The sequence below is a fragment of the Glycine soja genome, chromosome 18 (assembly GCF_004193775.1).
Source record: "Glycine soja cultivar W05 chromosome 18, ASM419377v2, whole genome shotgun sequence".
In the NCBI taxonomy this organism is placed as follows: Eukaryota; Viridiplantae; Streptophyta; class Magnoliopsida; order Fabales; family Fabaceae; genus Glycine; species Glycine soja.
This window is the reverse complement of record NC_041019.1, coordinates 49,178,206-49,250,294: the sequence shown is the minus strand read 5'-3', so window position 1 is coordinate 49,250,294 and position 72,089 is coordinate 49,178,206. Positions and strand designations below refer to the sequence as shown.

The 72,089-nt window shown below is 33.1% G+C and overlaps 4 protein-coding genes across 10 annotated transcripts in view; 3 read left to right on the top strand and 1 right to left on the bottom strand.

Annotated features, from left to right (window-relative positions):
• LOC114394510 (alanine--glyoxylate aminotransferase 2 homolog 3, mitochondrial-like) overlaps positions 1-4,653 on the top strand; it is a 7,284-nt gene extending 2,631 nt beyond the window's left edge. Inside the window, exons 3-9 of the mRNA XM_028356102.1 lie at positions 7-177; positions 1,907-2,050; positions 2,625-2,804; positions 3,242-3,467; positions 3,877-3,990; positions 4,077-4,163; positions 4,273-4,653. Coding sequence (XP_028211903.1) covers positions 7-177; positions 1,907-2,050; positions 2,625-2,804; positions 3,242-3,467; positions 3,877-3,990; positions 4,077-4,163; positions 4,273-4,316 — 966 coding nt within the window. The 3' untranslated portion in view covers positions 4,317-4,653. The remainder of the gene's footprint in view (positions 1-6; positions 178-1,906; positions 2,051-2,624; positions 2,805-3,241; positions 3,468-3,876; positions 3,991-4,076; positions 4,164-4,272) is intronic.
• Positions 4,654-10,005: 5,352 nt separating this feature from the next.
• LOC114396035 (PH, RCC1 and FYVE domains-containing protein 1-like) lies at positions 10,006-17,456 on the top strand. The gene is made up of 9 exons (XM_028357930.1): positions 10,006-10,474; positions 11,374-11,460; positions 11,587-11,676; positions 11,777-11,863; positions 11,956-12,054; positions 12,306-14,390; positions 14,491-14,628; positions 16,056-16,504; positions 17,136-17,456. Exons 1-9 carry the CDS (start codon positions 10,427-10,429, stop codon positions 17,302-17,304), a joined length of 3,252 nt encoding a protein of 1,083 aa, XP_028213731.1. The 5' UTR covers positions 10,006-10,426; the 3' UTR covers positions 17,305-17,456.
• A 12,155-nt stretch (positions 17,457-29,611) lies between these two features.
• LOC114395360 (regulatory-associated protein of TOR 1-like) lies at positions 29,612-44,012 on the top strand. Of its 7 annotated transcripts, none has more exons than XM_028357120.1 (24): positions 29,842-29,953; positions 30,976-31,024; positions 31,200-31,302; positions 32,841-32,923; positions 33,006-33,164; positions 34,070-34,186; positions 34,307-34,464; positions 35,092-35,246; positions 35,379-35,523; positions 35,612-35,690; positions 35,863-35,964; positions 36,626-36,709; positions 36,815-36,925; positions 37,813-38,166; positions 38,267-38,453; positions 38,999-39,589; positions 39,747-40,076; positions 40,167-40,281; positions 40,700-40,824; positions 40,910-41,055; positions 41,202-41,303; positions 42,582-42,667; positions 42,911-42,995; positions 43,116-43,454. In XM_028357120.1, exons 3-24 carry the CDS (start codon positions 31,200-31,202, stop codon positions 43,452-43,454), a joined length of 3,756 nt encoding a protein of 1,251 aa, XP_028212921.1. In that variant the 5' UTR covers positions 29,842-29,953; positions 30,976-31,024. The 7 variants fall into 7 exon arrangements, 6 of the variants coding, with proteins under 6 accessions (XP_028212918.1, XP_028212921.1, XP_028212919.1 ...); XM_028357118.1 differs by having other exon boundaries at positions 30,976-31,056; XR_003663008.1 differs by lacking the exon at positions 30,976-31,024 and having other exon boundaries at positions 29,612-29,953; positions 42,903-42,995; positions 43,116-43,258.
• Positions 44,013-46,293: 2,281 nt separating this feature from the next.
• On the bottom strand, positions 46,294-51,750 carry LOC114395618 (TOM1-like protein 6). The gene is made up of 9 exons (XM_028357447.1): positions 51,314-51,750; positions 50,699-50,777; positions 50,460-50,558; positions 49,548-49,661; positions 48,913-49,076; positions 48,712-48,793; positions 48,540-48,625; positions 48,138-48,425; positions 46,294-47,690 (listed from the first exon to the last, which is right to left on the bottom strand). Exons 1-9 carry the CDS (start codon positions 51,433-51,435, stop codon positions 46,502-46,504), a joined length of 2,223 nt encoding a protein of 740 aa, XP_028213248.1. The 5' UTR covers positions 51,436-51,750; the 3' UTR covers positions 46,294-46,501.
• Between the last annotated feature and the right edge of the window lie 20,339 nt (positions 51,751-72,089).

Sequence of the window (72,089 nt, the reverse complement as noted above, 5' to 3'; positions counted from 1 at the left end):
GTGTAGGTGGCATTTTTTACAAATTCTGGAACGGAAGCAAACGAATTGGCAATACTGATAGCAAAATTGTACACTGGCTCCCATGACATAATATCTCTAAGGAATTCTTACCATGGGAATGGTGGTGGAACGATGGGGACCACAGCTCAAAGCATTTGGAAATATAATGTTGTGCAGGTATATATATTTTCTCCCTTTTTTTTTCCTTCAGTTTTACACAGTATCCTTTCATGGAAAAAGATTTGGATTCAATTCCATGGTCAAAACATGGACCGAAACTTACAGATACTTAAAGTCCAAACAAAGAGTAAAAGACCCAATTCCAATGATTAAAAAAATGATCTTCAAAATATAATTAAGTGAGCTGAGTGAATACTTAACCAATAGTATAAAGAAAGTTGACAATTATTTCCTTAAAATGAGAGTGAATAAATGCTTAGCTTATAATAAGTTGTAAGTTCGGTTTCGGTTAAACGGATTGAACCAACCGGTCAAGTCCAAGTTTAATTACTTTTTTTTAAAGTTCATAACACTACTTAATAATGAAACCTTAAAGAAATAATAATAAAAACGTTGTAATCGGACTAAGACCCGTGCTAAATAGCTTGCACAATTCAATTAATACAGAACAAAACAGGGTATTTTTTTTGTCCAAAACAGAACCAGGTCTTAGGTTCACTTGGAACGAAATTGACCAAGCTAATAGACTGGATGGGACAAATACATTTAAGGATATATTTTGGAGTTCAATTTAAAAGAAAAATAAAGGAAAAGATAAACTATTTTTTTGACAAATATTTTCAATTTAACAATATTTTAAAAATGTTATCTCTCTCTTTTTTTCTCTCTAGAACTCCACTCACAACCATACTTCCACTATCTATATGTAGTTCATGTTTAAATTAAAGTTAAAAATATTATCTGCACTTTCCAATATAAATCTAACAGATAAAAATAAAACAAAAGTAAAAATAAAAATGATTTTTGGGGGAAAATTATTTTCAGCACAAAAATATTTTTTCATCTGCTACACGTTAAGTGATAGCAACAATGGCGGTATTTAATTTGGCATGGGCACGTGGACACACATGTGTCGACAATGAAAGCGAACCGTTCAGTAATGATAGTATATAGAAGGGACTTTACTTTTGAAACTGAAACTAGTAGTTTCTGACTAGTACTACTAAAGTGCCGTGACGATGATTTCTCGTGATAATGAAAGCATGGACCCCGTTACGCAAATAATACTACAATTACGTGCGGTTTTGTTCGTTCTCTAATCAGATGTAGTAAAAGATAAATATATGTCCTGGCCAATGAAATAGTGTATTTCTTGTTAAGGAAAAATAGTATTTTCTTTGTTGAAAATTGCCATGTGAATTCACATGCAAGTGTAACACTCTCCAAGCCGGACTGTTCTCCTTTATGTTCTCTATTGTGCCTCTTTTTAGGTTTCCTTTATTATGTTCTCTGCCACTTCAAACTTAGGATAACATTTGATACACGTATAATGAATTGATATGATACTCTGTTCTGTTATTATTTTGTTACGTCTCTTTAAATAGTATTTATGCATTAACAGTGTCAAAGAATTTTATACTTTGGTCTAATCAAAATTGGATTTGTGTAACAAATTAATTCACTTCTATAATAACTATTTCAAAAGTCGCGTTTACTATAATGCATGGAAACTGAACTCTTTTTAATTTTATGTTTAGTCTTCCTCTATCTCCAAAAGATATTGAATATATATATATATATATATATATATATATAAATGTTATGCTCCATCCAGTCCATGTAACGAAATCTTACCTAAACTGTTCGGCGGTGGATGTTACTAAAAGATTAAAATGGAAAATAGTGTTTGCCTAACTTGTTTTGTTTTTGCTTTTACTACCAACAGAGTGGTGTTCATCATGCGGTGAATCCAGACCCTTATCGAGGCCTTTTCGGTTCTGATGGAGAGAAGTATGTAAGAGATGTTCAAGAAATCATTAATTTTGGAACTTCCGGAAATGTTGCAGCTTTCATATCTGAAGCGATACAGGTATCTAGTGAAAGGCTTAAAGCATAGAGGGATCCAACTTGGAAAGAAACAATTTGATTTAATAATATTTTAAAATTGCATAAAATGTTTTTCTTCAGGGTATGTATTCTAAAGTAGTTTTTCTTTCGTTTTTTGGTTCATTCTAAAGCATTCCATTTATTAACTTTTATTTCGAAATTGTGAAAAATTAAATAAATTAATATAAGATTTAAAATAACTAACATAAATCATCTGCATCAGTTGTTCTGGAGTCTTGGTTTACATCAATGTTTTCATGTAGATATAAAATGCATTACATTCCTGCATTTCATGTAGAAGTACTAATAGTTTTAGATCTTTTTGAGATATGTTAGCCGTACATTTTATGACATTCTCTCTCATTGGCTTACATTTACTTGAAAACATTATTTTAGATTCACTTCTTATGAGTCTGTTTCCTAATTTTATAGTTATCAATAAATTTTAATTGATTACAGAGTGTGTTAAATATTTTAGAGTGTGTTGTGTTACTAGCACTTCTCATATTTTGGTAAACAAGCACACTTCTTCTTGATGCTGCTCTTGTTTATGATAGGGAGTAGGGGGCATCGTTGAACTGGCTCCTGGTTACTTGCCTGCTGCCTACGATATTGTTAGAAAAGCTGGAGGTCTTTGCATTGCCGACGAGGTTCAGACGGGAATTGCTCGCACCGGTAGCCATTTCTGGGGATTTGAGGCCCATGGTGTTGTACCTGACATAGTAACAATAGCAAAGGTAACTTAACTCTTGTCTCTTTTTGCAAGTGTACGTAGAAAGATATTGATTTATCAAACATGAAGAACGTCTGTCCTCTGTTCATATTAGATATTTTGCAATCTTGTTTACTTGTTACAAAATCTCACTTGAATCCAGCATAGTTAAGCACAGTTGGTGAATAATTGTGTCTCTTAAATATGTAATAAGGGGTTCAATCTCTGTTTATGCGTATGAAAGAACATTTGTTTCTTAAATGGATCTCAATACTTTGAAACCTTAGTTTCTGAGTAACAAAAAACCAATTTTCACAAGTAACAACGTACTTATAGGCGTACAACTAATAAAAATCTGAACATAAAAACACTTGACTGTCTGTTTTATTGTTATTTTAACAATGCTCTTCATTGTTGGCTTGTGTTTTTTTTTTTCTTTTTAATTAATTTTGCTTTTGGCAGAGCATTGGAAACGGCATTCCTCTTGGTGCTGTTGTGACAACTCCTGAGATTGCGAAGGCATTGACTCGCCGGAGTTACTTCAACACCTTTGGTGGGAATCCTGTTTGCACTGCTGCAGGATTGGCTGTTTTAAGAGTGATAGAGAAAGAGAAGCTTCAAGAAAATGCTTTTGTAGTGGGTTCCTATTTGAAAGAGAGACTCAATGCACTCAAGGACAAATATGAATGTATTCCTTCGTCACTTCACTTCTTATTCCTTGTTCATTCTAGATTAGTGCACAAGCATGCATGAATTAATTCTAGAATAGATTGAGTTACATGATGGAGAGCGGAGGACCTTAGAGAAGCATTAGTTTCACAAAAGAATCTGGGATTTTTTTTTTCATTTTCCTTCTACCAACTCTTATATGTGAGAAACGCTAGCAATACATTTTTTATTATTGATTGAAATTTATTAGAAATCATGGAAATTTGTTGCCCCACTTTTCATTTAACTAGTTCCACTTATAGTTTTATAGTTTTTAATAAATTTTGACCAATAACAGAGATTGTGTCAATAGAAGTGTGTTAGAAAATATATTGCTAGCATTCTTCTGCTACATGCTTCTAAACAAACTTGTTGATTTTCTTCTGCAGTAATTGGTGATGTTAGAGGAAGAGGCATGATGCTTGGAGTTGAACTTGTCAGTGATGGCAAACTTAAAACACCAGCACAAAGTGAAACACTGCATGTGATGGACCAAATGAAAGGTGAAATCTCATTCCCTCTTCTGGTTCTAGCCATATTTTATAAGTTATTAATCAATAATCCGTAATCTCTTCTGCTGTTACCACAGAATTAGGAGTGCTGATTGGAAAGGGTGGCTATTATGGAAATGTATTCAGAATTACACCCCCCCTATGTTTCACCAAAGAAGATGCAGGTTGCTCTTTAGCCTCAAACCCTTTCTTTTGTTGACATTCGATTAATAGTACTAGTCTCTATTACTTATGGCCTCTGTGTGTTTCCTTCCCTTTTTTTTGTGGTTGCAGACTTCCTTGTGGATGCGATGGACTACACATTTTCCAGAATGTGAAGCTTAAAATAAGAACTAAGTGTAAATAAATCTCTATTTTACATTATCATGTTAAGTAAACTGTATTAGGTTGATGCTTGGTTTCATGCTGGCGCCACAAAAGTCACATTTTTTATGTAGAAATCTGGAGGCTACAAAGAGTTGTGGTGAGATTGAATGTGAAAAAAATAATTGTATCCCTTTCACCACACCGCAGGAACCAAACACACCAGTATACCATCTATTTAGATTGTAGCAAGTCAAGTTTATAAATTTTACATGGAAGCTTAGTCCCATAATAGCTCACTGTCATTGCAGAATGTGAATGAGCCAACAATTCGTTGTCTCGTTTATCTTATCTCGTCCTATTTTTGTTGGATGCTCCTTTTCTTTTAGGTCTATATGCCTTGATTTTTTTTCCTCTTTTTTCATTTGTTCATATCATATCTGTTTTTGGGGTATACAATAACTGCAATGAGAATCAAACTTAAGTGGTTGTGCATACTACTCAAATCCCCAGCCGATAATCGAACTTAATCCTAATAAATACTATTCAAATCCCACCACTAGACTGATCCTAGTGCATTTGTCGGTTGTACACTGTAGACTGTCGACTATGAAATATCATTTTGAGCCGTTGGAAGTTTAATTTTAGCAATTAGTTAAACACTTTTCTTCTAAAAACCGTTTTTACTAAGTTGCTTCTTCCATTTCAAGACTGCTTCATGTGCCTCAAAATTCTTGACTAAGGTTTTAGAAAATGGTTTGTTATAATAATTTTGAGATCAACGTCAAGGTTTTTTAGTGTCACTGACTGCAATGCAACTGCAATTCTGACTACATCGGATTATATTTGTCTGTAACTGTAATTTAAAACCTTAGTCTTGACCCTATTAAAATAATGCCTGAGATTTCAAAATTAAACGGTGATGAGACTTTTTTTCTTTATGTCCGAAATTTCCGTTCTACAAGGATAAGAATATGTCATCATACTCAAAGATCCAACTAATTATGTTGGATTTTATTAGTCAATCAGAGTCGGTTTTATTTATTAAATCAAGATCTATCGTGAAATAGTTATTGGTTTTGGTTTTAGTTTGATTCCTAATCACCTCAGTTCTCACGAACTACAATCTAAGGAATCAGTTGGTCGGCAAAAGAACTATGTGTGCCTCCTTGGGCTCATGTATGAGGTCAGACCGTGTACTAACTATTAGTGAAGAGAAGTTGCGGGAAAAGTTTTACGGTGACCCTGCGGTGGCGGCAAATATACTAAAATTTGGAGTTGGCTGACATTAGAATAAACGTAACCTGGATGGATTTCACGATTTCACATGTCGGAGTGTAGGTGTCCTCTATTAGGAGAACATGAGGGGTGACTTGTAAAATAAAGTATTCTAACCTTAAGTAAACAAGCCAGTGAGTTGAGAAAGAAATGAAAAGGGAGAGATAGAACATGTATTTATTGCTTTGGATGGATCCTAGATTTAGGGGTTACTACGTTGGCGTAACAACTCTGGTAAATAATTCGTATTCTTGTAGATAATTTATTGTTTATAAATAATAGCTAATATATAATTTATAGTCCGTAGATAATAGCTAATTCATAACTTTAGATAATAACTAGTAGATAATCCATAACTTAGAAATAATTCATTACTTATAAATAATTCAATGAATAATAGATAATTCATTACTTACACATAATTCAGTGCTGGTAGGTAAGTAGATATTGCAACTGATAAAAAAAAATAATAGCATTACCGTTGAGATTCAAATATATAAATATTTGTTAACAACGTGTCTGTCCAATAATCCGGCTACTGAGAGAGCTGCACTTTGGTGTGAGGGCTAAATAAGAGAACTAACATGCATATTCTAATGTCATGTCAAGTTTGTACTCGATGTGTGAATTATTATAAATATTTGATATTTATCTTTAATTCATGCATATAAAAAAATCAATGTCATAGAATTCAAATTTTGAATTTAACCAGAGTTAAGTACTTTTTTAAAGATGTGAAAATAGCAGTTGGAGCGCTTGATTTACATTACATCATTCCAACCAATTGTTCTTCATTTTTTTTTCTTCCCTCTTTATGTTTACAGTTCTTACTTTCAGCCTATAGATTTCTTTTTATCTTCCTTTTACTTTCAACTATTTATCTTTTGACCTTAACTAATAAGCTGGAAGAAAACGAAGTAATAGTCATTTCATTAAAAAAAATATGGAGTAATTAGTAACTTGGTTAGGGACATTCTGAATCTGGACTTAATAATGAGTAAAATTAGTAGAAGCTGAGATAATTAGAACTTTGGATGTTAGCCACTTAGTACTATAGATTAATACATCATATATTAAAAAAAATAACTCAGTTAGTTAAATAAGATGTGTAAATTATTATAAATATTTTGATATTTATCTTTAATTTATACGGATGTAAAAAATCAATATCTCATGGAATACAAATTTGGAATTTAACGAGAGTTAAATACTTTTTTAAAGATTTGAAAATAGCAGTTGGAGCGCTTGATTTACATTACATCATTCCACCCGATTAATCTTCATTTTTTTTTCTTCACTCTGTTTTCATTTTCTTACCTTCAGCCGTTATTTTTTGCACGTTATAGGTTTCTTTTTATCTTCCTTTTACTTTCAACTATTTATCTTTTCACCTTAATTCATATTTTAGCATTACATCATTTCTTTTTTACATGTTCATTACATTTCATTTTTTTAAAGGACTGATCATTACATTTCACTTAACTATTGTTAGTTCATTAATAAATGTATCAATTCCTCTAAGTACCTAGTACTTTAAAATGAAAGTTCGAGTTTCAAGTTCACATGGATTTTAACTGTACTTGAAGTTTATGTATATCTAATTTTCAAACAATTAATGAATTGATTTAAATATTTGTAACATATGATATTAAAAGTAAATTTGACACAAAATTAGACTAATAAGCTAGCAAGTGCAAGGTTGAGAAAAAAAATACTTAGAGTAGTAAAGAGACGGTCGATGCAGAATTACAGACATGTTGAGGGCTTAACATACCAAAACTACTCTTGATGTAACATTAATGATTTTTCTCTATTCAATATTATTTTAATTATCACCTATATATATGTTCGTATACTCTATCCATGATTCCTCACACGAAAAAATTTTAATCTACCCAATTTCTCTCCTAATCCCTTAAGAGATGAACAAGATAAATTTTATTATAAACAAAAATGCATAAAATAGGATAAATAAGACCATTCTATCCTTAGAGATGAATTATTTAGATGTTATTTTCCGGTTCTTAAGAGATAAACATTTTTCAATGTCTAAACCTTATAACATAACATAAGCATGGATGATCAAGCCACAAACATGGAAATAAGCACAAAAAAGAAATAATGAAACTAAAATAACATTAAATAGATAGTAAGAATCATTACATCAAGAGTATTTGGTTGTTAAGCTCACAACAATAGGTGATTTAGCCTCTCATTGAGAGGCTTATAAATACAAAAAAAAGGATGAAGGTGGATGAAGAGAATGGAGGAAAATGGAGAGGAAATGAAAAGAAAGCTCTCAATGGGTGATTCTCCCTCCAATGGACATGCCCTAGCTTCTTGTTATGTGGGAAGACTGAATGAATCTGTTCCCTCTCCTTTTTTTCCCACTTAAAACGCAACACAATCATATTTTTTTATATTTTGTGCGCTAAGCGAGGCTACGTGCATCACGGTAAGCGAAGAGTAAGTAATCACGCACTAATTAGGGTGCATCGCATGCTAAGCGCGCCTGCACATGACATCTAGCTTCCCCATACGGCTTCTTCGTGCTAAGAGAGGATTAGTGTTCATCGCACGCTAAGCACGCCTTCATGTGACATCTAGCTTCCCCATGTGGCTTCTTCGCACTAAGTGAGGGTTGCACGCGGAGCAAGTGTGGCGCGTTGAGCAAGACTCTCCAGATCTTCAACTTTCTATCATGTCTTCTTTTGTGTTTCTACAAAAGAAAATATACTACCAAAACACTATAAATTTACTAGTTTGAGCACCAACTAGATAAAAAAAATTCAAAAAATACTAAAATCCTAATGTTTAACACAAAAAGAAGCGATAAAAGAAAAAAAAATCAGATAATTTTTATATAACTTAATTACAAAATGTACTTATGCATAATAATTATCGACTATTATTAATGATCACACCCATTTTAGGTTGAACAAATAACTATATATTGTACAAAGAAGTAGGAGCTTTCCTTTCTTTTAGTACCTGAAGATCGATAACTGAAACAAAATTTTAGCATTACCCTAAAAGTAATACTTCCTATTTTTTCTATTCTTACACTAAATATTTTAATTGTTTAACAAATATTACATTAACATCTCTGTTTTTTTAATTACCACACACGGCTAACATATTACATCAACCTTCATTAATTATTTGAAAAATATTATATTGGTATAGCTCCTCATTCATACCTTTTCTACACTTTCACATTTTGTTTTTTCTATATTTAAAAAAAAATATAACATCACAATGCATGGATAATTTTATTATATTACGGATAAATTACACTTCTGAGATAATATATCTCAAGAGATATATTGACTAAATTACATCATTTTTTCTATATTAAAAAATTACATTTAAATTTCTTGATAAGTAAAAATATGTTGTGTGTGCGTTAATCTATTTTAATATATGTAAAAAATGCATGGATAATATTGTTATATTAAGGATAAATTGCACTTATCTCTTTTGAGATATATTGACTAAATTAGATTATTTTTTCTATATTAAAAATTACATTTAAATTTCTGGATAAGTAAAAATATGTTGTGTGTGCGTTAATCTATTTTAATATCTATTAAACAATCTTTATTGCGGTGATAAGTAACAATACATATGACTTTCAAGGGAATTTTTCTCTCTCTACAACTTTCTATATATATCACCAATAACTAATTGTAAACATTATTCTACTGATTTTGAGACTTTAGAATATTATATAAAAATTTTAACATCCTTATTATTAGCTTTGAGACTTTATCTTCTTTTTAGTACAATGGAAATGCCCTTGAGACTTTATCTAAAAAATCTTTAGTTTATCTAATAAAGTCAGTATATTAAAGGTTTCAAAACTAATTATCCATAACACAGTGAGTTGCAAAGAGAAAAAAAAATACTACTAAGACTTATTCACCTTAAATTAAGTATATTAAAATATAGCACATTTTAAACTCCCTATAAAAAATAAAATACGTACATTTTTACAATATTAAGAAAGTAAAATATCTTTTGAGAGAAAACTAAAATTTGCATGCATGCATATGCATTCATAGATGACAATATAAATTTATTGTACATACAAAATTAATATAACCAATGAACTGTAAATAATGGGGGGAAATCAAAAGAACCCAGAAGTTATAATACTTTTCTAATTAATATCTATAATTACAAATAAAGAAATGTTATATCTTCCTAGATAATTATAAAAATTAAATGATGCAGATTAAAAAATCATAAAAATAATTTTAATCACAACAAAGACAAATTACTAAGTTGAGAGTGGCATATTATATATGTGGGTATTTATGAAGCCAAGTGGCAAAAGGCGTTTAGTTTGTTAGTGGGCATGGACACAAGTATCCCACTTTCTTGAGTTTAAGGTTTCCTGAAAATTTGACCATTTACTTGCCACTCATTTCGCCTCGTCTCTCTCTATTCTTTCTTTTTCATTGATCTGCAATTCTTGTCAAGGTTTCTATGGTTAAGTCTAATTTCCCAGAAATTGAGATAGTTGATGCTAATTCCACAACCCCATTGGACCTTTTTATTCCCATTTTTTGGTAATGGTATGAAATTTTGTTACATTGGCCACCTTCTTTGGATCCAATAGATGCACATGCAAGGCTCATGGAAATTCTTATTTGAGCTTTCAAGCTTTGGAATATATTATCCATTTTTTTTTCTCTTTTCATTTTCAAATTTTCACCAACATTATTAGAAATTTTGATGAGAGGACTAAGTAAAAAGCATACCTATCTATGGAGATTTTGATGCAGATGTTATCGCTTGAGCTTTGTCTTTGGCGATTTCCTTACAAATTTTCTCAGATGGAATGGCAGATCCTGCTAGTTATGGGAGTCTTGAGCGTGATATTGAACAAGTTAGTTTCGCTAAGTTTCCTTTTTTATTTTCCTTAAGTTGTTTTCTAATTTTATTTTTGCTTAAGATGTGTTCTTTCCCCTCTTGTGAATGGTGATCATTTAAATTAAGAAATGTTTCTTTTATTCATTCATTTTTGTGTTTGTGTAAAAATAAGGAAAAGTATATATCCATAACTAAGACAAACTAAAATTTTTGGGTCATTATTTTATATAGTACGTTAATCTCAATTAAGATGTTATCACATAATTGGCATTTACGGTAGCTGCAATAGCCAATAGCAGATGCTTCACGACTATTATGACATGATATTGCCCAATTGCAACTAATGTGACCTGCAATCATGGTCTTTTGCAGTTGTGGCAACCACTGAAACCAAAAGGAATTTAAAAATAATTATTGGTAGTTTTCTGTACTAAAAATATGTTTTCCTTGCCTAAAGGTAGTTTGGCTAAGGATAAAATTATCATGTCTTAAACCATTACATGTATTGAACAAAGTGACAATCATAACAAGTAAAAAAAATATTAGTTGAATAATTAAGAATGGAGAAAAAAAAGTGACAAGGTAAACAGTACATGATATGAAATTTGAGTAATATCATTTATTTTTGGTGCATTTTTTAGTAATATTATTTGGCACGATATCAATAACTAGTCAATATTTTAAGAAGAATAAGTTGATCTTAGAAAAATGGCAATTATATTGCACATTTCTTGATTTTTTTATTTAATAATAATTAAAATGGCCTAATTAGTAAAAGTGGCAAGAAAAAATATCATTATTGAAAATATGTTTAGATAAGCCACAGATTTGTTGTTGTTATATTTCATTCAGAATTATGTTGCTTAAATGCATCACTAACTAGGATTTAATGTTATGTTTCAACTTTTCCTAAAGGCACTCATTGCCATAAAAAAAGGGACTCAGTTAATAAAATACAGTCGAAAAACCAAGCCAAAAGTTTGCCCATTCAGACTTTCTCTGGTGAGATTTTACTGTTAACTTAAATGAAGTTCCAGTACTAAACATGCTTACTCTAATTTCTAGAGTAGACATGTGTATGATGATTTTGATATCTCTAAATAATTTCATATTTAGTGGAATTAACAGGATGAAACAACACTAATTTGGATTTCTCACAAGAAGGAAAGGAATTTGAAATTATCTTCAGTTTCACGTATTATCCCTGGACAAAGAACTGTAAGTTAAATACATATTTTATTCTAGGTGATATTTATGTTCATATATATTAACAATCTTTTTAAAGGTAACTTATATTTTATAGACAATTTCTTTGTAGGTTGTCTTTCGAAGATATTTACAGCCAGAAAAAGATTATCTATCATTTTCACTTGTTTATAATAACGGGGAGCGAACACTTGATTTGGTTAGAAAATACACTAATTAGTATTTCATTCCAATTTCTCAATTTGATACAAATTTTGAATAAAGTTATAATTCTATTGTTCTTATATATAGATATGCAAGGACCAAGATGAGGCAGAGGTATGGTTTACAGGCCTTAAGACATTAATTTCTACTGGAAAGCTTAGGCGCATTGGAAGTGAATTATTTAATGTGAGTTTTAGCATGAATCCATTGAATGATCATTTTATCCTTAATTACTCACTATGTATGCGAATCCATATAGTTTATGCTTGTTTTTCCAAAATTTCCAAGGATTAACATTTACCTTATTGCAACTAGAGATTAATTTTTTTTTCTAATTCACAAAATATATGAATCACAAATATAGGTTGTTTCATGCAGTATTAGCAGTAATGTATTCCATGAGCACGTTAATAACTTGGTTATTTTTCAAATTTCAGGATGGTGCTGATTTTATTCCAAACGGTGGTCCTTTTGGTGCAGCACTAGAATTTGCTATAAGCATTTCTCATAACAAGAAGGTCTCTTTTGATTTTGCTTCTCGTGAGCCTTCATTGAATTTGGCAACCACAGATGTGGGGTTAGAGCGACGTGCTAATAACATGCAACCAAGAACAAGCATTGGAGATGGTTTTCGTGTCAGCGTGTCGAGTACACCGAGTGTTTTGAGTACAGGGTCAGGACCAGATGACATAGAATCACTTGGTGATGTTTATATATGGGGAGAGGTTTGGGCAAGTGGGGTTTCACCTGATGGATTTTCCACACAAGCCCCTTCCACAACAGATGTGTTGATTCCTAAGCCATTGGAGTCAAGTGTTGTTCTTGATGTTCAACAGATTGCATCTGGTGTGAGGCACATTGCTTTGGTAACAAGGCAAGGGGAGGTTTTTACTTGGGGAGAAGAATGTGGGGGAAGACTTGGCCATGGAATTGATAGAGATTTCGGTCGCCCTCAACTTGTTGAGTTTTTGGCAGTTACTAGTATGGATTTTGTTGCATGTGGAGAGAATCATACATGTGCTGTTTCTACATATGATGATATTTTCTCATGGGGTGATGGTACATACAATGTTGGACTTCTTGGTCATGGAACTGATGTTAGCCATTGGATACCAAAAAGAATTAGTACCGGTCCTTTAGAAGGGCTTCAAGTTATATCCATTGCATGTGGCACATGGCATTCAGCACTAGCAACTTCTAATGGAAAACTTTTTACCTTTGGTGATGGAACATTTGGAGTTTTAGGCCATGGAAACAGAGAAAGTATTCCATATCCAAAGGAGGTGAAATTTTTAAATGGATCGAAAACCATTAAGGTTGCATGTGGAGTGTGGCACACGGCAGCTATTGTAGAGGTTACTTTTCAATCCAATTCAAACGTTTCATCCAGGAAGCTTTTCACTTGGGGAGATGGCGACAAATATCGTTTAGGACATGGGAACAAGGGAACATACCTTCAACCAACTTGTGTCTCTGCACTTATTAAATATAATTTCCACCAGATAGCATGTGGACACACCATGACTGTTGCCCTCACTACATCTGGTCACGTCTTTACTATGGGAAGCAATGAAAATGGTCAACTAGGAAACCGTTTGGCTGATGAAAAAGTACCTATCCTAGTGCAAGACAAGTTGGTGGGTGAATTTGTTGAGGAAATAGCATGTGGTTCTCATCATGTTGCTGCCTTGACATCAAGAAGTGAACTATATACATGGGGGAAAGGTGCCAATGGGAGATTGGGACATGGAGACATAGAGGATAGAAAATCCCCAACATTAGTAGAATCCTTAAGAGATAGGCATGTAAAGAATATCTCTTGTGGCTCAAACTTTACATCTTGCATATGCATTCATAAATGGGTCTCTGGAGTTGACCAATCTGTTTGCACTGGTTGTAGACAACCATTTGGTTTCACTAGAAAGAGGCATAATTGCTACAATTGTGGATTAGTGCATTGCCATGGTTGTAGTTCAAAAAAGGTTTTGAAAGCATCATTGGCTCCAACACCGGGAAAACCTCATCGCGTGTGTGACTCTTGTTATAATAAGCTTAAAGCTGTTGAGGCATGTGCTAGTTCTAATCTTCATAGGAAAATGACCACAACACCTCGCTATTCCATAGATGGTAGGGAAAGATTTGGTCAAGGAGAAGTAAAGTCTTCAAGACTTATTTTGCCTCCTATCACAGAACCAATGAAATTTCATCAGATAATGGCTAATAAGATGGGAAACAAACATGATTATTCTTCCATGTCTCCAACTTCCCAAGTTCCATCACTTTTGCAATTGAATGATATTGCATTTGGTAACTCAATAAGTTCAACTCAAAATGTTTTGAAGTCTGCTATAGCTCCTAGTCCAACACCAACTCCACCTGTCAACCAAAGACCAGCATCTCCTTATTCAAGAAGGGCAAGCCCTCCACGTTCTAGAGCTTCAGGATTTTCTAGAAGTCTTGTTGATAGTTTGAGGAAGACAAATGAACTTTTGAATCAAGAAGTTTCAAAAATGCAAAATCAGGTAAATTTACTACAGTTTCATTAATGTGTGTTATTGATGAATAATTAAACATCATATATATGTCATCGCTTATAAGTTTATGGGTGTTCTTTTCATATAGATTCGAAGTTCGAAGCTAAGAAATGACATGGAAATTCAAAAGCTCCAAAAAACTATCACCGAAGCTACCTCCTTTGCTGTAGAGGAATCCTCTAAGCATAAAGCCATGAAAGAATTTTTTGAGTCTACGGTGGATCAGGTATTTTTGTTTTATATATTTCAAGGTTAATATTTGAACTTGTTAACATATTAAAATATATTTTCATTGTTTTAATTTTATATGAAATAAAAATATCTTTCTTGTTTGAAATGTTGGACACGTTTTTTTACACCAACATTATAAATATTTCTTATTAGTTGTCAAATTAAAAAAAAAATTATTTTTGTTGGATTGAATACTTAAGTCGATACTTTTAAGCAACTAAAACATTCAAATGACACGTCCGTATGAATGGATACAAGTTAATATTATTAAAATATATATTCAATATTTAGCTTCTAGAAAAGTCAGCTAAAAATAATATAAAATATTAACAAAAATAATTTATCTCATTTTTTTTTGTTATCATAAAAAAATATAAAAGATTGATTTAAAAAGATAAATATATCATCAATATTTATATATTTTATTATATGTTATTCATTTTATTAGAATTTTTTATTTGTAAGTGGTGTCCTCATATTTTATATTTAGGCATTAGTTATGTTGGAGGGTTTGTGTTTGTATGGTGTTGGATATATGTGTTAGAGTCCGTATTCCATAGCTAGTTATTAAATCATTATAAATAAATGGACATGGGAATCTATAATCATTTAGGTGGGAATTATGTTAAGCAACCTATGACGATAAATTTTTTTTTCTTGATTTCCTTCTTTAAATAAACATAGAATCCTTTATGTTATCTAATTTTCGAGAAAATCAAAATCACAAATAATTTGTTAATTGATTTATAATATTCTTTTCCATTAATAGTTCCATGTGAAAAATAAATATATGGAGATGATTTTAATAGCTTTTGAAAATGCATATCCAAAAGAATGATAATAGAGTAAGTAAGAAAAAGTGAGGAAAAGAGTTGATATTAGAAAATGTATTGTGAAATATATAATAAAAGATATGCTTAAATATTTTTAGGTCCATCATAAATTAACAAATTCTTTGAGTTTTTAATAAAATAAAAAATTTATTTTTGGTTCTTGTTATTTTGTTTAGTCCCTCTAATTTGGTCCTTATAAAATTTTCTTCATTTTATATTAGTCTTTTTAAAAAATATGATAGGGATTCAAAACAAAATTCATTAATTTATAATTTATTAGGAATCAAATAAAAAATAGATATATTAGAAGGACAAAAATAAAATAATAAGGATCAGAAAAAATTTATTAGTAACCCAAAATAAAATTCACTAATTTATTATAATTCTAAAACATATTTAAGGCTAAAAGATATAATAAAATATATAAACTATTAGTTAAAATACAAATTACAATTTTCTTATCAACTAGTGCAATATGCATGATTAATCAAGGGGAAGTAAAAATAGTAAAGATCAATGAGCCAATTAATTAAGATTTCTAGTACATAATCTTAACTTAGTTGACTTGTTTTTTGTTTTATATATCCAGATGAAGGAAATGATTGAGAAGTTGCCTCCAGATGTTTTAGATAGTGAAAATTGGAAAATCATGCTTACTCGAGCTGAGGATTTTCTAAAAGAAAAATCAGAATTTGAAACACCATCAAATGTGAAGTCTCAACAACAACATGAACTTAATACACCTAACTCATATAGTAGCTCTTCTAAATTGCAAGAACATGGAATAGAAGAAAATAATGAAACGGTAGGAGTTGACCCATCATCACAAGATGAAGGAAACGTTCAAGTAAGCAATAGCTCATCTTTATCAAACAATGAAGCATCAATGCCTTCACAAAATGATTCAAAATCACAACACTCTTCAAGGCCTGGCAAAGAAGGAGAAATGCAGGTCATGGAACAATTTGAACCTGGGGTACATGTGACACTAATAGTAAAGCCTGGTGGTGTCAGAATTTTCAAACGAGTCAAATTCAGGTACTACAATTACTTTTGTTGATCCAACCAATTCTTCATTTTTAATTATTATGTCAACTTGCATTGTGATTATGTTTCAAATAGTTGTTATACTGCTAAACTTTATAAATTAACAGTATGTGTGTATCTCAATGTGAGGATATGTATATCCAATTATATGTGGGTATTTGTGACTAAACTAAAATAATAACTACACTTGTACCTAATATATAAATAATAAATATATTGCATGAACTATCAACTAGGTCTTAGATTTGCAAGTAAACCATTAATTGTGTGATTTCCTTTTTAAAAATTAAGTGTGGCATAAGTTTGCATAACAAATTCTCTATTTTTTGCATCATTGGGTAATATATTTTTAAGTTCTTGGAAAATATTAACAAGTGTTCGTAAATTCTTATATAATTATAAAAAAATGTTTTTGTGTGATAAGACAATATTATTTTTTAGTTAAAATATGTTTTTATCCATGTACTTTCAATTAAATTTGATTTTAGTCTTTGTAGTTTCAATTAAAGTGTTCGTAAATCTCTTTTTATCCATGTACATATTTTAATCTCTTTTTTTTTCTTCTCAATTTTTCTTAATGTTTTATTCTTTTTTTTCATGTTTCTATATATTCTTTATGTAGTAAACGAAGGTTCCATGAACATCAAGCAGAAGAATGGTGGAGCAAAAATAAAGATAGAGTGCTTAGGAAATATAGTACTCCTCAAGCTACAAATTTTGAAGGTATTAGGTCATCTAACACTCTACCACCACCACCTACAGAAGAAAATATTGAGACAATGTCTTCCTAAACATGAACCGTGTTTACTTAGGCATCATCTTAGTTTGATGAAATGAAATGATATATTATAGAAAACATCATTAATCTTTTAAGTGTAGCAAAATATGTATCTAGGTATATTAATTTAAGAGTTTTGTAGATTATCAAATTTATGTAAATGATGATAAACAAAATATTTTATCAATATTTTCAAAATGTACAATAGTCACATAAGATATTGAAATAAGTATAATTTTTCATAGATGACCTACTATATTAGGGTATAGATTTGTCTTAATAAATTCAGTTGAATGAAAAAAGTGACCCCATTTCTAACAAGTTGATACCCAATCAATAAAAGGCTTATGTATGTGTGTGGAACATCAATAAGTCAAATGCTTAGAATTCAACAACCTCACCTCCAATAAAGAAACTTAAAATAACTTGCATACAAAAATGCCCCTTTTACAAAAGTAAGAATTATTGAATTGCAGTTATTATTTTAAGGGTCTGTGTCTTGAGAGCATTAGTTAAAAAATTCAAAATAAAATTATTTTATTGGAATTCACATTAAGAATGCATTGAAAAATATAAGATAACTTACTATTAATAATAAGTAATGCAAGAGAGTCTCCATGTGCACAAGCATACAATGATAAAAATGAAATCAATTACACAAAGCATATAAAATGACAAATATACGCCATAAAAACAATAAAAACATAGTTTGTTCTACAAATATGTGTTCTTTCTCTCCATTCTTCTGAATGATGATCCAAGGCAAGCAATTAATTTCATTCTTGAACCTTCTTTTTTCCGTCTCTTGCATAACACATCAATAGTTGATATACTAAAGTTTAGCAATAACACTCTTCATAAATTACATGTTATAAAATTAAAGTCATACCCTTGGTTCTTAATAATCCTCCAAGTATTTATAGGCTTTTGAAGGTGGATCAACGAGTTACTAAGAAAGAAAATAAATTTATCGTAAAGGAGTTAGAAGACAGACAAACAATAAATGGTATGCAAACAAAAGAAATTTACTGAGAAGAAAGGGTAAAATTTCTTCTTAGAGTCTCAACATTATTTAGTGTCTTCTATTCTTCCACCTCCTTTATGATGATAATCTCATTGAAGAAAATTGATCAACCTTCAAAAGCATAGAAAAAGACACAAGGGACCATAAAAATAACCTTATAACATGAGAAAGGCAATAAACCGTATGCAATACGCAAAAAACCAATTTTAGTACTAAAAGAGTTCAAAATCAATTTTATGGTGTGTCATGCTCAACATGTATATTGTATATTGCATGAAATCAAGAATTATGAATTCATCAAGTAATAGAAATGGGTTTACATGAAGGCGCTTGGTCAAAGAGTTGGCATGTATATCACCTTCATGTCAAAAATATCATTTTTATAACTTAAATGACTTCTCATTCTTGAATTTATTATCATCCCACTTAACAATTAGATAAAACCTAACTCATGATGGATAAATGACACAATAAATGTTTAAGTATGACTTGTCATAAAATTGACTTTGGACTCTTAGAGATAAAATTAATTATTTTTTGTATGTTGCATACCATTTATGACCTTTCTCACGTTATAAGGTTGCTTTTATGGTTCTCGTAACTCTTTGGTTTATCAATTTTCTTTATTGAACTTATAACAAACAAGGTGGAAGAAAAGAAAGGCACTAAACAATATGCAATACTAGAAGATTACTCAGGAAAAAAAACATAGTCATTTCTTCTCAATAAATTTCTTCGATCTGCATATTGTTTAATGTTTGACCCTTTTCCAATTCCTTTATGATAAGTTCATTGAAAATTCTTAGTATAAATTATCCCCTCATGAAGAACTCAAAGATAAACATACCCTAAGCCAACATGTTTCAACATCGGTCAACATGGCACAAATAAAAGAAACAACATATATAAAAAATAGAATACATAAATGGAAGACAAAATATGTTAACCATTTGAAGTTTATACCATGTATATATAACAATAGTTGGAAACTCACTCCTTGACAACCAACTTTCTAAAGCATTTGCTCCTCTCTTTATTCTAATATCCTAAGAGTAAATAGACATTTTGTTCCCTGTCTTTGTAGCCCTTTTGCAAATTAGTTCATATCCTATCGAAATGTAAAAAAAAAGTCTCTATTTTTACATCTGTTACACAACTAAGTCCCTACCGTTAAAATCCAATTTCCACTGTTAGTCATATGTCTATGTGGCAAGTCTTTATCCACACCCATGTGACAAGTTTGCACACGTGGCACTAAACAAAGCCAAACCACCAACTTCTTCGCCATGTTCTTCTCCATGCCCAACCACAAACCACCACCCTACGATGATTCCAACAACATTTATGACTATTCTTCCTCCACTCCCTCTTCCTTCACTGTGCAATGCGTGTGGGATTAGATTCAAGAAGGAGGAGAGAAGAGCGACTGCGGTGATGGAATCGACGCAGGTGTACAATAACTTGTGGTACACACACTAGCAGAGTCAGAAGATGCAGTGCTTCTCGCTGGGGATGGGGAACGAGTTTCGTTTTGTGGATAACACCGATAGAGACGCCGCCGATAACGGCATTTCGTTCCTCTCGTGGAGACTCAACGTCACGGGCAGAGCGAGCCTGGTTCATGACTTCACGAGATGAACGAAACGAACATTGAAAAAAAAGCATATAATGACAATAATAATGACACAAGATTAGAATGTTGTAACTGCTTTGTTGTTGTTGTAACTGCTTTACCAGACTCTAAATGTTTACAGTTGTGGCTCACTCATCTATAGATATGAGAAATTACAGCCATGTCAAAAGATAAGAATAACAACTTTTTTTTCTGAACCTTAGTTTTATTTTCTCTCTCGATTTTCTCATAAACTTGTAATTATAATGTGTCAAACAAGTATCAATGTCAGACACTGCATGAACACTTTGAATGTTTCTAGTTGTTATAACAACTATTTCTGTTACAACACATTCTAGCTTTTGTCTTTTCTGTTATTAGACAATATAGCCAAATTTTGTTATAGAACGTATCAGTTTTTGTCTTTTTCTCTATATCAGTGTTGTAATAGCCTATATATACTGGTTGGATCAATAATAAGAGTAGGGAATTATACTAGATAACTTAGTGTATTAGCTGTATTTGTTCTGAATTTATAACACTATTGTTGGAGCTACCTGATTCATTGAACTCTAACATAGCTGCATTTGAGAAAACATCAAGCAAGGATCGACAACATTAATAGGAACAAAATAATAAGCATGCATGATCGTTATCATTTCCTATAATTGCAAAACAATAAAAACAAGACCAGATATTTCAATAGAAAACATGGTTATTGATAAGAATAATAAGTATTATTATAAGTCATTTATCGTTTCAAAAAATATGGGCATGAGCATATATGATTGCAATGTATGAAAATAAAAAAAAGTGACCTGACCTCCAGTGCCATGAACGAGGCGAAGCTTGATGTAGAAGAAAATGAGGCACCATAGGGAGAATATGAAGGAGAAGGAGAGGCAAAAAATGCTGGTATTGCATTGATGCCTTAACATTTGGAATTTGATGGGAGATGAACAAGAAGACGATGATGATTCTTCATGTTTCAGTTTCATCGGCACAACGGAGGACGGAGATTTAAGGTAGAAGCGGTGCAGCACCATAACGACCTTCTTCCTAGCGGCATCCTTGGAGCGGTTAAGAAGCTCAACGACACGAGGAAGCACGACGGGGATGGTCTCCTCGTTGATGAGCTTGCAAACAGCGTTAAGAGCGGCACAAACAACGAGGTAGTTATCGGAGGCGAGGTCTTTCTAGATTGTGTTGATGATAAGGATGGTGAGGTGGTGGTCATCGCTGAGGAAAAGCGTGAGGGTGAGGTAGCTGGTGCGCTTCAGGAGGAGGGAGTCGTGGTGAGTCATCTTGTCAACAATGCACTCACTAACGACGTTACTTTCGAATTTAACAACAAGGGCTATTTTGCAACACTTATGCAAAGATAGAGATATTTTTTTTACATTTCAATAGGATAGAGACTAATTTGAAAGGGCTACAAAGACAGGGACCAAAATGCCTATTTACTCTATCCTAACAATAAACACACATTAATTAAGAATTCATATCACAACACAACCGCAATTCAATATCATGTTTTCCACTCTAAATGACAAAATATACGCAAACACACTTGTTCCATGCATTTTAATTTACCAAGAATTTTCATCAATTCAAACAATAAAAATAGGCACTTTTAATTTAATAAAAAATGGAGAGGGAGATACAAAGTCACACCCTAAGAATTGGTTGTGTTCTCGTCATCTTGTTAATGTCAGTCTGCTTGAGTCTCAGCATAGAACATTGTATAATAAACCCTCGCATTCCTTACATGTTAAGTGGGCCAAGAATGAATGGGGGATCAACACCCATAGCATGAATCCCAACACAGAACATTGTATGATAAGTTATTGCATTCCTCACACATCAAGTAAGCGGAGGGTGAACAACGGGATCATCACATGGGAGTCCCACAAACTCATTGTACAAAACATGTACTATAACCACTCTGAGGATATGAAAATGACTCAAGGTAAGTACATCATCACCACATGACCATCAAAATGAACTTTGCTCATCTCTTTGTCTATTGTCCATGCAACTTCACCAGTTCCATTGATGGAAGGGAGAAGTTCAACGCTAAACATCTTTGAGAGTTTTTATGCATCCATCTTCTCCTTTGAGAATATCATAATAGAGTGTTTCAACATCAAACAACATAAAAAATAAGTGAATTGAAACATACAAAACCCATTAGTAGAACCCAAAATGAAACCTAACCCTACACAATGAGCAACAAAAACTGACAAAAATAAAAACGTAAAGAGAAGGAAAAAATGAAAGAGGCATAAGGATGAGAAGACATTTGTCATGCAAAGTCATGGTGGCTTGACAATGATGTTTCGAAGGTGGCGACGATAAAATTGTCATGGAGACAGTAAGGACATGGTTGGGATTTGGGTTTGTGGTGTAGTAGTTTTAACTTATTGGCAAGTGCACCAATTCGTCCAAGTAGTAATTTAAAACAGTAAGACTGAGTATCGCTTCCATAGGGATTTCATTTGTACTCAAGATGTTCTATATCCAATTTTTGTACAATTAATGAATTGCAATTTGAGGCATTTTTGTGAAGTAAACAAACTATACTAATCTAAGCTATGCTTGAGTAAGAAAAACAAACACTGAGAGTGGCGAAGGAACGTGAACGCAAGATTTGAATATGTTGGGGGCTTTCCTATCGAAACTACTCTTGATGCGATATAACTAATTTTTCTCTATTCAATATTACCCTAGTTATCACCTACATCTATTAATGTACCCTAACCGTGATTCCTCACATGAGAAAGTCTAATTCCCCTAATATCTTTCTTAATCCCACAAGAATTAAATTAGTTGAACCACGTGACTAATGGAGATGCATAAACAGGCTAAACAACCTCACATTATCCCTAGCAATGAAGCATTTAGATGTTTTTTCTAGTTCTAAGGATAAGAAGACATTTTCCAATGCCTAAACCCTAAACATAGCATATATATGGGTGATCAAACCAAATACATGTGAATATGCATAGAAAGATACAATGAAAACTATGAATAACATTAAATAGATAGTGAGAGTCATTATATCAAGAGAGTTTGGTGGAAAACTCCCCAACAATGGGTGGTTTAGCCTCTCATTGTCATGAGAGGCTTAACTATACAAAAAGAATGAAAATGTGTGAAGGAATGGAAAGAAGATAGGTGTGGAGGTAGTAGGTGGCTCCCAATGGTTGTTGTCCTCTTCTTCCTTGAGCTCTAGGTTTTTATGTTATGCTCCCAAACCAGAAGTGTTTCTTTTCCTCTTGTTTCTCACTTAAAAACCATCCTGATATGAGTTTTCGCGATTTTTGCGGTAAGCGCGAGTAAGTGACTAGGAGCTAAATGCATCTTCACATGACTTCAAGCTTTTCAAGCAACTTCCTCATGCTAAGCGACTACAGCACCTCAAGTGAGCTTGGTGCGCTAAGCGAAAATCATTAGGCTTCAAATTCTCTTTCAATCCCTCATCTATATTCCTACAAAACAAAAATCACCCAAAACAATATAAATCTAACAGTTTAGGCATCTATTACACAAAAACTCAGATGATGCCAAAATTCCAATGATTCACACAAAAAGAAGCAATAAAAGAGGAGAAAATTGATAATTCCTATATGTCTTAATTACAGAATATGTTTATACACATCAATTATCAGGCCGTAAGTTTTATGTTTGGGGTTGTGGTGGCAGAGAGAAAAGTGATTTTGAGAGATTCAGGAATAGGGAATGAGGCAAAAGTGAGAAGGGAGTTCTCAAGTTAGTAAGATAGGAAACAACACAACATTAATTCTAATTTGAACCTATGCTAAAAAATTTATTCAACATCGGTTATAGTTTGAATTGATGCTGAAATATGTTTTCAACATCAGTTTTATTTAGAATTGATGTTGAAATAAGTTTACAACATCAGTTCTTGTTGAACTAATGTTGTAAAAATACATTTAATTTAAAAAATGTCACTACATCTCTTTCAACATTGATTTTTCAAAAATTGATTTGGAATCGACGACATAAAATTTATTTCGTGTAGTAGTGTACAAACCCTTTAATCTCAATTTGGGATAAAAAAAAATAAACCAATTATTCTCATATAATTGAAAACAAAATTTCACGAACCCTATAATCTCAGATGATCAAAACACAATTTTTAGTACACATATTTCATGCCTACGTTTGTCCTTTTCTAAGGGTAGTTGTTATTGTGAACTAGAAGCACGATAAGTAGAGTATGCTCCATTGCACTGGCATCTTTGTCTACTTCTACAATGAGTATCTCATTAGCAAATGCTTTCACAATTAAACCTTATCACCCACTTATGCACCACTTTCATTTGACAACTTGCAATCACCATACTCCCCTCCTAAAACAACATTATATACGATTCTCTAGATCAATAGTCACTTGGAAGCCCTTTTCTCCCTCATTGTCGACTTAAATGACAATGACAACAACAACAAAAATGACCTTATTATGTGAAAGCTCTCATTCTTGCAATGAACTTTGGTGAGCAATAGTGTCGTTGAGTCAATGTCAATAATGTAAGGGATTGAGAAGGTTCTATTGCTCTCTGGTGGAGCTTTGTTCTTCGGGGACACAAACATGTTGAAATTGAGTGTTAAAAGAGATTTAGTGTGTTGATGGGGTTCTTGGTGTCATGGTGTGGCTTAATTTATTATTGGCTGATTTGTGATTGGAGGATTTCAATAATCAATTGGTAATTATTTTTTTGGGGTTTCTAATTTTCATTAGGAGTTTTGAACTTATCCAAATCTAAAACATGAACCTTGCCTAGGGGTCTCATTCTCACTTTTTTTAATAATTAATTCCGACTGTCAAATATTGTATTTTAAAATTTAAAAAGTACTTTATAATTTATTTAATATCTTTACTTTGAAAAATACTTTAAAAAAAATAAGATTTTGTGAGATGGAAATGGAACCAAGAAATGAACACAACGTAATGTTACATCTAGATAGTCTAATATGCTATATCTGGATGATCCTAGATACCCATGTTTTGATGATAACAAAGATATAAAATGTTGATGAACTAATGGTGTACCTTAAGTGAAATAAGACATACTTGATTTAAGCACAATTGGTAATGTATTTCTATCCTTATGCTTTTTCAAGTTATCGTCCAAAGGTAATTGAAACTTGTTTTTATTAACAACGATATTCAGTGTCCAACACGTTATTATAAAATAAGGGTCTAACCATTTGTGAAAACCAGTGTCAATACACTAAGACTTGCTTTACATGTTCAAAGGGAATAACCATTTTCTCTAAGTATTTTATACTAAGCAAAGTAACGTCCATTGGTATATTTAGTTCTTGTTAGCTAGCATGGAACAAATATTCTTATTTGTATTTTGTTGATTGCATATTGTCTCTCCTTATTTGAATTATTAAACATTCAAACTTCAAGTGGACAAAGGCAGAGACAAAGAGGAAGGATATCACAATGACAAAGAGTAGATTGTACAAGTAGTAGAGCAGAGAGTCGCAAACACAATGCATTGTTGTTCACTATCTTTCCTCAACAAGCTATCACATGGCAAAAAAGACAAGTTATTGATAACAAAATTATTTGAGGAAGTCCTAAATTGCACAACAATATTTTTCTAAAGCCTATATAAAGACCCTCAAGCCTAAGAGTGAAACACGGAAAATTACTACAAGCTATCACATTCTTTCAAGTGCTCATCAAGAAATATGTTGGACAAAAAGCGTACACAAACTTAAATTTGTTATTTTTTGCGTTGCAAAATTATTTTGTGTAACACGATTGTGTATTGTAATATTCTTTGTGGGATTTGAATCGTTGTATTCATTCAAATCTTTGTTGTTTGTGAAAGTCAGGAGTGACTCATTGTTAAATAATACTTAGGTGTTCTTAAACTTAGGAGGTTAAGAGTGTGCCAGAAGTGACCTAGAGAATATTTGTTGTAGTCGGAGTAACATGTCAGAATAATTGTTTGTAATTAGTTTAATTAGTGGAACCCTTTATAGGTTGTAAAAGAGAAATGTACGTAACTTGGATTAAAAGCACCAATATAAAAAAAGTGTTTCTACTTTGCTCTTTGTTATTTAACTTATATTCTCTTGAGGATATTTCTACACACTTGGATTCACAAGCTTGCTTTTGAAAAACCTTGGTGAAATATTTTTATATAAAATTGGAAGATAGTCACAAAACACTGTCTTATCAAAATTAAATTGTTTATGAAACTATTCGGTGACACATGAGTAACTTGCTTTCACCTACTTATTCAAACTCTTTTGTGAAAACATCATTTATTTTGAAAAAGTTTTACATTTTATCTAACACACTATTTGATCCTTCCCTTTTAGTGTGATGTTTGTGATTTCATGTAAACATTGCTCATGGAAAATGACCTACTTATTTTTTTGTGCTTGTAAAATCAGACCTTATAATAAAATGAAACACACAAAGCCTCTATATTTAGAATTTACAAATCTCAATCACAAAACCTACATGGAAATAAATTTTGGAATATTTATGATAGTTGAAAATAACTTTACACTATTGTCTAATCACAACATATATTTATTGACTTTCATAATAATTATTACTTTAAGAGTCATACTAACAATAATATTTAATTGAGTGGCATTGTAAAAATTGATAATATAATAAATGCTAATGCTACAATTAGGAGCATTTTCAATTTAAAAAGATTAACCCTAAACGCATTAGTCATTTTGTGATAAAACATTACAATATATTAACTAATAGTGATTAATAATTATTAATAATTAACCAAAAGTGTGGTTTTAGATAGTTGATTTGGAAGAATGTAACCATATGCCTCAAAGTCATTGCACCCCTTGAAGTTGAAACCCTCTTTAGGATTGTAGTGTGATTGACTATCAATGGTGTGTAATGCTCGTACTTGGGCCCTTTTGGGAGAGGCTGGTGCTTGTCTGGCTTATGCCTCTTGTCTAACTTGTGTGAGTCAATCTTGCTTGTCGCGCTTTTGTTCGGCTTGTTGGACCTTATTCCTGAACTTGGACATCTCCTCCATCTAGATGTAGCCTTTGGCTCATTTGCGCAACTCATCCATGCTACTAGGGTTTTTTTTTTTTTTTTTGCACAGACTGTTTGCAAACTTACTAGGCCTTAGAGCAAGGAACATGGAGTGTAATGCTACCTCTGGGTTGAGGTTGCAGATCTGGACAACAATGCATCCAAACCGGTCCATAAATTTTCGAAGAGATTCATCATCTGCTTGTCGTAGATTAGCCACTGCGACAATGTCATATGGTGTGACTGGTTGATTGCATATTACTCATTGAAAACACTCAACAAGAGTGTCGAAGGACCTTGGAGGAAGTCCATTGTACTAAGTCACTATCGTCTCTTTGGGAAGACACGACACAAGATTGCATCATCATTGGTGTACAGATTTGCTTGGGGTAAGGAAAACATATCAATGGTCCCATCATACCGCTCTAGGATGACTAGCGGTATGTCAAATTCCATGATTCGGTCGGCGAAGGGGTGTTGATGAGTAGTCTGCCTTGCAGGATAGTGCATGTGGGAGAGACTTGGACCTTCTTGAGTGTTGATTATGCTTCGGGGGTGTGATTCCCCTTGAGTGCATTTAGATAATGTGTAAGCGGAGTGCTCGTTGCACTAAGGGTGTCTCACATGAGCCTCGAGCTGATCATGGTCAACCTTTAGCTTTTTGAGCTCTTCCTCATGGCGTCGCTCCATCTCCGCAATGCAGTTATGGAGTTGTTGGAGAGTATCAATATCCATCATAGTTGTTGAAGAAGGATTAAAGCCTTCGAAAGGGGTCTCACGTATGAGGCTAGACCGTGTGCTAATCATGGATGAGAAAGAGAGAGACCGCGGGGTATGTTTTACCACGACCTCACGGTGGGCACCAAATGTACTTACCGAAATCTAGAGCTGTCACATGTCAAGGTGGATGTGGCTAAGATGAGCTCCTTAACTTCACACGTCGGACTGGGAGTAGCCTTTGTTAAGAGGACAAAAAGGGGGACCTGTAAAACAAAGGACTCTGACGCTCAAGTAAGTACGTGAGTTAGGAGAATAAGTGAGAATGTGTGTAAAAAGAGTATGAGGAAACTTGCTACTTATAGTGTGAAGAAGGAACTACAAGTCTTTGTTGATATGTGTTTTTACGATGACGTAACAATCCTTGTAGATAATTACCAGCTAACAACCAACAAATAAAGGTGGCTTATAGATATTGTGTAACTTAGAGATAATTATTTACCTACCACATGATAAAGAGATGATAATATATTCAAATAATAAGAGGTTACAAATAACTTGTCAGTTGAAAGCCTGTCTGCTAAAGGCACATCGTCTGTGCTCCTATACCAAGGCTAGCATGGAAGGCTAATGTGTACACCTGAATGTCAGGTAGTGTGTCACGTGTATTTTGTGGACCTTGGACACTACAAGAATAATTTTCAAAATGTTATTATTAATTGCTAGGGTAATAAAACACACAAAAAACGTATAAAAATAAAATAAACAAATAAGCAAATGAGGAATAATGATTGTCGAAGAAATGATAAAAGAAGATGAAAATGCACAAGGGTGAGATTTGGTATGCGACAATTTCAAGCAACAACTTAGTGAGGTAATTTTGAAGAGCTTTAGTGATCAATTTTTCTTGATTATTTATGCATTTCACAATAGCGTTTAATTCTTTCACAAGCAAAATATGACTCCAAATTGATAAGGAAGAAAAGTAAGGTTAAATGGAGGATGAACCAAATCGGGACCTATACCTTTTCATTATGTTTCATCCTCATTTTTATAAATCAAATAACAAGAAAAAGTTCTTCTCCCACGTCATCCTACTCCATTTTACCTTCAACCTCTAATCTAAACATAGCTTTATGATGTAATACAAATTGTAGGATAGGATAAAATACATGCCTGTTAAAATATCTCTTCTTTGCATGTTTCCTTATTTATGAAATTTATAAAGTGAAAGTAAAAATAAAAACAAGTTATAACTATACAAAAATAGCTTATGTATGATAGTTGAAAGTAATTTTACACTATTACATAATTAAATATATATTTATTAATTTTTATAATAATTAATTTTAGAGTTAACAGTAATATTTGATTAGTTGATACTAAAATCGGACAATTATCACCGCCATTTTTCATTTGAAAAAGATTATTCCTAAGCCACATCAGTAATTAGTCTTTATTATGTAATAAAACATTGCAATATACTCCGAAAAAAAGCAGAATTTCAATTTGAATTTAATTTTATTCCCGTGCCAAAAGGGAAAAGTTTATTATACATTGAATACATATAATATTATCAATATTAAATATTAATTTCCCCGTATTTTTATTTTATTTTATTTTTCTCGTTTCGCTTCACAAAATCGCAATTTCGTATCACTCGTTTCCGTTTTCCCTTCAGGTAGAGACAGTGCCTGCCGCCACTGTTCTATGCGCCCCCCTTCATCATCATCACCATCCCTACCATCATCAATGCCAACACCATAACCATCATCATCATCATCACCATCACCTTCATATCCCTCACTCTGCGAAAACCTAGGGTTCGGTCGTCAATACCCTCCCTCCCCCCCTATTATTATTCCATGTACGATCACCACTGAGGAGGGTTTCTGATTTGGATGGCATTGGGAGATTTGATGGCCTCTCACTTATCCCAATCCACCGTTCTTGTCGTTCCCTCCATCCACAGCTACCTCGACGATTCCACCACCTCCGCCGCCGTCGCCGCTGTTAACAACAGCAGTAGCAACGACGACGCCGATTTTGCGCACCGCCGTGACTCCGAAGCTGCCATCTCCAGCAGCAGCAGCGGCAACTATGCCGGTAATGCCGCCACCAGCATGGCCTACCTTCCCCACACCGTTTTCCTCTGCGAGCTCCGCCACGACGCCTTCGAGGCCGCCGTCCCCGCTGGCCCCTCCGACAGCGGCCTCGTCTCCAAGTGGCGGCCTAAGGACAGAGTAAGGACTTCAATCACTCTGCCAAAAAAAATCGATTCGGTTGTTATTTGTTAACCTTGTTTTTGTTATCTGCATTTTGTTTTCACGAATCGGTGATTTGCGATTTAAGTTGTCGTGTGTGGGACTGTGAATCCAGTGTCACGTGTTCTGCGTGATAGGAATATGGAAATTGTAGAAAAAGAGGGCGTTTAGATAAATGCAGTGGCGACTGAATGGCTTCGGGTGTGTTTGGAAATCCGTTGGAAACATCGTAAACCTGAAAATCCCATTTTCTCAAGCATTCAATGTAGAAGGAAGAAAGAGGTGGATTGTCTTTGCGTATGTGATGTTATTAAGGACTTGTTGAGGATGTGAAATGTTTGACCTGTTAAACATTAAGTTTGTGAAGATGGATTTGGATCCTCTGAAGTGTGACGAGTGGAATGCTAGTGGTAATGGTTGATGCAAAGATCGAGTGAGTTAGAGCGTGTTCTGGGATATCCGTGTGTTTTAACGCAACTTCTCGCTTTACTATTTATTATTTATTTAGAGTGAATTTTATGTTTTAGTGGGTCTTGATCAATTCAAATAATGATAAGATGGCAGCGAACATTGGGGAAATTCCTTCCATTAATTTTAACCTTCGTGTTTGTGGAATTCTTACTTGGCTAAAGAACCAGATGTATAAATGGATAAATTATCCTGAAATTTGACTTGATTGAATAAGTGATTTCTCAATGGAGGTGGGGAAAAAATTGCTTACATTTGCTTCTTTAGGATAATATGACTTGTGTAAATCCTGGTAGCTTGCATTAGGAAGTGGCTTGTTTACATTAATTGGAGGTTGCTAGCTTGTCACATTGGCAGCATGGTGGAAATTGGTTGTGACACCTGACGGAGGTAGATTTTGGTCTCGTAAAAATAAGTATATATGCTTTGTGTTAGAAGCATTGGTTTAAATTCTAACCATCATTAAAAATGTGAAATAAGCAAGCCACTCCCACCTAGTCTGATTATATCAACTGGAAATTTTGTGTTTGCAGTTTTGGCTTCTTCAACATAAGCAGCTGATTGACAGTTAATGTTCTGAAGGTGTTGGTAGCATGAAAGTTCCAAACATGAACGTATACTGGCATTTCACATTTTTTTTTCATAAGTGTCTGTTTTTCCCTCTAAAATGTTCTAATGATTGTTTCTTTAAGATGCTTATATGTTATATCTTTGGTAAGAAGTATGCTCTATTTTAACTCTTAACTTTGTGGTGCAGATGAAGACTGGATGTGTAGCTCTAGTATTATGTTTAAACATTAGTGTCGATCCTCCAGATGTAATAAAGATATCCCCTTGTGCCAGAATGGAGTGCTGGATAGGTCTCTTGTTACCTTTAATCTCATTTATTTTAATCTTTTTTATTTCTGTAGTTTGTACTCTCAAGAACTTTGCGTTTCTTAATAGTATTAAATGCTTATTTTTTGTTATTAGCTTTTTAGACGTTCATGCTTCATTTTGCTTATCAATATTTGGTGTTTGTAAATGCGTTTTCTGGGAGTAAAACGCATAGTGTGCTGTTCTGCATTTATTTCTTATGGTTGGACTCTTTGATTCATACTTGTTGTATTCAGCTTTTTCTTCAGTCATTAACTTTTGATCCCCTGCATAATTATTTAGAGTTAATTGTGGCTTTGTTAGTGAAAAATGTATCTAAATTGATTAAGTAGAATCTTTGTGATTTTTCACTCAAGTTGCTTCCTGGATTTGAGATTTTTTGCAGTTTTTGGCTCTATTGATGTTTGGAAAGAGCTTTGGGTTTCTTCATAGTATTAAATGCATATTTTTATTTATTTACGAGTTTTTACATGTTCATATTGCTGATCAATCCCAAGTCATTGTAAATGTGTTTTCTGGCTGTAAAACACATAGTGTGCTGTGTTGCATTTATTTCTTATGGTTGGACTCTTTGATTCATACTTGTCGTATTCAACTTTTTCTTCAATCATTAACTTTTTGATTCCCGGCGTAATTATTGAGAGTTAATTGCAGCTTTGTCCATGAAAAATGTAGCTGAATTGATTAAGTAGAATCTTTGTGATTGTACACTAAAGTTGCTTCCTGGATTTGGCACGTTTTGCACTTTTTGGCTCTATTCATGTTTGCAAATAGCTTTGGGTTTCTTGATAGTATTAAATGCTTATTTTTATTTAACTATTTGTTTTTGCACACTTATATTGCTGATCAATCCTAAGTGATTCTAAATGCGTTTTCTGGTAGTAAAACGCATAGTGTGCATGTTGCATTTATTTCTTATGGTTGGACTCTTTGATTCATACTTGTTGTATACTTGTATTCAACTTTTTCTTCAGTTATTAACTTTTTGATCCCAGGCCTAATTGTTTAAATTTAATTGCGGCTTTGTTAGAGAAAAATGTAGCTAAATTGATTAATAACTAGAACCTTTGTGGTTGTACACTCAAGTTGCTTCCTGGATTTGAGTTTTTTTTTTCTCTCCACTTTTTTTGTTTTATTAATGTTTGGAAATAGCTTTGTGTTTCTTAATAATATTAAATGCTTAATTTTTGTTATTTACTATTTGTTTTCACAAGTTCATATCGCTGGTCAATCCTTAGTGATTCTAAATGCGTGTTCTGGGAGTAAAATGCATAGTGTGCTGTGTTGCATTTATTTCTTATGGTTGGAGTCTTTTATTCACACTTGTTGTATTCAACGTTTTTTTCAATCATTATCTTTTTGATCCCTGGCCTAATTATTTAGAGTTAATTGGGCCTTTGTTAATGAAAAATGTAGCTAAATTGATTAAGTAGAATTTTTGTGATCTATCAAAACTGTATATGCCTGCAACCATGGTTACGGTGCAAACAGTTTTTTATGCTTACCTTTTTCAATACTGCAGATCCTTTTTCTATGGCACCACAAAAGGCATTGGAGTCAATTGGAAAAACTTTGAGCAGTCAGTATGAAAGATGGCAACCAAAGGTGGGAATGTTTCAGCAGCTAACTTTATCCTCGTATTAACTTTGAAATTGATTTTTTGTTAACCTTGTTGGCATGTTTACAGGCCCGCTATAAATGTCAACTTGATCCGACAGTGGATGAGGTGAAGAAGCTTTGTACTACTTGTCGTAAATATGCAAAGTCGGAAAGAGTTTTATTCCATTACAATGGGCATGGTGTGCCAAAACCAACTGCTAATGGTGAAATTTGGGTCTTCAATAAGGTCGATGTTCATTCTTTTTAGTTCTTGATGAGAGGTAGTTATTTGATAAATCAATTGTTGTTCTTTTCATCCTGGCAATGTAGTACTAGTTGACAAAGAAGTGTGTGTGTATAGATTCCCAAAAATGTGCTGTGTTCATTAGAAAACATGTGTAAAAGATGAAACTGGGAGAATGGAAAATGAGTGATTATGAAAGTAGGTCAAACTCAAATCCAAGAATAGAAGGAAAATGGGGTGGCCAAAGTATGAGCAAAAATGGGTAAGAAAGCAATTTAGTCCAAGCACAATGCATATAATGTATTTTAATTATTTTACTTGTTATGCCTCTTATTTTGCTCAGATTTTCTTCAATAAGTGCAATAGAGATGGGGAGGGGGATATTAAATTTAATAATCATAAGGAGGACCAGGAAATAACAGTAAAAAGTTGGGGCAGATTGTTCCATTAATGAGAACTAGAGTTGCCAATAATTATTATGCTGGATAGGGCAAATATTTGTGCTCCTGACTTTACTATGACTAGTGCAAAAAAGGAACATTGTGCCTGAACTTGGAAGTTATTTATATATGTAGTTGGGTGTAACTTGTTTTGAAAGATGTAATTGTTTTTGAAGTTAAAATAAAATGTTGTAGTGGTTTATAATAGTTGAGGGTAAAAACATCCAGAAGAAATATGACATCAAATGGGGTTATTCCCTTTATAATAGTTATAGAAATAAGTTAGTAACTAATAAAAAGTTAAAAACTAAACTGAAACTAAATCTTTATTTATCAGAGAAGCCTGATTAGCTTATCTCTGGCTACTAGATATGGGTTCCAATTGAGTATAATGCCCTCATTTACAATATCATGATGAAAATAGCTTCATGACATTCTTATTCTCATTCTTCATCATATCATGTTCAGAGTTATACACAGTATATTCCCTTACCTATCAGTGAACTTGATTCCTGGCTGAAGACCCCATCAATTTACGTCATTGATTGCTCTGCGGCTGGGATGATTGTGAATTTCTTCATTGAGGTATCCACTCAAAACCATGTTATTAAATACCATATAATAAAACTGCAAATGTATTGTTACTGACTTTGTCTTTTTTGTAATTTGGATGCCAAATTTGTTACTGGACTTGTTATTGATAAGCTTCATGAATGGAGTCCTTCCAACTCCTCTGTGTCCCAAAGGGATTGCATTCTGCTTGCAGCATGTGAAGCACATGAGACTTTGCCTCAGAGTGCAGAATTCCCAGCTGATGTGTTTACATCTTGCCTTACCACACCTATAAAGATGGCATTGCGATGGTGAAGCCTCTCATTAATTCCTCCTTACTTTATCCTGTTCAGAATGTTTAATATGTTAAACACTCATAAAGGTTTAGCATTACCTTATTTTTTTAAACATAATAGCATTGTGCATGGATTTCTAAAGCATTGTGCATCGATTTCTAAAGCATTGTGCATCGATTTCTAAAGCATTGTGCATGGTCTTTAAATCATGTGCACTTTTGTAACGTGAGTGGTTTTAGTTTACCCACCCAATCTTTTACCTTATTACAAGTTTCCCATATTGAACCTTTAGTTAACTACTCTTATCTAATAGCTTTTGATCATGGCTGGTTGTATACATCGTAATTCTTAATCATTGACATTTTTTATGATACAGTTTTCTCCTTGGGGGTATTTTTGTTTGTTAAGTGATCATATTTTTGCTGTAACTTTTTTATGTCAACTGCAGTAGTGATAGAAAAAGACCTGTGATAAATATGTTTTTTACTATGAAATTGATTTTATGCTCGACACCTACATTTGCATTACTAACTTAACTGTCTTCATTTTCTATAAATCCTGAACTTTTAAGTGGTGATAACTGATTAGTGTATATCTCATAGTAAAATGGCTATTAAATTTTGTGATGTAATTTTTCTCTAGGTTTTGTACTCGTTCATTACTTCGTGAATCACTTGTTAATTCACTTATAGACAAGATCCCTGGCCGTCCAAATGACCGAAAGACACTTCTGGGTGAATTGAATTGGATCTTTACAGCAGTAACTGATACGATTGCCTGGAATGTTCTTCCTCATGGTAGGTCTCAACTCTCCCTATCCTTCTGCTGACTTGCTAAATTAACATGGTATTTTTTTAGCATCTCCAGTGATTCAGCATGCAATTTTGGTATTTTTTTTGTCTTACATTGATCATTATTTTGTTCTGCAGATCTTTTTCAGAGACTGTTCAGACAGGATTTGCTTGTTGCAAGTCTGTTTCGAAATTTTCTACTTGCTGAGCGAATCATGCGATCTGCAAATTGTTCTCCTGTCTCTCACCCAATGTTACCTCCGACCCATCAGCATCATATGTGGTATTGTTGGTGATTATTGTTATGATAATTTTTTTCTAAACGTGTTGCCAACTTTTGTCAACAGTTTATGTTTTTATCCGCACTGCAGGGATGCATGGGACATGGCTGCTGAGCTCTGCCTCTCTCAACTTCCATCTTTAGTTGAGGATCCTAATTCTGAATTTCAGGTGTCTGGATTATTTTTTTGTAATAACTCTGATGTAAAGTTCTTTCTGAAATTGAATATTAAATAATAAAAATTGGCTAAGGTATTCTGGTTTGGCAAGGAATAATAGTAATACTAAGGAATATTTTATAAGTTTTGAGCTTACCTGAAGAAGTATGTGGTTGTTCTTTCAGCGTAGTACATTTTTCACCGAGCAGTTGACAGCATTTGAGGTATGGCTTGACCATGGTTCTGAACATAAGAAACCACCAGAGCAGTTGCCTATAGTTCTTCAGGTGCGATCCTTGTCTTGGTCTTTGTTACCATTTGAGCCATTTTGTTGGCTCATAATACTCTTGTTAGGTGGTAGGTTACATGATTTTTATGAAATCAGCTGTCAGGTTCTGTTCCTTAATTAGGTTTTTGGTGGGCAAGATTGAATTATGTTTTCTTAGCTGAAATTGTTTCAATTTAGTTGGTGTTCATTCTCATCCTTATGATGGAATTTGTCAAAATGATGTATTTGTTGCGAGCATCTACTCTCTTGGCAATGTGGCTAGCTATATCTAGTTGTAATGGCAAGGGCATTTCTGATTTGTTCATTCATCCTACAGTACATGGACTGTACTAAAATGTTTCTCTCAAAGTGTGTTGTGGTCCATTATTGTCTCAATTATTTATTCATTTATTTCAGGGACTTTCTTGCAATTTGTTTGACTTGCAATTATCTTGTTTTTTCTTGATTCTGTATAGGTTCAGAAATTGTACTCTTGGATGTATGGCGATCAATTGTGTTGTATAATCTCATTTGCAATATGACCTTTTAACCTTTGCTTATGCAATTTTGACTCATTAGATTTTCCTATTTTCACTATATGTATATTTATTTATGGGAAAATTGTTTCAGTTGTTGATATTTTTTGCATGCATTGATAAGTAGCATTGTTCCTATTTTAGGTTTTACATAGTCAATGCCATCGGTTTCGGGCTTTAGTACTCCTTGGAAGGTTCCTTGATATGGGGCCATGGGCTGTAGATCTGGTAATTTTTCTCTCAATTCATCAACTTTTGTTGCAATTGTTATACCTATTTATTTATAAAAGGTTTATGGTATGATAACTTGATACTAAGTTTTTTTATATGTAGGCATTATCTGTTGGAATATTCCCATATGTTCTAAAGCTGTTACAAACAACAACACCAGAACTACGACAGATCCTTGTATTCATATGGACAAAGATTCTTGCACTTGATAAGGTACTTTTGGAGTAGAATAATTTGTCTTAAGATAATGTAAATTACACCGGTTTTGCTTAAAATGTAAATGGCTAAATGCATGTTTGGTTTAGCTTATTTTAGAGAAATAATTGTTTATTTTTGTTAGCTTCCTAAGACGTTTTTTGAAAATATTTGGTTATTTCTCAAAAATTAATCTTGACCAAGCATGCATTAAATCATATTGAAATTGTCAGTTAAGGTTGCTTTGACTTGTAGTTATTGCAGTATAGAAACATGCTGTGTTGCAAGGTGCTGGACATGCCAAGAAAGGTAGAAAAAATATGGGGTAGAGTAGAAAATAAGAAAAAAAGAGAAAGAAGCATTTGCCCTTTGTTTGGATCAGAGGAGAGGAAAGAAAATAAGGGAGGAGAGACAATTTTAAATGGAGGGAAAACTTGGAAAGATTTTGATTTTTGAAGTTCTTTTTCATGAACTTTCTTTCCTCCCTATTTTTCTCTTCAATCAAGCAATACATTTCTTCAAATTTCAATACATATCTTTCCTTCCTGTTTTCTTTCTCTCCATCCTAACATAGGCTGGGCCAATATGCTATCCCTCAATTATTTAATATCCTACTAAAAGATCTTTATATATGCAATCCTATTATACTTTTTTGAATGAAACATTCAATTGGCTGTTGGTGATGCTATTTATGAAATTCCTAAGTTAATAAAAAACACGAACTATGTAATCAAATCCAAAACTTAATTAACTGCTGAATAATTGTGAATATTACATAAGTTTCTATTGTTTGCTCTTAAATTCTTACGACCTTTATTATTTTCTACTAAAATTTGATCTTGAAACTCTGCATGTTGCGTGTCTACTGTGTCGGACAATGATGATGTTCCATTTCTGGGTTGTAGTCATGTCAGGTTGATCTAGTGAAGGATGGTGGTCATATCTATTTTATTAAGTTTCTTGACAGCATGGAAGCATATCCAGAGCAACGCGCAATGGCTGCTTTTGTTTTGGCTGTGATTGTGGATGGTCATAGACGAGGCCAAGAAGCTTGTATTGAAGCTGGTTTGATTCATGTCTGCTTAAAGCATCTTCAGAGTTCATGTCCTAATGATTCACAAACTGAACCCCTTTTCCTTCAGTGGCTTTGCCTGTGTTTGGGGAAATTGTGGGAAGACTTTTCAGAGGCACAAACAATTGGTTTGCAGGAAGATGCCACTACTATATTTGCTCCTCTACTGTCTGAACCCCAGCCAGAGGTTTATGCCCTACTTGTTGGCTCTATTTCCAGTTGCCAGATGATTATAATTTTGGTGTACTAATCAAATAATTTTAATCATGTAATTTATTGTTTCACAGGTTAGGGCTTCTGCTGTTTTTGCACTAGGTACCATTCTTGATGTGGGATTTGATTCATGTAGAAGTGTTGGTGGAGATGAAGAATGTGATGATGATGATAAGTTTAGGGCTGAAGTTAGTATAGTTAAGAGTATGTTAGGTGTTGCTTCAGATGGTAGTCCATTGGTGAGGGCAGAGGTAGCAGTGGGTAGGTGATTAAGCATCTAATTTATATTTTTATTTTGAATGTTCTGTGAATAGATTTTATGTTCATTGGTGAGGGCAGAGGTAGCAGTGGGTAGGTGATTAAGCATCTAATTTATATTTTTATTTTGAATGTTCTGTGAATAGATTTTATGTTCGTATGATTATGATAAAATGGGATTGACTCAGATTGTAGGTTATTTTTTTTTAATAGATATCATCCCTGCAAATTCTTAATCAACTGCAAACAAATTCCTAATGGCTGGTTGTTTCTGAACCTAGAACAAGTGGAAAAACCTTTGGATAAAATAATTGTTGCAAATATAAGAAAGAAAACTTCAACATGAAAAATGATTAAACTTGCTTCTAAAATCTTTATTTTTTATTTTTTGTGTTTATGTTTGTTATCTCCTAATTTGTTAATAATGACTGCTAATTGGTTTGTAGTCCAAGACTACCTAATGTCTATATAATATGAGGGTTGGTAAACTTTAGGGTGAGATGGATCTGAGACATCTTTCTGACTTCTTTTTTTTTTCCAACTGTCAGCTCTAGCACGATTTGCTTTTGGCCACAACAAGCACCTGAAATCTATTGCTGCTGCATATTGGAAGCCTCAAGCTAATTCTTTGATTAATTCCTTACCTTCATTGGCTAATATAAAAGGTTCGGTTGGTGGATATGCTAAACAGAACCAACACATGCCTTATGGAAGTATCGTTTCTCCTCAAATTGGTCCTATTAGGGTTGGAAATGACAATTCTCCAGTGATTCGAGATGGCCGCGTGTCTTCAAGCAGTCCTCTCGCTGGTTCAGGAATCATGCATGGATCCCCATTGTCTGATGATTCATCTCATCATTCTGATTCAGGAATTCTGAATGATGGTTTCAGCAATGGAGTGGTTAACCACACTGGACCAAAGCCCTTGGACAATGCATTGTATTCGCAATGTGTACTTGCTATGTGTACTTTAGCAAAGGATCCTTCTCCACGCATTGCAAATCTTGGTCGCCGGGTACTGTCCATAATAGGTATTGAACAAGTGGTTGCAAAACCATTGAAGTTTAGTGGTGTTCGGACTGCTGAATCTACAGCTTCTCCACTGGCTCGTTCATCTTCTTGGTTTGATATGAATGGAGGTAGATCTCCCTTTCCATTTTACTTAATGGTTAATCTTGTGGGATAATTTCCAATGCAATTTGGTAAAGTTTTTCTCTTAACATCAATTTTATCTGTGATAATTCCTGCTGCTTTGTTGTTGGCTTTTCTGTTTATTATTGCTTGTTGCTCTGGCAGGACACTTGCCACTGACCTTCAGAACTCCTCCAGTCAGTCCTCCTCGCCCAAGTTATATAACTCGAATGCGTAGAGTTTGTTCATTGGAGTTTAGGCCCCACCTGATGGATTCTCCTGACTCAGGATTAGCTGATCCACTCTTAGGTTCTGGTGGAGCTTCTGGGACTTCAGATCGAAGCTTTCTTCCACAATCAACTATATATAGTTGGAGTTGTGGGCACTTTTCCAAACCACTTTTAACTGCTGCAGATGATAGCGAAGAGGCATCAGCCAGAAGAGAAGAGAGGGAAAAATTTGCATTGGAGCACATAGGCAAATGCCAGCACTCTGGTTTGTATTTTGGTTTTTGTTTTTTTAATATTTAATTAAGCATGTTCTTTACAGATATCTGGTTGACAACATGTTATTTTATTCTGTCAGCTGTTAGCAGGCTAATAAATCCAATTGCTAAATGGGACATAAAGGGTACACAAACAGCATTGCTGCAACCTTTCTCTCCTATAGTGATAGCTGCAGATGAGAATGAACGTATCAGGTATTTGAAGTTAATCAATAGTATTATTACTTAAATTGTGACTGTTAAAAAGCTGGGCATGGCTTTAGACAAAGGTTGATGGTGCTTTTTGTGTTTAGAGAATGTTATGACAATTACTTTACAGGCCTTTAAGGCCATCTGTTGCGAATAGTTAGAAGTTATAAATTTCCAATCATGTTTGTATTCAGGATTGATAGTACTTGGCACTAATGATGACATTTGTTAGTTTTATTGACTGACAATTAATTGACCATAATTTTCAGCATAAATTTATAGACAACCATGTTTATATAAAATGAATTCTCTGTTTTGACCAAGTCAAAATATTTTTCTGGTCTTGATGAATGTTGTTGCTGTTAGTCTTTGTATTGCCCAATTTGGAATTTTGTTAGCTAATGTTCTTTGGAGTTTTCCACAGGATATGGAACCATGAGGAGGCTACACTGCTTAACAGTTTTGATAATCATGATTTTCCCGACAAAGGAATTTCTAAGCTCTGCCTTGTAAATGAGCTTGATGATAGCTTGCTTCTTGCTGCTTCATGTACTTTTCTCTACTGTTTAATATTATTCATTTTATTCTCGAATTATTGTAAGAGTATTTAATATTAGCGACTCTTATGATGCAGCTGATGGAAACATTCGGATTTGGAAGGACTATACTCTTAAGGGTAAACAAAAACTTGTCACTGCATTCTCTTCAATTCATGGTCATAAACCTGGTGTGAGGAGTCTGAATGCAGTTGTTGATTGGCAACAACAATGTGGCTATCTGGTATGTGGTTGTTCTTTGATTATTCTTGGGAATGTGGGATATCTCCCTCTACCCCAATGTCCTAAAATAGACACTAATTGTTTCCTCATATTGTGATGTTAATGATTTTCTTATTGTGTTCCTTGTTACATTTATACATATACCAGTATGCATCGGGTGAGATATCATCTATTATGCTATGGGATGTTGATAAAGAGCAGCTTGTTAATTCTAAATCTTCATCATCAGATTGCAGTGTCTCAGTGTTGGTAAGCCTCATCTTTGCATGATGTGGTTTGTGTTGGTAATTCTTATGATTGGTTTAGTTATTTTGGCATGACAACTAAGCTGTTTTTCAAGACATTTGAGCCAAATATTGTTTGAGGTTTGACATGCCAATTACATATAGAGCTTTTAACTGACAATGTTTTGTAAAGCCTTCTTTTTTGTAATAATGATGAATGGCCTATTACTGTGAAAGAAAATGTTACCCCCCCCCCCCCCTTGGGCTTCAAGCTTCCTACCTGTTTGTGTTGCAGTGGCTGCCCCCAAAATCCGCTATAATGGCTAGTGGGAGTTTGACTATTCTAAGGTTTTGACATAGACATCAAATAATTTATAGTAAACATACCTGTATAAAATTATAAATGATATTCATGATTAATATTGATATTTTAATGATTGAAAGTCATTGAAGAACAACACGGCAGAAAGATGAAACATGAAAGACCTGTTCCATATTGTGGAATGAGTATAATAGAGAACAGAATATAGAGCTTTGGAGGTCAGCAAGATTGCTAGAAACTGACATGGTCTGGCTGGAAATACTGCTGGAAAAAGGGTTGGTGTAATTAGTCCGTACCCAGAAGAGTGTTGCATGATGATGGGAAAACAAGGAAAAAACTAGGGTTTTTCATTTAGCTCTGAAAGGGGGGCAATATTTCCATTTTGCCACCAAAAATAAATCCCTAAACAATACTGTTAGAAGGGCAAAACTGGGTTTCCTTATCCTGTCATTGTACAACCACTATTGCGTGCGGAAGGCTGCAATAGTGTGATTGTAGCCATGAACTAAAACTGCTCCGAAAAATTGACTTCTATAGTGGTCCAGAGCCACTCTGCAGCACTGCGATAGCATGCTATTAACTATGCTCAAGAGTATAATTCTGCCTGTCCCTATTTTCATGCTTAGCTCATGCCAATTTTGGATATTATGAGTAAGGTTGCCTTCTCATACCAATAATTCCTCTTAAAAAATGCCCTTTGAAGATTTATGGAAGATAGTATGGATTACAATTTTCTTTGAAGAACTATGAAACTTAGGAGATCATTTTGGTACACTTTCATATAGTGTATTAACTATTTTCATTTTTTTGTTGTTTAAGCTTTTAGAAGGGACTTAAGGATCTCTGAGCTTTCAACTCAGATAACTAAGTGTTGCTTGGTTGTGTGCTAGCATATCTTTGAACAATTTTGGTGGGATTTGCTTTCAGTATTATTTTATTCAATCTGTAACCTAATAATATTGGTGTGCTGTCATGTTTCAGGCAGCATCACAAGTTCATGGGGGACAATTTGCAGCTGGTTTCGTGGATGGTTCTGTTCGACTTTATGATGTCAGAACACCTGATATGTAAGCACCTCTGATGAATTTCTTCTGTTGTGATGCAAATAAGAACATGGTTATTGGTTCACCTTTATTATGTGATTGAGTCGAGCAACATTGTTGTTTATTACCTATATGTTTTGACATGGTTTCTGCATGCATCTAAATTTGAATTTAGACTTTCTTCCTCGATAAATGCTAGTATCTTAAGTTTTATGTCTCTTAACTTTCAATATCTCTGTAATCGCTAATGACAACGAAGCTTCTTAGGCTCGTCTGTGGATTAAGGCCTCATACACAAAGAGTAGAAAAGGTTGTGGGGATTGGCTTTCAGCCTGGATTAGACCAAGGAAAGGTAAAAAGAGCATCTTGCTGATTTCATATTTTTTTTCCTTCAGTGACTTGAAATTCTTAGGTCTATGAATTTGATTTGAAATGGACGATGCAATTATGTCTCATTGTTGGTTTTCTTTAGATTGTTAGCGCTTCCCAGGCTGGGGATATCCAATTTCTTGATATAAGAAATCATAGCAGTGCGTATCTTACTATTGAAGCTCATAGGGGTTCACTCACAGCTTTAGCGGTACATAGACATGCTCCAATTATTGCCAGTGGTTCAGCGAAACAATTCATTAAGGTCTTTAGTCTGGAGGGTGATCAACTAGGCACCATTAAATACTATCCTACCCTAATGGCCCAGAAAATTGGTTCTGTAAGCTGCCTCAATTTCCATCCATACCAAGTATTACTTGCTGCTGGTGCTGCAGATGCATGCGTTTGTATTTATGCTGATGACAACACTCAAGCAAGATGAATCCACATTTTTTCCAATGATTTCATCGGTTTTCTCCAGCTCAGAAGAGTGCATCAAACATCTCTCAGGATTATCATGCATATTTCTTGTAGTTGGATAATCCTGTGATGATGCTTTAATCCCTCTCCGCTGTGAATACATCTGAAAATATTGGTAGGGTACATTCTGCTGATAGTGTATGCAAGATATTCATTAGCCTCCATGCTTAGAGGGTTGCACTCGACAGGAAGAAAGTCATGCCTATTGATTTTGGAGGCTTCGGCAAATAATGTGAAAATTCGTAAATGTGTGTAAATATCATTTTCTCCATAATTATTTTTCATTCCTGTTTTGCGTGCTATTCCCGCCCTTGATTTGTAAATTTTTTAGTCAGAATACATAAGCTAGTTTGCTGACAAATATGGGTGATTGGCTCCTGAAAATGGGCCATGTCACTCATGATTGTAGTTTCTGTTGAATCGGGGGACCCTTGTTTTTAACCAACGTGTAATTATATATTCAAGTTTGTCTAAGTGTGGAATTTCTGTCTCAATCTAAAGGTATAGTTTTAATGGGCTTTGCTACGGTCTGCGTAGTCTTTTTTTCGTACAATAACGATAACAAGGGTTAAATTTAGCTTTTACTTCCTGCACCCGTATTTTTGCTTCCTGCACCTCCAGAAAGACTCGAATAGACGAAAATGCCCCTCACGCAGACACCCCTATTCCTGAATCAACTTTCTGGAAGAGTATCCTATTCTGGAATAGGAAGTCTGGAGTTTTGATCTATACTTTACCTAGCACAAGGGGTTGTCTTTTGTACGATGTTAAAGGTCTCCTGTGTATCTGGTATCCAAAGTGACTGAATGAGTTTGAAATTTACTCAACTTCACTGCCCCTTTATTGTAAAAAGTCATACGGGAAAATTAAAATACGATTTTTGAAGTCAGTAGGATTTTAAGTTAGATGGCTCGATCCAAAAAAGTACGGATTAATTATTTCAGTTTCATTTAAAGGTAGTGTATGCTTCTTCTTTTTTTTCGTATGAATTAAATATGATGTTAGAGAATTTGTAATAACTTACTCTGTTAAGACAATTGAGCTAAAAAACAAAAAAGGTGGTGTATGTTTAACTTCGGAGTTTTTATTTAAATGTTGAATTTTAAAGTGTTTAACTTTAACATCGTATGTAGCTGTATGCATTGTAATCAGTCTTGTTTTGGGCACCCCTGTGCTCATCTCAAGCATTCTTTATATCATTAAATTGTTTAGCTTATAAAAAAAGTGTTTAGCATCATATACATTTCTTCCTGCGTAACAGGCAATAAAATTATTATTCAAGAATCATTATCTCGTCACTAGAGAAAGAAAACTCTTTGAAGGATTGACACTGAATATTAATCCCCAAATATCTTCGGTAACGTAAGGAGTCATTAGTTTCAAGTCATAACTGCCGCTTCTCTTCATGATTACGCTAGGAAGCATGCTCATGATACCAAAACAAGAGTATGTAAGATAAATAAAAGTTTCGACATGCGTAAATCAACAAATTGTTACAACAGAGATATTAAATTGCCTTCCAATAATTTAATATGTTTGGATGGAATATTTTGAAAGTAATTAAAATGCTATCATTTTTATAAAGCATTTGAATATACTAATTTGAGAGAATTTTAAATTCTCACTAAATAAAGAAAATAAAATTCTTCACTCTCCTGTAGCGCTCTCTCTCCTCACTCTCGGCACGGTACTCGTACTCGCCAATCTCCATTGCGCTCTCTCTCTCTCTTTGCTACCACCTCCCTCTCTCTCTGCTCTTTGATTCCAGGTTCGTGGACCTCAACTTCCGAGCGCAGTTCAAGATTGCGCGCCATGCGGCGGTTCTCGAAGGCGCTGGCCGCCATCCCCGGCGTGTTCGTCGGGGGCACGGAGGAGATGAAACACACCGTTTCGACTACGCACGACGCCGCGAGGAGGTGTTTTAGGAGTAGGGGGCTTCCGGTTCTACCGTGGAGGAAGAACCGGTTCATGCAGAACAAGTGGTTGGGGCCGTGTCACCGAACCGCGAGAGATATTTCCATAGGATTTAGCGGTGGTGTTAGTTGCAGGGTGGTGGAGTTCGACGATGTCGTTTCGGAAGCGGGATGTGGCGGTGGCAATGACATTGTTGTTCGTAGGAGATGATCTTATTAGAAAAGTAAAGCGATTACTATATATTAATATAATAAGGATGGATTTAAAAAAAAAAAAAGATTTGTAAAATTGTACTGTGGCTATAGTTTTTTATTTTTGTAATGAGATCTAAAAAATTATTTTGATTATTTAATTATTAAATATTAAAAAATTGATTATTAAATATTATATAGCATTAAATTTATTTTAAATATTTAATTATTTAAAAATGACTCATTTATTTTCATTCAATATTAAAATTTTAATTTTTAAATAAATATTTAATAATAAAAATTTGAATTTCATTAAAATTAAATTACTTTATCCAAACAAGAAAATTAAAATAAAGAAATTAAATTGTCTCATCAAACAAAATATTTACAAAATGAAAAAAATTTAAATCAAGAAAATTAAAATGTTGTATATTTAAATTTTCTAAAAATTTTTAAATCCTTCGTCCAAACAAAGAAGTAATGTGTCTGTCTTGTTAAAAATTCGCATCAGACCTGTCAATCTGTATGGATTTGTTTATATTAACTACATCTCATGTGATTTGACTGGCTATCTTACTAGGTTATGTATGCCTTCAAAATAATTAATGACATTTGACTAGTGTATGCATTTTACGTGCCATTTATCGTGGTTAACGATCAATGAGCATCACAGAGAACAACTACCACAAACTAAACTTGCATCAAAGAATGTTCATAGTCTCGTTTGAGGTAACACTCAAACTAATAAGAAATGACTTTATGATCTACTCATAAAATAGGGAGGAGTCACTTGTATCAAATCTAAAGAACTTACATAACCTGCAAATGAGAAGTTAACAATACTGCTGGTCCCATTTTATACACAGTATATCAACACATCTTTTTACACATGAATAAAAGCCCTTCACTTACGCCCCCCAACCATACCAGGTCCCATTGACCCTGACAAGCTGGATGACGAGCCACTACTGGTCATCTTTACCCTTCCATCCGTGTTTCCAAAAACGTTCAAATCTTCAAATAACCTGTACGACGGAACAAAAGGCTTTTGTCCAGTTGCACTTGCAGGAGTTCCACCAGTACCTCTGGAATGGAATGAGTTATTGTGTTGCACGGGCCTAACCCCGGGTGCAGATGAATAAGATGTCGCAGTGTTGGCTGGAGGAGCTGAGATCATGTTTGTAGCAGGTGAGTGGTTTTGATAGTTGGCATATCCAGGTGTAGCGGCCCATGGTGGGGGAGGATATCTTGCAGGGTATTGAAAATGTTGATTCTGAAATTGTGGCTGCGGTTGAGGTTGTTGAATGTGTCCGGGTTGGGGCTGAGGCTGAGATTGCAGCGTTTGGTGCTGGGGCTGATACTGTAGTGGTTGCGGTTCATTATGAGGTTGCATATGTTGTTGAGGAGGGCTATATTGAGGTTGTGATTGTTGTTGAGGAGGGCTATATTGAGGATTTTGAGGTTGTTGCAATACACGTGGGGATTGTGGCAGGGGTTGTGATTGCAATTGTTCGGACTGGGGCTGGGACCTTACCTGTTGGGTCGGTTGATGATGATGAGCTTGTTCAGATTCATAATGCGGATGTAATTGTCGAGTTGAGGTTGGGGTTGGGGGTTGGGATTGGGATTGATATGTCTGTTGCTGAGGCTGGGTTTGAAGATCCGACTTCGATTGAGATTGAGCCCAAGGAACAACATAACTGTTGTATGACAAGTTTCCCGGATATGTTTGGGAAGCATAAGAAAACCCTTCTGTTCTGGATGGAGCAGGTGTCTGATGCATGCCTTGGCTAGATGCTGAAGGTGCATATGTTGTCTGTGGAGGTGGTGCATAACTTGTCTGTGGAGGTGGTGCATAACTTGTCTGTGGAGATGGTGACATTGACAAAGTGATACTGAGTAAGTCAATAATGTCCTGATCCTTTGTGGTACTAACTGGTTCAGGTGGGTTGGAAAGAACTAAGGCATTGGATGGGACTGAGGTTGAGGGGTTTGGCACATGTGGAGCTGTGCTGCCACTTTTCATTGACCCTGAAGTTTCACTGGATCCAGTTGTAGCATCTTTTGAAGTCACTGATTGTGCCTTAGAATGCCTGCAATAGTTGTAAAGAGTTCTTACTGAATAAAAAATTGTTGGCATGATAGAAAATTTTCATTACGCATGATCTGCAATACATGTTGATATACAAATTTTACAAGAAATTCTATGATAAAAAAATTATGGGCTAATAATAAAGAATTATGCTTGAAAATATAGGATAGAATGAAATAACATACGAGTGTAAGTATAAAAATGAAAAAAGATGCTTAATGCAATGATTTCATCTTCAAGAAACAAAGGGTAGATAATTCGCTTGGCCATGCTTATCCATGCATGTTTATGCATACATAGATCTAAACAGACATTCTAAACTAGTTTATTTTTAGATAAGTTATTCTTACTAATGTCATAAGCAAAAAAATATTGAAAATAAAAACATGTTTGAATAACCATGAGCACCGAAATATCAATTTTAGATATAGTATCAGTTCTAAGTGACCTCCGAGCTAACTGCGCAAATTCATCTTCTTCCTCTTCATCACTCTGGCTCTTGGATTCAGAAAAGACTATGGCTGAAGGGCTAGCTTTAGGTGTTGAAGAAGACTCTCCAGGGCTGGAGCTCTTTACAGTGGATTGATCAACACTAGAGTGAACTTCAGTTGACACAGTACTGGAACTTGCTCCTTGAATTGAAAACGGAGTACCAGAAGCAATTGCATCATGCCTTGCAAGCAAACTTTGAATACTATCATTTAATTCGAGGCCTCGTCCAAGAAGCTCCTCATCCCTACGACAAAACCAAGACAATAAGATCATTCCACATATCAGTGGATAGCCTTCACAAGGTAACACACAAGTACATTTGGGTGTGTGCCAGATGGAATAGCTGAGTGGAACTAACCCAGTAGTTGTTAGCATCTGCATCAATTTTTTCTGGTTTGTGCGACAGCGGTCAACAAGATCAATAATAACTTCGTCTTTTACAGCCTACAAAGCATAAAAACCAAACATTTAATTATTTTACTTAGTAGCACGGAGGATTCAAGAAAGCCAAGCAGTACAGTTTAACTTACTGCATGATCACCGGGATTCACAGCTTGTAACATGTCACTCAAAAGGTCCAAAACGTGACGCATGGACTCCAAGCTTGACAAACTAAGTATTTCAAGATAAGTTAGATATAATACAAATTTGGTAGCACACAGAAGTTCTGAGACACAAAGGACAGCAGAGGAAACAAGGGTGAGCAGGAAAAAGAAAAGGCAGAGTATCACCTTAGACTTTCTATCTCTGTTGCCATGGTTTCATCAAGTGTTTTTGATGAATTGCTTGGCATCCCATATCCAGCTTGCATATTTCTTAAATTTGGATGGGTAGGAGGAGGAGTAAATATTGGAGCTGCATCTGGTGAACGCTTTGGGAAAACTACTCCAGATCGCTGCCATTTATATAATCCAACACAATATTATGATACGGTCTCATGGTCATTGAATATTAACTCACATGTGAATATGGTTAACAGATATCAATGCAATCTTCTATCCTGTACTTAAAATGTAAATTTGCAACAAACTGCATGATGGTTGGATTTTGTTGGGACTCAGGAGGAATATTCTCCACACTGAGGTTTTGATGGAAAAAAGTATGTGAACCTTAAAACTCATCCATTTGTCGCTAATGAATTGGAACAATGATATTTTTATGCAAAGCATTAATATGAATTATTTTGCACTGTTGAACTTAGTTAGAAAGTACAAATTTGGATAAATGCTATAGTTTTGTCCTATCCATTTACAGAATATCCACAAATGTCGTGTATATAATTTTGAAAATCCAGCATCCCACTTTGCACATGCAACTATCAATATAGAGATGGATAATCTTGTTGAGTAGACAGCAGTATACTTACCTTTAACTCCTCATATGCCCAATAGTACTGAGGATGTTTACCACCTGGTCCCCCAAATGCCTCTTGCCAAGAGTCCAGCAATATCAAAATTTTATCCCTCACTTGCATATCTGCCTAAATCATTCGTCACATGTATTTCACGTTAGATGAGACAAATTATACAAGAAAAAAGTAGTTTGCTGAAAATAGTAGTAATTTAACAGATATAGAGCCCATCTATATTTTAATAGGTAAATTTTAAGTTTGTTTTAATAGGTAAAAGCCAGGTGACTTGTACCAATAAAAAAAATCCTTGTATTTACCTATCAATATATGGATGGGTTCTATAATTGTTCAACTCAACATTACAACGTTTTATTGACATAGGAATACCACCCATAGACATTTAACATACAGATAGTTTTGAGTCCGTGATCCAGTAACCTATCTAACCTAGGATCATAGACTAAGGGAAATCTCCACTGGTCACTAGAACAGGTCAGTAATGATGTACAGCAGTAGCCTCTGGACTTGATTTGGATTTAAACTTAATCAGGCAAAGTGAAGTTAAAACAATTACACCATGAGATGTCATAATAAAGTAGATTAAATCTTGATGTTTGCATTGAACTTTGATTCTAACCACTTCCCATAATAGTCCCTAGCATGCCAATTCAGTAGAGAGAAACAACAATGATTTCCACACCATCAAAGGATTGCAAGTGCACATGACAGTCAATAGTATGAATCTTGAATTCTTGATTAACAACATCATCTAAATATTTTCTTTATTTCTTACGAGGCTTGAGTTTATAATTTTATTAATATAAACAAAAAAATTCCATGAAAAATGCAACAACAATTTCTTGCAAGCAACTAATACACAAATTAAATCAGAAACACGTCTTAAATTTCCAACTAAAACCACCCTACCTTCTTCCTTACGATTTTGATCATCTCCTCCAGTATGTTCCTCTCAGCAATTTGAAAGTGCACATAATCACCACAGTTCTTTACCATTGTCTCCAGAAGCTGGGGGTAGACAACCAGAAACCACAAATCAAGTTCCAAACAAATGAATTTGAAAGTTAAGCACTCCAGGAGGACACAGCCACAAACAACTTGAGCTGAATATAGAAAGGTAAGACCAAAAACCAGTGCCAACGAAGTACCGTGAGAGCAAGTAATTGAACTCTAGAGCTCCTATGTTGTAATCTCTTCTTCACAGCTTTTACCACATCTTTTGGCTGCCTGAGAAATTAAGCATGTGGTATTGATCAAAGATTCAGTAAAAAAGTGTCCAGAAAAACAAGAAAGAAGCAACTTGACACACTAGTTTGTACAATCATCCATGGACCCTGGTTTTTCTGAGAGGAAGTTTAGACTGAATTATTGTTCAGTTTTAAGACCAACAGTTATGCATGAGAAAATTGAAAATCATCAGAATTTAAAAAAAAAATGGAATGAAATTAGCATAATCAGCTAAAAAGAACAACCAGTTTCCACTATTTTCCAAATAATACAATCACCTTATCCGTTTCATCACAAAAACAAAAACTAAAAAAAAAAAAACTAAAATCAACTACTTTAGCCCCCAAATTTTATCTGATAACAGAACCAACAACCATTAAATGAAACATCAACATTCAAAAGCACAAACATCATAACCATGTGGCGGTTGATCAAAGTCAACCCCTCAAAAAATAAAATAAAACAAAATATAGTATCGAAATTGATATGCTATCTAATATCTCTATGTTTCTCCTTTTCTTGCAGTTGAAGATTACCAATGATTAGAATTGATGGAATCACAAATTTCGATGTTCATGGTCCAATCAGGGCCCATAAGAAGGTCGCTGGTCGCCTTCTCCACTGCGACAGTAGCTGAAGAAGAAGAAGCAGCCATCATATTTTCCCCCTACTCTCTCTCTCTTTCTCAACCTTCTTCAAAGGAACACCAAAATCGATTCTCAATTCAACTTCCCAAAACTCCGAAACGAAAAAGATGAAAACTTTCTACGAAATTTGATCGAAAAAGCACCCCAACGATTGTTCGGAAGGGTGCAAAATTACGAAACCCTAACGCAATTCGTGAATGGAACGAACAATCAAAAAAATAATAATCCCAAAAGTCGTCGCTGGTTTTCCCAAATAGAATATTTTTTATTTATTTTTGTTTATTTCTCTCTCTGAGCTAAAAAGGGGAATCGGGGAATTTCCTCTTTTCCATTATTTTCTCGCAACAAAAATTTTTTCCCGGAAAGTGCGTAATTTTCCTCTTTTTCTCTCTCAGTTTCGTTTATTTTTTTTTTATTTTTTTATTTTTTTTGTGTTGAAAGGGGTGCGAGTTTTGTGCGGTGTGATACGACGCACTCGCTGATCTAGGTATTTGTAACCCACGCTCTGCCACGTGCCACGTCATGGTGAAAAGCAAATTTGATTTTGGATATCCTTTTCCGCTGAATATTGTTCATCATGGTGTCACCCATCCAAATTCTTTGACTTGTAAATAATGATTTCAAAATCTGAACCGGATATTGTATTCAATTATTCAGATTTTTCAAGCATGATTCGATGAATTAAATTTATCATTAAATTCGTTGATATTTTATAGCTGTATTTAATAGTATTAGAATAAAAATATTTTTAATTAAAAGTACTTTAAATAAAAAATTTTATATAAGTATTTTTTTAAGAAGAAGATAAAATTTGTTTCTTAAGATGAATAGAGAATTATTACTTTTTAAGTAAAAATAGTTCAAACAAATATATTAAAAAATAAAAAATTATTTATTTTATTGAAATAAGTTTTACTTTAATAAATAAGTTTAAATAAAATGATACTAAATCAATTAACATGAAATTATTTTATTTTAACCAATTTATTAAAGACAAGTGTTGTGACACTTAAGGAATTAAAAATATTTTTTTATTAAAATACAATATTTTTTTTTAACTTTTTCTATAATTTGCACGTAAACATTTAATCCTTAATTCCTTATACAGTGTCCTTGGTTACCAGACACTTTATTATTAAGAGGGTAAACTTTATTGCTCTGTGATTTAACAGTGGTTTTTTAATTAAAAGACAAGCATTTTAAAAAAAAATAACAAGCAAAGTGTTTAGATATCAAAATCTTATTTTATTTAACTATTTTTCAAAAAACTAATTTTTCTTAAAAATATAACTAATTTATGAAATAAGAATTTCAGTATGCTAGATTTTTCTGGTTAGATAGATATTCTATTTTAAAACATCAATATAAAATGTGTTATGCATTGAGCTTAACCCAGGCCGACCCTGCACTCTATTCAGAGATGCGACCAGACTAGCCTTGCCGTTAAAAGGAGTCTAATTTTTTTTTTTTATTAAATACAGTCATATAATAATTTTTTTAATATTATTTATGTTATTTTATAATTAAATTAAAATTATTATTTTATTTTATGTTTTTTTTTGTTTAAATAAAGATATGTCATGTGATTAAAAAATATTATTATATATTAACATGTAATTGATCTATAATAATATATTTAAATTTTTTTTCAACAAAACAAGAAATACAGACAAAAACTTAAATTATAAATAAATAAAATTATTTTTTTTAAGGACTAAAACCAAGTATTAGTATATTAATAAAGAATAAAAATATATGAAGATGAGTTTAGAAAATATAAATTCATTTTTTTTAAATTTAAACCTATTTTAGCTTCTACAAGAATGAGGATGTGGGAATAAGGAGAGTCAAATCTATCAGGGTTGTCATGCTTACATTATGTATAGATTTTATGTTATGTGATTATTTTAAAAATACATTGAATGATAAATACTAATATAAAAAATGATATATTATTTTAAAATTTATTAAAGTTATATTATTGGTAATGTAAGAAAATATGTAATTTTTTTTATAAAAATATGTGTTTACTTTTTTATATAAATAATATATATATATATATATATATATATTTTAAATACTTAAACATCATAGAGTCCAGTTCAATTTTTTGGCATGAGCCTATAAAATCGCAGTAACAAGCCTGTTATAACCAATTTACTATAAAGTATGTCAGCTTAAAACATGTCATTCTAAGAACATGGCCTATGATTGAAGTTAATATTAAAATATAAGACACCTACGATATAGTTGTGATAATAAATAACTCCTAGGCATGGAATAAAATTATGATGCCATTACATTTAGGAGAACATAATTATTTCATAGGAGGACTTACCAAGAAATCTAAATCAAATTCCCACACCTATGTAGGCTCACCACATTCCGGAATCCTCTATGGTTCTAACTAGTTTCCCTGTGGGATGTGTATTTATTCTATGGGAAGATTTTATAGGAGTTGTGACTCTTAGGTTCATATTTGAGTAATGGCTCAGGCCTCTCCTTAATAAAAAAAAATTGTCATATGTCCACATTTATTATATTTTTTTTCTATTCAGATTATTATTGATTTCATTCTCAGAATATATCACACAAAGTTTGGATCTCAGCTTATTTTGCATGTAGAGTTACCATTGGTAGTCCACCATTTTATCAGGAATCCACCTCAGAGTCATTAAGTCGATTTCGAACATATCAATAGTTCACTTTGGACTCGTTAATTTTTAGATATTAGTTTAACATTTGAATTGATGTTTGTTTTAAATTATAATTATAATAAGTTTATTAGCGTGTAAAGTTTATAAAAGAAAAAATAATTTCCTATTAAAACATTTTTAAAATATCTATGTCTTAAATCTTTTAAAAGATTACTTTTCTAGCGAAAAAGAAACAATTATTCCAATGATGGTAGGTTTTGGTACTACGAAAAAGTTGCACTTTTATTCTGTATTTTTTATAATTTGACAAAAAACATTTAAATATGAAAATTGTTAAGTATGGAAAAAATTGAAACATTTTCCCTTGTTTGGTTTTGTCAAAGTAAAAATCAAGAAATATTTTTGTAAATGTAGTTCTTTGAAAAGACACTTCTTACTAATATTCTCTTCTTTTTTTTTTTTTGGATACATTGCACACTTATTATTTTGGCAGCAGCATTATATAAGCAACTAGTAAAGTGAAAATGACACGCTGAAAGCAATCCAAAAAGAGAGATTAGGGGAAGCTCATCGAGCTAATCGACTATCATTATTCTGTATGGATGATGATGATACTAATGATAACAATGTAAATAAATTAAGTGTTTTTGAAATTTGTCTAAGAAATTAAAAAAATGGTATCTTGTTACTCTAAAGTATGAAAATATATAATAAAAAAAGATATATAAACTTGGAGTTCATTTTCCCTTTTTGTATACTTCTCTTAAACAAAATATTTCCTAAACACTCGGTCAGAAAATTGAACCAATATCTGCATTCTTAAAAAATCAATCATCTACTAAGTGTATTGAATCTACTAACTAACTATGTCTGCCCTTGTTAATAGTCCATGTATTCTTGTTAGACCCATTATTGGTGTCCTACTCACGAATCACCACGATGTAACAAAAAGGGGGCACATCCTCTCTCTGAAATTTTCAAGTTATTACTATTCTTGAAAATAAATACCAAACTAATACTCTTGAAAAACTAGATATTTTAAAATTAAAAATATTTTTTATAAAACATTTTTTAAGAAAGATTAAAAATAACATTAAAAATAAATCCTATGATAAACTTTTAATATATATGAAGGCATCTTAATATAATTTTGTGATTTGTTGTAAAATTTTTACATAGAGCGATAACTACTGGTATGCTTTTCACATATATCATTAGAAAAATAATTCATACGCTTTTCATACAGGTTATATTGCATAAAACTACCTCATAAGTTAACTAAAAATTAAAAAATTGGCTGATAGGTGATAGTTGAAAGTTGTTAAACTAGTTTATTAAATATTTAGTGAAATTATTTATTTAAGTAGTAAAAAATATAAAATGAAAAAAATGAACATATTTATGTGATATTTTTATATAAAATTTTATTTTATTTTATGGATAAAAATATATTTTGAGGTGTTACGTTTTTTTTAATTAATTTTAACTCTTATAATTTTTATTTATAGATAAATTCATTTTATTACTTTTTATTTTCAATTATTAATTTTTTATATTATTTATTCTACTATTAATCTTATATTATATCTTAAAATATTTTTTTATTAAAGTTTAAAATAAAGTGAAAAGGTACACTTAAGTAGAAATTATGCTTTTATTATGTTTATTAGCATAATAGTTCAATTTTAATTTTATTTCATTGATAAAAATATATTTTAGGGTATTTATGGTTATAGTTTTCAATTAATTTTAATTAAAAACTTTTGGTAAAAATGAGAAAACCATATCCTATATAAAAAAAAATAGAATCTACCTTATGAGTAGAGGAAGAGAAAAAAAATGATAAAGTATTATCTTATATACAAAAGATTAAAAAGAAAATATAATAAATATTTAAAGATAAAAATAGAATAAAAATAAAAAGTTAAAAGTAACATCTTAAAAATGCTACTTAAAATAAAATTTTAAAAAAATACTAAAAACTATTAAAAAAAATTGTTTGTTGAATAATCAAACAAGTTTTTTTGCTAATAAAAAACTAAAAACTAATTAAAATGACTTATCAAACATAATCATAGAGTTTTGAATAAAGATAATTCGTACACTTTTCACACAAAGTTTTAATTAAAGATAATTTGCATATTTTTCACATAGAGCTTTACTTAAATATAACTCATGATTTTTTTACATAGTTTTAATGAAAATAAGGTTAAAATATAATTTTGGTCCATTACCATTTTTGAATTTTTCTCAATTTGATCTTTTATTTGAAATCCCCAATTTGGTCTTTTATGCTTAGGAATGGAAGCAAAATGGCCATTTCATTAGTTTTCTGTTAACATCTTTAGTGATTTTTATTTTAAATAGTGGCAGTGACATGTGGATGATTTTCCTATTCAAGTCCAGTTAATACATGTCGCTCTACCAAGCTTCAAAATGAGAAACAACAATGCAACTTGGAAGAGAAAGCACTAGCAACAAGAGTAGCACCACCAAGCCACACAACAATAATGGTGGCCATGCGTGACACCACCAATAGAAAAATAAAACTTACGAAGAGTTAGCAAAAGTTCACGTGTAGCTGCTTGCAGCGTTGGGGTTGCTGAAGAGGCTGCACTGAATCTTCGATGAGTCCTTCGACAACGACCACTTCCAAATTGAGCTATGCGAGAATGGCTGTTAGAGGCGCCTCATTCTCATGTCAGTGTCCATGGCAAGGGACTCCAACGTTTTCCTCATCAATCGCACCTAGACCTTCAAACTCTCCGTTGCATACAAGCAAGTCCTTGCTTTCTTTTAATTTCTCATTTTCTCTCTCTAGGGTTTCTCTCTTTTGTTTTAACGACATTGGTTTTTGGTTGTTGTGTTGTGTTTATAGCTGCATGAGGTTCAAGGATTGGTCCAGAGGATGTGATCTTTAATGTGTGTGTGGATATTGATGAGAGTTTGGATTTTGAAGTTAAAGTGAATGTCAAGCGTGGTGTTGTGAAAATTTTAATTTGGAGATGGTAGGTTGAGGTGGTTGGAGCTTATCGGGTTAAAACTTTCATAAAAAGGATGTTTGCGGCAAATTGTCCTAATTGGGGTTCTTTTTAAAAAATATTTTTCATAATGGGTCTGTTTTTAAACAATTTACACGATGGGTCTATTATTTTACGTAAGAAACATGTAAATCACCAATGATACTAGCGAGAAGCTCCGACGTACGACACGTGGCAGCAAAAACGCTACTGTCATTGGCGATTCCAGTGGTCTCGCCACTGTAACTGGCAATTTGACCAGCAATGGATATAGTCAGTCTCAGTGGCTATTTGCACAGCAGGCTAGACACACTTTTTTATGAAAATTGTTTACAAGGGAATGCAAAGCAAGGGCCTCTGTTCTGTGGCTAAAGTTTTCATGTTCTTCATTACATGGCTCTTTTCTATTGGCAGCTGCTTTTATACTTTTGTCACTCGTGAGTGTATCTTACGCAATACATATTTATTTATAATAATAAGAGTAAGGATAATAGCATCAAAATAAGTTATGCAGATTTTTCCTAAAAAACAATTGGAGTTTGACTTTATTCAACGTGAGTTTAATTATTATTAAAAGTTCTTGACTTAATTATAGTATCAGAAAACTTAATTTTTACACACCTATTTTATAACTAAACTTTAAGTACAGTTTTCTTAAGTAATTTCAATGTTCTTTTTAATTAAAATTAAAATTTATTGTAATAACTAATATAATTTTTATCACGTGAATTATTAATATGAATTACAATTTTAATCATGCACGTAATTTTTATCTTTTTTTTAATTAGGAGATAAAAAATTAGACACGATAATAGAAATTAATTTGGTGTTAATTTTTAATTAAAATTTCACTTTAATAACAAAATTACTAAAAAATAATGTAATTTTAATTAGATAAAAAGATAAAAAAACACAAACAATTTTGATTAAATTATTTGATTCTCTAATCAAAATTGATTGTGTTTTTTTATCTTTTTATCTAATCAAAATTACATTATTTTTTAGTAATTTTGTTATTAAAGTGAAATTTTAATTAAAAATTAACACCAAATTAATTTCTATTATTGTGTCTAATTTTTTATCTCCTAATTAAAAAAAAGATAAAAATTACGCGCATGATTAAAGTTGTAATTCATATTAATAATTCACATGATAAAAATTATATTAGTTATTACAATAAATTTTAATTTTAATTAAAAAGAACGTTGAAATTACTTAAGGAAACTGCACTTAAAGTTTAGTTATAAAATAGGTGTGTAAAAATTTAAGTTTTCTGATACTATAATTAAGTCAAGAACTTTTAATAATAATTAAACTCACGTTGAATAAAGTCAAACTCCAATTGTTTTTTAGGAAAAATCTGCATAACTTATTTTGATGTTATTATCCTTACTCTTAGTATTATAAATAAATATGTACTGCGTAAGATACACTCACGAGTGACAAAAGTATAAAAGCAGCTGCCAATAGAAAAGAGCCACGTAATGAAGAACATGAAAACTTTAGCCACAAAACAGAGGCCCTTGCTTTGCATTCCCTTGTAAACAATTTTCATAAAAAAGTGTGCCTAGCCTGCTGTGCAAATCGCCACTGAGACTGGCTATATCCATTGCTGGTCAAATCGCCATTTACAGTGGCGAGACCACTGGAATCGCCAATGGCAATAGCGTTTTTGCTGCCACGTGTTGTACGTCGGAGTTTCTCGCCAATATTATTGGCGATTTACATGTCTCTTACGTAAAATAATAAACCCATCGTGTAAATTGTTTAAAAACAGACCCATTGTGAGAAATAGTTTTTAAAAAGAACCCCATTAGGACAATTTGCCGGATGTTTGTGGTTAAAAATCCCCACTTTGTTTAAAATTAAGTATTTAAAACAAAAAACACTAACAATGTTAATAGAAAACAACCCCAAGGACCTTTTTGGATCCATTCGCAAACATGAAAGATTAAATTGAGAATTTTAAAACAAAAATTGCCAAATTAAGAAAATATGAAAATATAATAGACCAAAATGATATTTTAGCCTAAAAATAACTTACAAGCTTTTCATGTAAAACTTCAATTAAAAATTAATAATTGATACACTTGCATTGAGCCATAGTTTTAAAACTCAGACTAGTAATTGACTTGATTAAGGTATCGGATTAGTGGATTATTGGTTAAACTAGTGAAATCACAGATTGAACCATATGAATTAATATAAATTAAATATATAATTTTTAAATTAAAAACATACTATAATTTTTTTTATCATACATATACCAGAATCTTGTGTTGCTGTAGAGGTAACTATATTTTTAAGCACCCTAAGGTCCAATAACTCTCAAACACCTCCAAAATTTCTCTACTATTAGACATATACAAGCAACAAGTGCACTCAAAGCCAAGTGCATGGGACAAGCAACATGTGCTGTCAAAGCTAAATGTGTGAGATAACAAGCAACACAACTTGCAGTAAAAATTGGCTTGAGTCAAATTGGTCGATTCAATTAATGGTTCATATGAAAAATTGACCAATTTTAACTGGTTCATAATGGTCATAAGCATGAACGATCAAATAAGTCACTCGACATGATTGAACTATTGAGTTTTGATAGCTGATTTTGTAAACTAGAGCAAATTACACTTGTTTTCCTTGTGTTTCCCACCCATTCATTCTTGGACCTTTACACAAACATCCCTCATTGTTACAAGCTGGTTGCACAAAGAGACTTTGATTGTCTGTTCCATTCACTCCAGGCCATCATGAGCCATGTACATGTATTTTAATGAAATTTTTTGTCAAAATGTCCTTATCTTCTTTATGGGCACATTTTTCTGTTCTTGGTTACAACAATAAGTTCAAGAACATTTCAAGACAACTTCAAAGATAAAGTTTTAATGCACATAATAAACAACTTAGATCATAAAAAAAAATCCAAATAGAGCTTTGAGTAGAAAAATTCAATCTTTAACACATTTAAAAACCAAATTGCACTTGAAACCCACATTATATCGTTTGCACTTGAAGAAGCCCACACCATATTCCCATCTTGAACTGTTTCACTCCCTCTCTTCACAGAGCTACAATTCTCATCCTTAAAACCCCAAACCATATCATCTACAATTGAAGAAGCAAAATAAAGATTACAATATTGACCAATTTTAACTTTCTTGCAAAATTCCTCACGAGACAAAGAAAAATAAAAATGAAAACCCGATCATTATTCATTTCTATGCAATTCTTCTAGAAACTAAGAAGCAAAAAAAAAAAAAAAACACTTTCAATAATTTTCACTTCACTTCAATTAATTTCTGACTCAATTTTTTTTTGTCTTCGTTTGTTCTTTCATTCCTTTGTGTGTCTTGAATGAAAGGTAAGAAGAGGAGCATCAGGAGGAATGAAGCATCCTTGTTGAACCTAGGAAGCAACAATTTGGTTTCCGCTCTTGGCCTCGACAACATCCGAGAGAGAGTTACATCACTCGTATGCCTAAATTGCGTGTTTTGTGTCACTTGAACCATGTGTTTTGCACCACCACCTCTGCAGATATCACGTGGTAGCTAAAGCTGCACTGCAACTACCAAGATCTACAAGATTTAATGCCTCATGAGTAGTACCAATATCTCTCCACTTCGCAATCGATGAAGACGAGCATGGAATTTGCGTGTAGATGTTGTTGAGGATGGTGCCAACGATGAGTATGGTGAAGTGGAGCTAGTTCATGGCAGGGATGTTGGGGGCGCAATGGAAACGACAAGGTCGTTGTGGATGTTGAAGTTGGAGATGGCGGAGGTTGGTGTCGTTGTAGATCTGGAAGGGTTCTATGTAAGGGTTTCTAAGAGTAGTGTTAAGTGATAAGGGTGCTATGGACATTTTGCTCAAAATTTAACACTATTATTAACAATGATGGTTTAGGGGAGACAAAAGAAAATTCATTTTAACGAAGGGTGTGTGGGTGTAATAAGTCCTAAATACATGGGAGGTCTGTATAATTTGCTATTAAAACCATGCATTGGGTTTTAACTCAAATGTGGATGCATACTTGTCATTGAGTTTAAAAGAGTACTAACAACACACTCTCTAACAATTTTTAAACACATTCTCTTTTTGGTTAAAATATATTGAAAACTACAAAATTAGGAGAGAAATAAGAAGTAAGATTCACAAAAATTTGCAATATTCAACAAATTTTAACTGATAGTAGAGGGCATGTTACTAACATTTCTCCTTAAAACACTCACAAACACACATAGATAGATAGATGGAAGAGAAATGCTATTTTATAATGATTCATATAAAAAATTGTACATTGACATTTCTTGTGTCTATCTCTCTTTTACACATTTTTATTACATATCAGAATGATGGAGAGAGATAAACATTAAAAAAATGATATTGTTTAAATTGTTGAATGTATATCGCATCTTTAAATATAATATGATAACATGTTAGCAACCTTTTAATGCCGTGAGAATGAATTTCCACGAAGACTAATTTCTAAATGATATGTTTCTTTTCTAGTTTCCTTGATAACTCTAAAGGTCCTTCTTAATTTGGTAGCAATTTCCCTTAAGATGTTTTTCTCAAGCCTATGTTGACCCTCCAAAGAATAAGATCATTTATAATGAACCTCCTTAGGACAACCTTCCCATTTTGGTGCAAAGTGACTCTTTATTTTGTCACCCCATCTTAGATGTGGCTATCACTCTTTGCTTGTTAAGAAAATCCTCTTTTTGGATGAATTTATTGCTTGTCTCTTCATTGAATGCTTTATTAATGCATCATGAAGGTTCTCTAATTTTGATTGAAATTATAACTTTTGTTTCATATGTTAGCTAAAATGATGATTTTCTTGTAAAGGAATGTGACATAGTTTAATTTTCACATAAAACGTGTTAAATCTGCTTACCCTAATTTCTCTTTTCCTCACTTAGTCTTTTACAAAGTGCTTTGAGCCTTTGAGTATCTCCTTATTGACTACCTCAACTTGGTTGGCTGTTTAGGGGTGGTCAACAAAGATGAAGTGTTATTTTATCTTCAAGCCTTCCAATTAATTCTTGGAATCCTTTGTTTATGAATTGGGTCCCATTATTAGTAACTATAGATTTTAGGACACCGAATTGGCTAACTATATTTTTAATGAAGAACTTATATGTTTTGGTCAAGGTAATAGTTGCAAAGAGCTTTGTTTCTATCCACTCTATTTATTTTCTAGTGTCTTAACAAAAAATAAGTTGAAATAGGAATTGAGCCTCCTTTTGTACTAGTTGAGAAGAAGTGATGTTGTTGGCCAAGTTACTAAACATAAATCAATTGTGTTTTGCTTCCTCTAGTTGAATTAGTTGAGTTAGCTTGTGGTGGGTTTGAGACAAAGTTCTTTTTAGTTGCCTAAGAGCACCTGCATCGGGCACCAAGGAAACAACTTTGGAGGATCCAAAACCTTGCTTCTGAAGAAATCCCTACTACAACAATACCAAAATTATTGATTCCAAGGCAACTATTGCTTTCTAAGGCAACATTGCTAAGCAATAAAAAAAACTAAAGAAAAAAGATCTATTAGCCATTGGAAAAATTTTGTATATGAGTAAAGGTGAAAAAAATTTAGACGTTAGAAAAAACATTCACGAGTATGAAAAAAAAATATAGCAGTTAGAGTTGTAATATAAATAGAGTGCAATGTAATTTTTTTTACATAACCAAAACCTCTAAAATTTGTCTGATTTCATTCTCAAACAATTCACAACTTCTATTTTTATTTGTTTTCCTTCAATGGATCCAAATCAAAATTCTCACAATATAAATCCATGGTTTAATTTCATGCCAAATTCTCAAGTTTCTACAAATTCAAATTTTCCAAATAGTCCAAATCCAAATATGATAAATTTTTACTATCCTACACTCTCATTTCATCCATATCAATTTTCTATGTACGAATCACCACCAATTAACCCTTACATGGATCAAGGGTCTTCAATGGGTACTAGTAGCGGACAATGTAATGAAAGAGAATATGGCACACTATCCAATTTCGAGTCAAAATCCTGAATTCCACCATTTTCCACCCATGTTGGATAAAAAAATATTGAGGTCCATGGAGAAGAGGAGGATAAGAAGAAGGATCTGAAACACGACAAAAATCATACTTCTCCTTAAAGGAAGATTAATGTCTTGCCGACTCATGACTAAATGTTTCAAAGAATGCAATTGTGGGAACAAACCAAAAACTTACAACTTTTTGGTCAATAATTATGGAAATTACAATAGGTGTTGTGAGCAACATTGGCAGCTGAAAGAGATGCCAAAGCTAAAATATCGATGGCAAAAGGTTAACATTGGAGCATTGACACAATCAAACATATTCTATATGCATGCATCATATTGCATAACATGATTGTCGAAGATGAACAACACACATATAATGGAAATTTTGACAATGTACCAATATGAATATCCCACTAATGCATGTTGAGAGATGGCATGCATATTGGTCCTAATCCATCCCTTGAATGATACTTGCTTAGGAGAAGAGAAGTTCATGATCCGAGACATCATCACCAACTTCAAGTGGACCTCGTAGAGTATATTTGAGAACGTTTTGGATGCGATAATCAACAAAATTAGTTATTATTTTAATTATGTAACTTTATTATTTTAATTATTATCTTTTGTGTTGCGTTATTTGTATGAAGTTAGTTACTTTTATCATTTTAAATAAAATATAATTTAATTATGTTTATATTTATAGAGGATTTTTAATTTTAAAAGTTTAATTAATTTATAAATAATTACGTAAAAATAATAAAAAAATTATTAATAAAATATAATGATAAAAGCTTTTTGGTGAGACCAATTGGAAGCAACAAAAGAGATTTGTTCCATTGTAGAGATTTATTACTTAAAGTTGCTTGTATTGAGAAAAGTAAAAATGTGTGATGTGTACATGTGGGTCTCATTGGAAGCAACTTTTGTGAGTTGTTGCAATGCAAATTCTCTAACCTACTACTCTAGCTAGGCTTTTCACAACTTGATTAGGGTTTGACAACAACTTCATCTAGTGGCATTGCAACTCATAGACTTAGGCTTGCAAAAGGTAGATGAGATCATCAAGTGAAGGAACATGGTTTGTCATCCCCCATGTAAGGTTTGAGGGGCTATTGGGGTAATGGGTTAGTTGTCAGTAGTCGTTTGTGTTTTTCTGATTAAAGCATTGATCTTAGTGAAAGGATTGATGGCATCAATGTTTTTTTGATTTTTGAATATCTTGTGTTCTGGTAGCTACAAAGTCCCACATCACGTAGGAGTCGAGGCCACAAGTCATTTATAAACATTCTCTCATCTCAATCCATCAAGGCACCTTTTTCAAGGATAAAATCGTGACGGTCGACCAAGTACCTAAGTAGATAATACCTCAAAATAGGGACCTTAAAGATGTCTGCGGACTTGAGGTCGGAACATTGACGCTAGAAAGAGGGCTTAGACTACTCTTGCCCCTTAGCCTCGACTCGGGGGCTTGTTCCGATAGCCACAAAGTTTCACATCGCTTAGGAGTTGAGACCATTTGTAAACATCCACTCCTCTCAACCCATCGAGACACCTTTTATAAGGGCAAACTAAATAGGAGACATAGAGATTGGCCTGATGAGCACTCAAGAATTCGGTAAGAACATCTTGTATTCTTTTAGAACAATGGCTGGTTGTTCTTGTGGATGGAAGTGATGTTCTTATAGCAAAAAACACTATAACATTCAAATTAGTATGAATTTTGATAGAGTGACAAGAGGGAGCTTAATTTTGCTATTTATTGGCATTAGTGAGTATGAGGCTTAAGAGGGGTCCATTTTGTTGATATCATTTTTTTAATCATTGTAGTTAGAGTCTTTGGCTCCCTAATGGACTCTAGAGATTGACTATGAGACTAGTCTTCGACTCGAGACTTAGACACACTTAAAATTTCTCGCATAATATACTATATGGAAATCAAAGTCAAATCCTCCTCACAAATTCATCATATATTGCCTATTAAGCTACAATTATTGGGTTTGATATCACTTTTTTAACCACCACTTACAATTACCATGTTGTTCATGTAATTATGCTTGGTTATTCTTGTCACATGTATGACAAGTGATTTTGAAAATGGGGTTAATATTGATCTTTTTTGTCAAATGTCCTCTTGACATTGTTCTCAAAGCAGTCAAGATGTGGTCCAAAATGATGCCCTAAGATTAAGATAAATGTATAATCTGTACAACAACATAATAGTATCATCTTTACAATATTGCAATTTAAGAATTTTTTTAGACCAGACTTAGGAGATTTAAGCCATAGTAGGCCATCTGGGTTATGATATTAATTCAAATCAACTTTAAAACACTACTATAACTATTAATTTACAATATAGTTGTAAGTGTAAAGTAAGACATTGATACAGAACTTCTCAAAAAATACATTGATTCAAAAGATTTTTTTTAATAAAATTCAAAATGATATTTATAATAAGTTTTTACTATAGATTATATATTCAATAATATTCCCTATGCTATAATTAGCAAATTGGCTCCACGACTAATGACTTTTTTTTTTCAAGTCACCACTAATGACTGGAACAACTTTAACATCCAGCACTAAGTACCAAAACCCGCCAACTTCGTGCGGATGACTTAAAAATAAAGATAAAATTTAAAAAATAAAAATAAGAATAATATAAAAGGAACGAAAATAAATTAAACAATTTGTTTCAACTTATTTTATTTACTTTATTTATAATCTTATATTTTATTTGGTAGTAATTAAGAAAAAAATCAATTTAAAAATGTCAGAAATATAATAATATAATCTTAACTTCTGTATAAGACATGAATTATTACACTAGTTATACAAAATAAGAAAATATCAAACGCCATAACTCGTTCGTGACTCTTTTGAAGGATTATGTCAGTGTGTTGTAAACCCTGAATGACTTCACAAATATAAATTCACAAATGCAAATAAAAAAAATATAAACTCAAATAAGTATGATGACTTTATCATTAAAATCCTTTTTTTAAAATGAAAGGTGGATATACTCAGAAAGGCATAAAGTCACCAAGAGTGTAGTTATATATATATGACCAGTGGAAAAAAGTGACAAAAAAAAACTACAGTGGTACAGGGGGAGGCTACAGGTGGATTATGTTTGATCAATACTCGTGAGTCTCAGTTTAAATGGGAACCATTTTTTTCCCAGTAATTTCGAATATATCGCCAAATTTGGACTTCGGTGAGAAATAGGTTCTGCCTTTTCGGTTGTTCTATAAGCAGCCACGCGCAACTCGCCATGCGTTATTTTTCATTTTTCATAGTCATTTATTATTCACTGGTTATTATTATATGGCCAAAGGAGAAAGACCAAAACACGTGGTAGTTTCATAATGGTTGGATAAAAAGAAGAAGTCATAATCGTGATTGCAATGGAAAAAAGTATGCACGCACTCGTTATAATGCATATGATATCTATATTATATTATAATACAAAACGAAATTTGCTGAATTTTACATTTTTTTATAGTAACCATGTTGTACCTGCAAGGGGGTAGGAAGTGTAACTTTTCTCCTGTCATTTACTCGAGGTGTCCTGCTTCTTCGCAGTATACTATTCGACAAGCCGAGGATAAGTACATACAAAAGACATTCTAACATTTAAATAAACACGAATAGTTTTTTAGTCTCAAAATTCTTTGACTATTTATACACATCTTAGTGAACTTCAGATCTATGGATCCTAGTAATTCAAGTAACGGATCTTTTTTTTTTCTTTCTTAAAGTGACTACTTTTTCAATGAATTTCAAATACTCGCAAGTAAAGTCATATAAAATATAAATAAAATTCAATAAATATCGAAAAGGTTTAAGTTGAACACCCTAATTTGAAGCTATAATTGGAACTTTACTTTTTAGTTTTATAAGATCAGTCGTATGGTGTGCATAATCAAGAAAATATTCGCTACCCATAATTTTAAAAGTTATTCACTACAAAAAAATAAAACATAAAAACTAAATTTAGTGATGAAAATTTCTTCTTCTTCTTTTTCATTAATACCAGGGACATAAAAATTTTAGTGATGATTTTTTTAAAATTACATATAAATCATTATTTTGTCACTAATTTTAACTTTTTAGTAAAATATAATGTTGATTATCAATAATTATTTTTCTTTTTTGTAGGACAGTAGGTAGAATGAAAAAAATTTGTACTTTTGTTTGCTGAAAAGAAAACTCCTAGGATGAAACCAAGGTTGCGTTGTGTTGCACGTGTTGCCACTCCATGAATTGAGTGTCAAGTAAACCCTAGTCCTAGTCAAGTAGCACCCGCATATAGACCAAATAAAACAATATAAAGTAGCACAGGCAGATCTACAATGACCACAAAACAACAATTCATGCACGCGGTCTTGGTAGACACCAGATTCCGATATCAAAAAGCACGATTGCTGACTCTCTCTCTCTCTCTCTCTCTCTCTCTCTCTCTCTCTATATATATATATATATATATATATATATATATATATATATATATCTTGAAGCAATAAAAGGTATAGATGCAATCCAAACAACAGCAAGGTTAACCAAGTGAACAATCATTACCGTCAAATAACAAAGTATAGTGATAAGAAAATAATTAACGACGAAAAAAGGAAAGGAAGATTCAGAAAGGAAGGAGAGGGACTTTGGAGAAAAATTGCAAATTTCAAACACCACCTTCCATTCATTCACATTTCTCAAGAAGTTATATTATTAACTAAATAAATACTCGCACATTGCGCGGATATAGTTGAAACTTTTTCTTTTATAATACCATTATTAACTAATTTATAACATATAAGTTAATTAAAGTAGTAGTAAGTATTTTGGGGATGATTGAGATGTCATTTAAGTGTTAGTCCTTGTTTATGTATCATCCTTGTTGTGATAGCTAGAACTGTTGGTTTCATTTTCAACAGCTGTATTAAATATATGTATTTTTGTTACCTATCTACTTTAAATAGTAAATAGTAAACTTGATCAACATCATTTACAACTTTGGATTTGGCAAGAAATTTAATATTATGTGTTTGAATGGTGTTTCTATGATTCCATCATTTTGTCATTATCCCCTGTAGATGTGTTCACATCGGAGAACACTAGAGAGAGAGAATGAAATTTTTTAGCTCAAGTCTCTGTCAGCATCTCCCCTTCTAGCTCTACTTAATCGTAAACCTGAGATGAACCATGCAGCTTGTCTCTATTTATACATGATGCTCTTCGACAATTGTGTTCACTTGTCTTGGTTTCATTGGTCCTTCTGTTGTGTCCAGCCAAAGTCATGGTGCATTTAATGCACATGCAAGCTTGTAGAAAAGTTTTACTAGCCTCCTTTAGCCTTGTAGCTTGTGGTGCATGCTATTGTTGAAAGGCTTGAAAATGCTTTTTTTACCATGCAAATTTTGTGGACAAGTTGTGTAATTGTCCACACTACCTTTTGCCTTCTATAAATAGAGGGCTTTGCAGATGAAGGAAAGCATTGAGCAGAAGAGCATAAGAAAAACAAAGCTTCTGGGTAGTTGTGAGAGCTTAGTGAGAGGAAACATATAGTGTTGAGTAAATCCTAAGAGTGTGGAAAAAATGCACCAAGGTGAGTATCAACTTTAGCTCTTTGGTACTACAAAATATAATATTTGAATAGGAGTGATTCTCACCGGAAACACTATATCGGATCTCCTGTGTGTGAAAGAGAGTGGAAAGAATATTGAAATATTCTTTAATATGGTGGAATATTTTTTGGAGTTTGTCCCATTTTTTTTCCCTTGGTATTGGAGGGTTTTCCACGTTAAATGTTGGTATTCAATTTTTATAGTTACCAATGTTCATTTTATTGCTTCTGCTATGCCTTAATATCCAATTTTAATTTACACTCATGTTTTGTTTGTTGAGATCAACAAGTGACATCAGAGCTCTAGTTGGGGCTCTATATTGTGTAAATTAAATTAAAATGGAGGACAACACTGGTACTATGATCAAGCTCACTTCTAGGAACTACACCATTTGGAATTCAAAAATAGAGGATATACTTTTCTACAAGGATATGTATGATCTTGAGGAAAAGAGAGATGCAAAGCCAAACAATGTGATGGCTGAAGATTAGAAAAAGTCGTATTGAAAGGCCATCAGTTTAATTAGGCAATGGGTGGATCTCAGTGTATTCCACCATGTGGCCACAGAGACTAATGCCCAAACTTTGGGGAAAAATATTAAAAAGATGTATCAGAGAAAGACTGTGCAAAACAAAAATTTAGTTATTTGAAAGTTGGTGAATTTGAAGTACAAGGAGGGAATATCAGTTGCAAAACACTTAAGTGACTTCCAAGACTTGGTAAACCAATTGGTTACCATGAAGCTGGTGCTGGAAGATGAATAACAAGCACTGTTGCTTCTGAGTTCTTTGTCGGAAAGCTGGGAAACTTTGGTGATGTCATTAAGCAACTCTACTCCAGATGGACAACTTACTTTATTTTAGGTGAAATATAGTATGTTCAATGAAGAGACTAGAAGAAAAGACCTCAGATCAAGTAGTTCCTAAGCCTTTCTCACAGAGAACAGAGGGAGGAGTATGAGCAAAAAACAATCAAGTAAATCCAAGGATAGATCACAATCTCAGCCTTGAAGAAACTTTAAGTGTTATCACTATGGTGAAGAAGGTCACCTTAAAAGAAATTGTAAAGCTTGGAAGAACAAGGAAAATAAAGATTGGAGGAACCAAAGATCCGAAGAAGATGAAAGTACCACAACCCCTGTAATTGATGGGGAAGTGGTGTTGCTCTCTGTTGAAGACGAATAGTGCCGTGTTGCATATTCATGTGTTGAATGGGTCATTGACTCAACATCATCTTATCATGCCACTTCCAACAAGGAATTCTTTACTACGTATAAAGCAGGAGACTTTGGAAAAGTAAACATGGTCAATAGTAGCATTACAAACATTGTTGGGATTGGTGATGTGTGCATTCAAACCTGGTGGCACACTAACACTGAAGGGCATGCGACATGTGCCAGATTTGCGTTTGAATATGATTTCTGTGCATGCTCTGGATTTAGATGGATATCACAACAGTTTTGGTGATGGAAAATGGAAGCTTACCAAAGGTTCATTGATGGTTGCAAAAGGCATAGTGTATTCAACACTATACAAAACTCAAGTCAAGCTGATCAGAGATGGACTGAATGCAGTTGAGGATCATGCTTTGCCAGATTTGTACCACAGAAATTGGCTCACTTAAGTGAAAAAGAATTGCAAATTTTGTCAAGGAAGTCCCTCATTCCATCTAACAAATGTGCAGAATTGAATCCTTGTGATCATTGTTTATTTGGCAAGCATTATAGAGTATCTCGCAAGAAAACTTCAAAGTTGAAGGAGAATGTTCTGGACATGGTTTATTTTGATGTATGTGGACCCATGAAAGTTGAGACTCTGGGAGGTAGCAAATATTTTGTGACGTTTATTGATGATGCTTCACAGAAAATATGGTTGTACTTTTTAAGAACGAAGGACCAGGTTTTTCAATACTTCAAAAGGTTTCATGCAATGGTGGAGAGAACAGCTGGTAAACCTTTGAAGTGTCTTTGTATGGACAACGAGGATGAATATACTTCCCATGAATTTAAGAACTATTGTTTTGAGCATGGCATCAGATGTGAGAAGACAGTACTTGACACCCCATAACATAATGGTATGGCCAAAAGAATCAATAGAACCATCATGGAGAAAGTTAGATGCATGCTTAAAATGGCTAAATTGCCTGAGGCATTTTGGGGATGAAGCTGTTCAAACCACGTGCTACCTGATTTAAAGATCTCCATCTATTCCTTGGGTCTTTGACATCCCTGAAAGCGTATGGTCTGGTCGTGATATCAATTACTATCATTTGAAGGTGTTCAGATGCAAAGCTTTTGCTCATGTAAGCAAGGAGCAGAGACAAAAACTTGATGATAAAGCCATTCCTTGTATATATTTGGGCTACGAAGATGAGGAATTTGACTATAGGTTATGGGATCCTGAAAAGAGAAAAGTTATCAGAAGCATAGACGTAGTGTTTCATGAATAAGAATCTATGTCGGATTCTGATGCATCAGAAACCAGTGTAAAAGGTGGTAAGGTTGATCTTACACTAGTCACCCCTGTTAGAAGAATTGCCACAGAATGGGGAAAGCTTGATGATGAACATAGGGTTACTGATGAGCCAGCAATAGAAGATGGTGATGATGAAGGTGTTGAGTAGGAAGAGCAGCTGCCGCTCAAGAGATCAAATAGATAGCATCAACCATTTAGAAGGAACCCTAGTTCAGAATACATCCTCGTCACTGATGAAGGGAGCCAAAAAGTTTTGCAGAAGTTAAAACTCATAAGGATAAAGTCCAATGGAGGAAAGTGATGCAAGAAAAGATAGATTCCTTGCATAAAAATGATACTTATGAGCTTGTGAAACTTCATGAGGGTAGAAAAGCCTTGAAGAATAAGTGGGTGTTCGAGCTTAAGAAAGATGGTGACAAGCTAGTGAAGTATAAAGCTAGCTTAGTCGTAAAAGGTTTTGGACAAAAGAGAGGAATAAACTTTGATGAAATTTTCTCTCCAGTTGTGAAGATGAGTTCTATTAGAGTTATACTCACATTGGTTGCTAGCTTGGATTTGGAGCTTGAACAAATGGATGTAAAGGCTGCATTTCTTCATGGAGATTTTGATGAAGAGATCTACATGGATAAAAAAAAAGGACTTGAGAAAATTGGAAAGGAGAACATGGTTGGCAGATTGAAGAAGAGTTTGTATGGATTGAAGAGGCTCCAAGACAATGGTATAAGAAATTTGACTCATTCATGATGAGCCATGAATATACCAGGACAAATGCAGATCATTGTGTATATGTCAACATATTTTCAGGTAACAAATTTATCATCCTCTTGTTGTATGTAGATCATATGTTGATAGTGGGA

Bases quoted from the DNA above. Each gene is read 5' to 3' on its own strand.
- LOC114395618 (XM_028357447.1), bottom strand. From the start codon at position 51,435: ATGATGGCTGCTTCTTCTTCTTCAGCTACTGTCGCAGTGGAGAAGGCG. The intron at 49,077-49,547 runs GTAAGTATACTG...TATAAATGGCAG, and splicing joins GGGCATATGAGGAGTTAAAG to CGATCTGGAGTAGTTTTCCC. The intron at 48,626-48,711 runs GTAAGTTAAACT...TATGCTTTGTAG, and splicing joins TGAATCCCGGTGATCATGCA to GCTGTAAAAGACGAAGTTAT.
- LOC114395360 (XM_028357117.1), top strand. From the start codon at position 29,612: ATGGCATTGGGAGATTTGATGGCCTCTCACTTATCCCAATCCACCGTT. The intron at 29,954-31,199 runs GTAAGGACTTCA...TTTGTGGTGCAG, and splicing joins AGTGGCGGCCTAAGGACAGA to ATGAAGACTGGATGTGTAGC. The intron at 32,924-33,005 runs GTGGGAATGTTT...GCATGTTTACAG, and splicing joins ATGAAAGATGGCAACCAAAG to GCCCGCTATAAATGTCAACT.
- LOC114396035 (XM_028357930.1), top strand. From the start codon at position 10,427: ATGGCAGATCCTGCTAGTTATGGGAGTCTTGAGCGTGATATTGAACAA. The intron at 10,475-11,373 runs GTTAGTTTCGCT...CTTTTCCTAAAG, and splicing joins TTGAGCGTGATATTGAACAA to GCACTCATTGCCATAAAAAA. The intron at 11,461-11,586 runs GTGAGATTTTAC...TGGAATTAACAG, and splicing joins GCCCATTCAGACTTTCTCTG to GATGAAACAACACTAATTTG.